General features: G+C 43.0%; 1 protein-coding gene across 1 annotated transcript; it reads right to left on the bottom strand.

The window, feature by feature from the left end:
- Window positions 1-20,466: 20,466 nt before the first annotated feature.
- PI15 (peptidase inhibitor 15) lies at window positions 20,467-69,984 on the bottom strand. Its single transcript, XM_068234829.1, has 5 exons — window positions 69,712-69,984; window positions 24,505-24,623; window positions 22,135-22,267; window positions 21,931-22,046; window positions 20,467-20,674 (listed from the first exon to the last, which is right to left on the bottom strand). The coding sequence occupies exons 1-5, from the start codon at window positions 69,982-69,984 to the stop codon at window positions 20,539-20,541; spliced, it is 777 nt and encodes a 258-aa protein (XP_068090930.1). The 3' UTR covers window positions 20,467-20,538.
- Window positions 69,985-72,089: the final 2,105 nt, after the last annotated feature.

Raw genomic sequence — 72,089 nt, 5'->3', positions numbered from 1 at the left:
AGGTACCATGGTGATTTGCAAGGTGTGCAAGACCCGCCTGAGCAGGGGGAAACATATTAACAACCTCTCCACCACCAGCATGACCCGCCACATGGTATCCAAACATCCCACTCTGTGGCCGCCAGGACAGGGTACCAGCAGCAACACTGCCTCCCTTGGGGTCACCAGACTCACCACCAGACCCTCCTCAGCAGCAGCAGTAGCCCAGCCATTGCGTGGTTCACAACAACATTCACAAACATCAGACGACGCTGACACTGTCACTTTCCGGAATAGTGCTCTTGAGGTCTCCCAGTCATCAAATACAACAACCAACAGCCGTTCAGTGTGCAGCCCTACGGTTCAGTTGTCTGTCTCGGAGATGCTTGAGCGCAAGAGGAAATTGCCAGCAAATGACCCCCGGGCCATGGCAGTAACAGCCAGCATAGCCAAGCTTCTGGCCTGCGAAATGCTGCCATATCGAGTGGTGGAGACAAACAGCTTCAAGGGCGTGATGTCAGTGGCCATCCCACGTTACGTGGTTCCCAGCCGCTACCACTTTGCGCGCTCTGCAGTGCCTGAGTTGCATGAGCACGTGGTCAGCAAAATAACCCGAAGCTTTAAGAATGCCGTTGCCTGCAAGGTTCACCTCACCACTGACACCTGGACGAGTGCGTTCGGCCAGGGTCGATACATCTCCCTTACCGCGCACTGGGTGAACCTTGTGGAGCCTGGCAGCGATTCCTCACCTGCTACGGCGCGGGTGTTGCCCACGCCGCAAACAGCTGCACCGCCGTCCCTCCCACTGGATAACAACAGCAGCACCTACCTCTCTGACTCCTTCTCCTCCAACGCATCTCAAAGCTGTACCTCATCCGGAACGCTAACCCAGCAGCAGTAGGATCGTGGAAGCAGTGCAGCACAGCTGTTGGCATGCGTCAGCAAGCGTTGCTGAAGCTGATCTGCCTTGGGGATAAGCAGCACACAGGGGAGGAAATTTGGAGGGGAATAAAGGAACAGACGGATTTGTGGCTGGCACCGCTGGACCTGAAACCGGGCATGGTTGTGTGTGATAATGGGAGTAATCTCATTCGCGCTTTAAGGTTGGCTAAGCTGACACACATCCCTTGCCTGGCGCACGTGATGAACCTAGTAGTTCAGCGGTTCCTGAGGACATACCCAGGCGTGGCCGATCTTCTGTTGAAGGTGCGACGAGTGGCCAAACATTGTAGAAATTCCAGTACTGCTTCAGGGGCACTCGCCAAGATGCAGGAGCGCTTCAATCTCCCCCACCATCGCATGCTGTGTGATGTCCCTACGCGCTGGAATTCTACGCTGCACATGCTAGCCCGCTTTTGCGAGCAGAAGAGTGCAGTGGTCCAGTACATGACGGCGCAGTACCGAGGCGCATCCGGACAGCTGCCAAGCTTCTGTGGATCCGATTGGGCCAACATGTTGGACCTCTGCCAAGTCCTCCAAAATTTTGAGCGATCCACGTTGCTTGTGAGCAGTGACAACTCTTCAGTCAGCATTACCATACCACTGCTGTGTTTACTGAAGAAGTCAATGTTGAAAATCAAGGAAACAGCTGTCATGATGCAACTGGGGGAATCTGAAGGAGAAAACGATCAGCGTGATGGTACCAACATCAGGCCATCTGCCTCAGGAAACGCTGGCCCCAGCAGCTATGACGAAGAAGAGGAGGAGGAACAGCTGGAGTTGGAGCAGGAATTTCATGCCACCACTGACGAGGGCCAGACGGGGCACGTTGGACTTCCACAATTCAGCGCGAATGGTCAGCAGAAGCAGACCAGGAAGAAGGTGACGACTATGATGCATCACAACAACTATCACAACGCTCACAAGAGGATGATGAGGATTCTGGCAGGACTCTGGCACACATGGCTCAATTCATGCTAGACTGCATTGAACGCAACCCACGCATTGTGCGCATTCTGGACAACACCAATTACTGGGTTTATACCCTTCTGGATCCACGGTACAAACACAATGTTCCAAAACTGCTTGAAGAAAGAGTCAGACAGGTCAAAATGGAAAAATACCAGCAGGCCCTTGTGGAGACTTTAGAGAGGAGATTGACATCCTCCCCCTCCTCTAGCCAGTTGTACGCCGACAGACTGACTTCCGCAAACCCAGGACGACCAGGAGGGCAGCAAACAACACAAGCCGCAGCTAGTGCCCAAAAGGGAATGGTATCGGCAGTGTCCTTGGAGTGGGAAAATTTTCTGACGCCCATGCAGCAGCCCACAGAACAGCAAGCGTGCAGATCCACCTCCAACACCGATCGCCTGGAGAAGATGGTCAAGGACTACATGTCAGATGGCGTAGCTGTGTTGAACAATCCATCTGCACCCTTCAACTATTGGGTATCGAAGCTAGACACCTGGCACGAACTGGCAATGTACGCAATAGAGGTGCTGGCTTGCCCGGCAGCCAGCGTTATGTCGGAACGCTGTTTCAGTGCTGCCGGAGGCATCGTCACAGATCGGCGTATCCGCCTCTCCACAGAAAATGCAGACCGTCTGACTCAAATTAAAATGAATCAATCCTGGATTGGAAACGACTATGCAACACTCCTGGACCCCAACCAAGTAACATGAACAATGACCATCTGTGATGGGTTAGCGTTGCCGGTCCCTGTTTATGGAACCTCTTATCTTTATTACATTTATGACTGCATGGTGGCAAAAAGCATGCTATCCACACGCTTTTTGTCCTCATGCAAGGCCTGGGTTGTTGTGTCTCAAAGCGTGGCCTTCTCCTCCTGCGCCTCCTCCTGTTCCATCACGTGTGCTGCTGCTGGGTTAGCGTTGCCGGTCCCTGTTTATGGAACCTCTTATCTTTATTACATTTATGACTGCATGGCGGCAAAATGCATGCTATCCGCACGCTTCTTGTCCTCATGCAAGGCCTGGGTTGTTGTGTCTGAAAGCGTGGCCTTCTCCTCCTGCGCCTCCTCCTGTTCCATCACGTGTGCTGCTGCTGGGTTAGCGTTTCCGGTCCCTGTTTATGGAACCTCTTATCTTTATTACATTTATGACTGCATGGCGGCAAAATGCATGCTATCCGCATGCTTTTTGTCCTCATGCAAGGCCTGGGTTGTTGTGTCTGAAAGCGTGGCCTTCTCCTCCTGCGCCTCCTCCTGTTCCATCACGTGTGCTGCTGCTGGGTTAGCGTTTCCTGTCCCTGTTTATGGAACCTCTTATCTTTATTACATTTATGACTGCATGGCGGCAAAAAGCATGCTATCCGCACGCTTCTTGTCCTCATGCAAGGCCTGGGTTGTTGTGTCTGAAAGCGTGGCCTTCTCCTCCTGCGCCTCCTCCTGTTCCATCATGTGTGCTGCTGCTGGGTTAGCGTTGCCGGTCCCTGTTTATGGAACCTCTTATCTTTATTACATTTATGACTGCATGGCGGCAAAATGCATGCTATCCGCACTCTTCTTGTCCTCATGCAAGGCCTGGCTTGTTGTGTCTGAAAGCGTGGCCTTAATGGGAGTAATCTCATTCGCGCTTTAAGGTTGGCTAAGCTGACACACATCCCTTGCCTGGCGCACGTGATGAACCTAGTAGTTCAGCGGTTCCTGAGGACATACCCAGGCGTGGCCGATCTTCTGTTGAAGGTGCGACGAGTGGCCAAACATTGTAGAAATTCCAGTACTGCTTCAGGGGCACTCGCCAAGATGCAGGAGCGCTTCAATCTCCCCCACCATCGCATGCTGTGTGATGTCCCTACGCGCTGGAATTCTACGCTGCACATGCTAGCCCGCTTTTGCGAGCAGAAGAGTGCAGTGGTCCAGTACATGACGGCGCAGTACCGAGGCGCATCCGGACAGCTGCCAAGCTTCTGTGGATCCGATTGGGCGAACATGTTGGACCTCTGCCAAGTCCTCCAAAATTTTGAGCGATCCACGTTGCTTGTGAGCAGTGACAACTCTTCAGTCAGCATTACCATACCACTGCTGTGTTTACTGAAGAAGTCAATGTTGAAAATCAAGGAAACAGCTGTCATGATGCAACTGGGGGAATCTGAAGGAGAAAACGATCAGCGTGATGGTACCAACATCAGGCCATCTGCCTCAGGAAACGCTGGCCCCAGCAGCTATGACGAAGAAGAGGAGGAGGAACAGCTGGAGTTGGAGCAGGAATTTCATGCCACCACTGACGAGGGCCAGACGGGGCACGTTGGACTTCCACAATTCAGCGCGAATGGTCAGCAGAAGCAGACCAGGAAGAAGGTGACGACTATGATGCATCACAACAACTATCACAACGCTCACAAGAGGATGATGAGGATTCTGGCAGGACTCTGGCACACATGGCTCAATTCATGCTAGACTGCATTGAACGCAACCCACGCATTGTGCGCATTCTGGACAACACCAATTACTGGGTTTATACCCTTCTGGATCCACGGTACAAACACAATGTTCCAAAACTGCTTGAAGAAAGAGTCAGACAGGTCAAAATGGAAAAATACCAGCAGGCCCTTGTGGAGACTTTAGAGAGGAGATTGACATCCTCCCCCTCCTCTAGCCAGTTGTACGCCGACAGACTGACTTCCGCAAACCCAGGACGACCAGGAGGGCAGCAAACAACACAAGCCGCAGCTAGTGCCCAAAAGGGAATGGTATCGGCAGTGTCCTTGGAGTGGGAAAATTTTCTGACGCCCATGCAGCAGCCCACAGAACAGCAAGCGTGCAGATCCACCTCCAACACCGATCGCCTGGAGAAGATGGTCAAGGACTACATGTCAGATGGCGTAGCTGTGTTGAACAATCCATCTGCACCCTTCAACTATTGGGTATCGAAGCTAGACACCTGGCACGAACTGGCAATGTACGCAATAGAGGTGCTGGCTTGCCCGGCAGCCAGCGTTATGTCGGAACGCTGTTTCAGTGCTGCCGGAGGCATCGTCACAGATCGGCGTATCCGCCTCTCCACAGAAAATGCAGACCGTCTGACTCAAATTAAAATGAATCAATCCTGGATTGGAAACGACTATGCAACACTCCTGGACCCCAACCAAGTAACATGAACAATGACCATCTGTGATGGGTTAGCGTTGCCGGTCCCTGTTTATGGAACCTCTTATCTTTATTACATTTATGACTGCATGGTGGCAAAAAGCATGCTATCCACACGCTTTTTGTCCTCATGCAAGGCCTGGGTTGTTGTGTCTCAAAGCGTGGCCTTCTCCTCCTGCGCCTCCTCCTGTTCCATCACGTGTGCTGCTGCTGGGTTAGCGTTGCCGGTCCCTGTTTATGGAACCTCTTATCTTTATTACATTTATGACTGCATGGCGGCAAAATGCATGCTATCCGCACGCTTCTTGTCCTCATGCAAGGCCTGGGTTGTTGTGTCTGAAAGCGTGGCCTTCTCCTCCTGCGCCTCCTCCTGTTCCATCACGTGTGCTGCTGCTGGGTTAGCGTTTCCGGTCCCTGTTTATGGAACCTCTTATCTTTATTACATTTATGACTGCATGGCGGCAAAATGCATGCTATCCGCATGCTTTTTGTCCTCATGCAAGGCCTGGGTTGTTGTGTCTGAAAGCGTGGCCTTCTCCTCCTGCGCCTCCTCCTGTTCCATCACGTGTGCTGCTGCTGGGTTAGCGTTTCCTGTCCCTGTTTATGGAACCTCTTATCTTTATTACATTTATGACTGCATGGCGGCAAAAAGCATGCTATCCGCACGCTTCTTGTCCTCATGCAAGGCCTGGGTTGTTGTGTCTGAAAGCGTGGCCTTCTCCTCCTGCGCCTCCTCCTGTTCCATCATGTGTGCTGCTGCTGGGTTAGCGTTGCCGGTCCCTGTTTATGGAACCTCTTATCTTTATTACATTTATGACTGCATGGCGGCAAAATGCATGCTATCCGCACTCTTCTTGTCCTCATGCAAGGCCTGGCTTGTTGTGTCTGAAAGCGTGGCCTTCTCCTCCTGCGCCTCCTCCTGTTCCATCACGTGTGCTGCTGCTGGGTTAGCGTTGCCGGTCCCTGTTTATGGAACCTCTTATCTTTATTACATTTATGACTGCATGGCGGCAAAATGCATGCTATCCGCACTCTTCTTGTCCTCATGCAAGGCCTGGGTTGTTGTGTCTGAAAGCGTGGCCTTCTCCTCCTGCGCCTCCTCCTCTTCCATCACGTGTGCTGCTGCTGGGTTAGCGTTTCCGGTCCCTGTTTATGGAACCTCTTATCTTTATTACATTTATGACTGCATGGCGGCAAAAAGCATGCTATCCGCACGCTTTTTGTCCTCATGCAAGGCCTGGGTTGTTGTGTCTGAAAGCGTGGCCTTCTCCTCCTGCGCCTCCTCCTGTTCCATCACGTGTGCTGCTGCTGGGTTAGCGTTGCCGGTCCCTGTTTATGGAACCTCTTATCTTTATCACATTTATGACTGCATGGCGGCAAAATGCATGCTATCCACACGCTTCTTGTCCTCATGCAAGGCCTGGGTTGTTGTGTCTGAAAGCGTGGCCTTCTCCTCCTGCGCCTCCTCCTGTTCCATCACGTGTGCTACTGCTGGGTTAGCGTTGCCGGTCCCTGTTTATGGAACCTCTTATCTTTATCACATTTATGACTGCATGGCGGCAAAATGCATGCTATCCGCACGCTTCTTGTCCTCATGCAAGGCCTGGGTTGTTGTGTCTGAAAGCGTGGCCTTCTCCTCCTGCGCCTCCTCCTGTTCCATCACGTGTGCTGCTGCTGGGTTAGCGTTGCCGGTCCCTGTTTATGGAACCTCTTATCTTTATTACATTTATGACTGCATGGCGGCAAAATGCATGCTACCTGTGCAAAGAAAACAGACATTTCCCGCATGTTAAAGACAGTTTTCCCTTTGAAACTTTAAAATTGATTTTCTCAAAAACTATAACCTCTTTTTGCTAATTTTTTTTCCTCTTGTACCCACTCCCAAGGTGCACATACCCTGTAAATTAGGGGTATGTAGCATGTAAGGAGGCTTTACAAAGCACGAAAGTTCGGGTCCCCATTGACTTCCATTATGTTCGGAGTTCGGCGCGAACACCCGAACATCGCGGCCATGTTCGGCGAACGTTCGCGAACCCGAACATCCAGGTGTTCGCCCAACACTAATCCTGAGCCAAAAAAACACAGGCAACCATTACACATGTATGCGAGAAAGGATGCTGTTTTTAGATGGGAAGGGGGCTCTAACGGGAGGAGGAATGGGGCGCAATTTCAGTGTTTGCCATAGGCTCTATATTATCCTGGGAAAACCCCGAAAGCATCATTAGGATCTAGAGCTTCCCCCTCCCGAGGTAAGTATCCCCCAGGGTGGAGGGGTTTTCTTACAGATTTCCTTTAAGTTACACATTAGGCATTTACAACTTTTGATACAACATACACATTGATTGTGATCAATGCCAGTTCATTGTCTATATGTTGGTTTTTACATATTGTGAAGCCCTCTGCCTGATCACATACTGTACATTGGGACAGAATACCTGGATTGTTGGCGGTCTTCCACATTCTAGGTGTGTCACGGCCTTTAGCTAACAGGCACCAAACTGATTCTCTGGTCACACTTTTGTACTGATTGCTGACATAGTATTGGTTGAATTAAAATTTGTAATTTCTTATTGAAAGTGTATTGAGTGATGCAGCCATGAAACCGCACATTACTTTCTCCTCTTCTTGTGGGTATTATACTCACACATCTACTATTTTGTGGCAGGTGGCATTTACACTGTTTAGTTCCTGATTCCCATTTTTGAGGGGTTGAAGAAGTTTTTGCTAGTCGATAACTTTTGTATCCTATGAAGATGACTGTTTCATTGATGTGAACATAAGTTCATTGCGTGTTATTTCACCTTAAGTAAAGTGCCCTCTAGCAGTATTCATTTATTTGACCTTTCAAATATGCCGGGCTACCTGAGCCAAAATAAGTATGAAAATCAGGTGATGAACTGGGGGAAAATCTAAAACATGGAGCCCATGGCGGGCTACATTACAGTTTAGGAATTATCCTGCTCATTGTCCTCAATCATATATCTACTGTATGTTTAAAGAAAAAAAATATTAATAAGATCCATCCAGAAACCAAGATGCTGGCAAGAGTGTGAGTGTTCCCCAGTTAGAGAGCAGTTCCTATTGCTAAGCACAGAGCCATCCCACTCACCTCCTCCCTGTGCTGGTCAGAGATAAGCTGTTTGTGGCCATCATCACTGCAGCTAAACAGCATTTTATTACTATGAGATTCTGCTTGGCTGTTGTGTTGGCCACAAAGAGTTAATTTTTAACCTGCACAAGGAGGAAAAGGGCTCCTCCCTGACTATCACATATGGGCAGCATGGTGGCTTAGTGGATAACTCTCTCACATTGCAGTGCTAGGTGCCCAGTTTGACTCCCAGTCAGAACAACATCTGCAAGGAGTTTGTATGTTCTCCCCTTGTCTGCTTGGGTTTCCTCCCACATCCCAAAAAACATACAGATACGTTCATTGGCTTCCCCCTGAAATTGGCCCTAGACGACAATAGACATATGACTGTGGAAGATGTTGACGCTACATAAATACTAAATAATAATGAAATAATAATAGTAGATATGGATGGTGGTAGGACAGGAGGAGTTTGGACAACTTTCTGTCCAGTATAATTGCACAGTTGTCTGAAAAGGAAATTAAGCTGCATGGCACTGTCAACCAGGTACTTCCAATATAATACTATCCAAAATAATACAAACATGTGTACAAAAGTTTAAATGTGCAATGCACCAAACATTGCAGACTGTCAATTACCTTACTTTATCATATGCTTCACAAATGAGACTGAACTTGGGTTTCAAAAAAAAAAAGGAAAGGGAGCAATTAGAGTTTTTCCAATTATCTATAAGGGATGGAAGCCACTAGGAATCGTGCAAGCGTTGTCTGCAGCAATCTCCAGGGTGATTGCAATCGGGTTTCACTGTGAATTGAACTGCTTCCAATTGGCATTTCTTTTTTTTTTTTTTTTAATAAACTTTATTATATTTACCAGGTATCAGGGGCGTAACTAGGCCCCACCAGGCCCTCCTGAAGAATTTCACTGCGGGCCCCCCTCCTCCCTGGGGCCCGCTCGGGACCATTTTGTGGGGGCTGGAGGGGTGGCAGCATGAGGGGAAAGCCTTGGCCACAGTCGGTGGGGAGAGGGGAAGTTCCCCCCCTCTCCCTCACCTTGGGGCTCTCCCCTTTGCGCTCCCCTGCAGCTAGTTACAGTGTGGGCAGCGGGTGGCGGCAGGCAGATACATACCTTCTTCCGTGCATTCCACCGCATACTCCTCGCTCTAGTATATTGGTAGGTGAACAGAGGCGCCAGAAGGATAAAAGTACATAAAATTTTTAAAAAAATTGCTGGGAGGAAGTGGTGGACTTCACAGAGGTGCTCTGCTTGCTATAACTGAATTGCTGTTGTTTATCCCCTGCTTATTGCCTGAAGAAGTGGGCTGTGCCCGCGAAACGCGTTGCATCTTTGGGGTATTTTCAATAAATGTGTATATCTATACATTTACAGTCCTTGGTGTCTGCTTTAACGGAGGCAAGTCCACCACTTCCTCCCAGCAATTTTTTAAAAATGTTATGTACTTTTATCCTTCTGGCGCCTCTGTTCACCTACCAATATATTTGAGTCCACCCCAGGTGGAGGGGTGATCTACCCCCTTTCTTCCTATCTACAGAGACCGACTTCTTAATCCTGAGTGAGGACAGGTCTAATCTCCTCACCTGCCTAATGAGTGGTTACCTAGGTGGTAACCCGTGTTTGTGAGTATTACCATCTCACTGTTTCATTTATCCAATCAATTTTGACATACTACACCATATTGGGCTCTCGATTTCTCTTCAACTTTAGTTTCCTCGCTCTAGTGGCTGACGTCACTTCCGGAAGTGACGTCACTTCCGGAAGTGACGTCAGCCGCTAGAGCGAGGAGTATGCGGTGGAACGCATGGAAGGTATGTATCTTGCCGCCGCTGCCCACACTGTAACTAGCTGGAGGGGAGTGCAGAGGGGAGAGCCCCGAGGTTAGGGAGAGGGGGGGGGGACTTCCCCTCTCCCCGTCGACTGTGGCCAAGGCTTTCCCCTCATGCTGTCACCCCTCCAGCCCCCACAAAACAGCCCCCGCGGGGCTGCAGGGCCTATTGTTACGCCAGTGCCAGGTATCCCGATATCTTACTTCCATCGGTAGCCCCGCCCCATCATGGAAGATGTCATAGGTGCTTCTCTAGGCCCAATCAGAGAAACACCTGTGCCCTCTTCTGCTAAGGGGCGGCGCTATGGGCAGAAGCCTGACATCGGAACACTCAGTGAGTATAATTAACTTTATTTAAAAACTCAAAACGCACGGCCTCCAAATCTTCTATACAAAGCATTGAGCACAAATGCGCTCAAGATGCTGCATGTCCTGTGATTGCGATTAACCCTAATCGTCATTACACTAGTGGGTTGCCCTCCATGGAATCGCGATTATTCGTGATCCAAAAATGCTCTAGCGGGTTCCAGCCCTAAAGGTTGTAAAGGTACCATTGATCATTTAACCTTTCAAGGAGTGAAGCATATTTAATTTGCCAACTGTGAAGGTAAGAAGACAAAGTTAACCATATTAAGGGAAAAAAACAGTTTTTGGAATATAAGACGCACATTTTCTCCTCCAAAACTTGGGGAGAAAAGTGGGGTGCGTCTTATATTCCAAAGATACGGAATATAGCTATGCAGAGTGCGCAGGGAAGCTGCCGGTATACTATATCTGCTCCTGTTACCGTGAACCTCTCCCCCTGGCTCCAGGTCCTGCATCCTCTCTGATCTTATCCCCCTGGCATCACGCTCCTCTTCTGTTGCAGCAATAGGCAGGGACACCAGCTGCCTACCGCTGTGCAGAACCGCAAGGTCCTCTATACCGCTGGCTCCATACACGCTGATCCTGTACACTAGTGGCTCATGTGCACTGGGGGTCAAGTGTGAAATCATGCGTGACTCCCGGCACATGTGTGCTGTTAGTGTACATGATCAGGATGTGTAGAGGATCCAGGACCTGAAGCCAGGGGCAGAGGATCGCAGTGGCAGGAGCAGCCATAGTATTAAAGTGAACTGCAGTGTAGTTAAGGGCAGTGAAGTGTAGTTTAGTTTAGTGTACTGTAGTGTAAGTTTAGTTTAGTTAAATGTAGTGTAGTGTATTGCTGTGTAGCTTAGTTGGTAGGGCAGCAGGGAAAAGTGTAGTGTAACTGGTAGGGGCAACAGGGATAAGTGTAGTGTAGCTGGGCAGTCAGAGCTGTGACAAGGTCCTCAATTGTGGGGGGTAAAAGGTCCATAAGACTCTATATATGAACTATAGACGCACCTAGGTTTAGTTTTGTTTTTTCCCTGATTTTTGCCCTCCAAACTTAGGTGTGTCTTATATATCGAAGCGTTCTAAATTCTGAAAAATATGATACTTTCCAACCACTGTGACTGGAGTTACTCTTCTTCTTTCTTTACAGTTAACTAAGGCACATATCAATCGAACAGTAGGTATAACAGAGGCACCAAACAAGTGTAAAAGCGATTAAAATCCGCTTAAAAAGGGGGAGGTTGGTGGGCTCACCTCACTCTGGTAGACAAGAACGAAACAATGGGACGTTACTATAGGTAACAGTAAGAGTTTTATTAAAAAGCTCCAAGTATGCAACGCGTTTCACGGGTCACAATCCTGCTTCATCAGGCAATAGATTTGGCGAACACAATGCTGGGTCTAAGGACTGGCCAGACGGCTCTGAGACATATAAATGATTAACAGTAAAAAAAAAAAAAGTATAAATAAAATCAAATATACACAAAAAGGATAATATAGGAAGAATAAAAAAAAGACAAAAACAGTCATATGTTGATTTTATTCACATCTGTTTATTTTGCTGTATTTAATAACATTCAGTTCTGCATACAGTTCATACATTGGTGAAACATGTATTGACTTTTAATAACAAAGTTACAGTTAAAACCACTGGAGTAAACATAGTAACATTTTATAACCCAGTTGCGATCATTCTGTCTATCAGATAAAAAATGACAGTTCATTTTAATTTGTTGCTACAGGCAACGCCTCCTTCACCACACTTTGGCGTAAATAAATTCTGCAGTTAACACACTTCAATTGTCGCATATTTTATATTTCCTATTCTAAATTTCTAAAGATTGTGGTTACTGTATACACCATTAATAGCAAATACGGGTAAGCTTTACAATGATCAAAAACCTATACTAACGGCAAATACATGCTGTATACTTTATCCTTCATCTTGTTGGAATGTGTATATGTAAAAGGTGAAATAATTCTGACCCTAATAAATAATTTCTATATAAAAACACATTTGCACATAAATAGATAACAATCTTTATGTCTGTAAAATGTAATTAAAAAGTATAATTTACATTAAGACTTTCTACACATTCTTTAAAACAAACACACACACACACACACAAACAGAGTCATATACTAATGCCCCTCTAATCGGCCCTGTGAACGAAAGAGTACAAGATGGTGTGGAAAATATGTATATGTGGTATATGGTTTAACATTAAAGCACTAAGTGAATATGACTGGTATGTATTGTACTTTAGAAATTGATACCATTGAAATCAAACGTTTCACATGGTTGGCAGAGGGCACCAGGCTTGACCAGCGCTCTCTTGGGCAGAAAATGTTTTGATATGAGACTGGTATAAGGCTGTATATCTGCCAATGGCATCACTAGGGAGGTGCGGTAGGTGCAGACCACACCAGGTGTCACTTGCTGAGGGGTGACACCAAGCTCCAGTCTAAGGGAGAGTAGAGAAAGGCATATAAATAGAGACCATTTTTACTACAAAAATACAAAAGATTTTTTGTTTTTTTTGTTTTCTTTTAGCGTCATGAGATTGGAGGTTCATGGGGTAAAACAGGTATGACACCAACCCAAGTGAAGCCTCTGATATCTGCTCACAGTACTTACATAAGATGACACTTGAGCATTTTGCTATGTGATCAAGACATGCCTACTTGGCTGGAATATTATACCTATGAAGTTGTATTTCCTGTTGAGCCTCTGACAAAGTGGCGGTGTGGCCACGAAACATGCATCAACCATTGGTTGATGTTAAAAAATATATTTGTACTGATATAGCTAAGTTTTTAAGAAGAAATAAGGAATGATAAGGAAAAGCACCTTTGTCCTTATTTAAGTCAATTGTAGCTGCTGTAGCTGGAAGCATTATGCTCATGTAAAGACTTGTTGTAACCGCGTATGCAGAAAAAGCTCTTTAAGAAATCAATTCTTCCCCCTCTATATCCTCTTTATTCCTTTTAAGGCTTATCATTTGCTGTGATAATGCATAGCAGTGGGCATCAGAGATAACAGTTTCCCTAGCAAGCAGCAAAATCCAAACGCAAAACTCAAATGCAAAATCCATAATATTATTAAAACCCTGCCAAAAGGAAAAAAAAAACATCCCTGTAAGTATTTCTTTATGCTGGAGAACTTCTACATGGCTGGTTTGTACACACTGTCATAACAGGCTTTACTATAAAAGTGCCTAAACAATCTAATAACGTCATCAAACTTAACAGACAACAGATACTACTTACAAGTCAATTTGTACAAAACCAAGGAACTCGCCTATTATACCTCTTGTAACCCTTTTTCTAATTGCAATGAAACACCAGCCAATTAGCCAAATCTCTTTAATATCTTTTTGAGTCACGTAGCTAATGAGTCACGTAGCTCCAGTAAAACTGCCATGTGCAGACAGCCCAGGGCAATATTACCAGTACTAATGCCAACAGAATACTGTGCGTAACACAATGAGCGTGACCCATGGTACATGGGTAATGCAAGTGTTGCTATAGTAATGTAAGTAAAGTAATGTAATGTACTGCAGTTTTACCGGTGCTCCATGATTCAGGGCCTTAAAGAACTTTAGTGAAAATAACATAATAAATAAAATTGCTTATTTTTTATAACATTAATTAATAGATTATTTACTTAGTGTTTGAACATTGTAAAATCTCTCCCCGATTTACATTCTGAAATTTATAACTGGTGGTGACATCTTTAGTTTGATCGGTGATCTGTACGGAATGTTCGTTACTGAGAGTTCTATGTACAGAGGGAGATCCTGCTTGCTTGGCAGTTGGAAAAAGCCGTTATTTCCCACCATGCCATGAGGTTCACAGACAGCAATTTTTTTACAACTCTCTTATGAGTAATTTCTGGGCTGCCTTTACTTGTCAGTACCTGTTAGCTTTCAATCAGGTGGTGTTCAATCAAGGAATGGCTATAGTAGTTATCTCATTGCAGTATTATCTAGTTCTGCTTGACGTCTAGATGAATAATCATGTGACTTAACCACAACTTATCCATAATAAAGTCCCCCAAGCTACATTTAGATAGATATATGCATACAGCACCAAAATAAATCCTTAGCACCTAGTTTAACTGCCTGTCCATGTAGCACCAAGATAAATATTGAGCACCTAGTTTAAAGGACTTACAAGCCCAAATTAAAAAAAAAAAAAAGTTCTGTACCTGAATGATTTTTGAAGGCACGGAGGATGCCATCCACGCCCTCCGTGTAGTTCCGCCGGGTCCCCACTGCTTAATTCCCCCCCGGGCCGGATCCCGACCCCACAGCCCAGGTCGGGCTCTCCTGCCTCCTCAAAAATGGCCGTCGGAGGTTGCCACAGCTGCGCAGTCCGCACAGACGTGAGTGCGGCTGCGCAGCTTTAGGGCCTCCCCCCAATCTACGCTACAGGAGACAGCCTGAAGTGTGGATCAGGAGGGAGGCCCTAGAGCTGCGCAGCCGCACTCGCGTCTATGCAGAGCCATTTTTGAGGAGAGCCCAACCCGGGCTGTGGGGTCCGGAGCCGGTCCGGGGGGAAATTAAGCAGCGGGGACCCGGCGGAACTGCATGGAGGGTGCAGATGGCGTCCTCCGTGCCTTCAAAAATCATTCAGGTACAGAACTTTTTTGTAATTTGGGCTCGCATCATCTTTAAAGGGAAGGTTCAGGATGGCTCTTAAAAAAATAAAAATGCCCATCCACTTACCTGGGGCTTCCTCCAGCCGTGGGCAGCCAGGACGTGCCCTCGGCGCCGCTCCGCAGGCTCCCGGTCCCCTCCGGTGGCCGACCCGACCTGTCCAGGCCGGCTGCCAGGTCAGGCTCTTCTGCGTTTCAAAATGCGCAGTACAGCCCGGAGGACGTCCGATGACGTCAGCGCGCCCCGTGAGGGCGCATTTTGAAACGCAGAAGAGCCTGACCTGGCAGCCGGCCTGGCCAGGTCGGGTCGGCCACCAGAGGGGCCCGGGAGCCTGCGGAGCGGCGCCGAGGGCACGTCCTGGCTGCCCACGGCTGAAGGAAGCCCCAGGTAAGTGGATGGGCATTTTTATTTTTTTAAGAGCCACCCTGAACCTTCCCTTTAAGCAATTTGAGGGATGAAATTTGTTGTACTCTTAATCCATACTATTACTTTGCTGTAATAATAAATTACTACCTGCCTGCTATAGTTGTGATGTAGTTATATAGTTGTGAGATGTATTCCCCTCCTTGCATTTTACTGTTCTGAGGATTTGCTCTGAGCTACAGTGCTTACAAACAAAACTTTCTTTTTCTTAGGTAAGCAAGTTAGTGCCTCCATTATGTTTGTATTGTTATCCTTGATTTCCTGTACCCTATAAAACGAGGGTTCATATTAATACCGCAGTAGCCCTTTGAAGTCAATAAGCTGGCAATTGAAGCAAACGTGACACAAAAAAAAACCCTTTGAATTTTATGTGTAACATGGATAATGTAAAGAACATTAGTAGCAGAGAAAAGTGTCTTGTATTTTTATTTTCAGTTATATAGCTTTTTTAACATTGCATCATACTGCAGTTTAGAAACCACACTCTGTATTTTAAGCTATAAAACAAAGCAGAAATAATTACCCTTTGAACTTTCCTGCAGTTAAACCTCATTTCAAGCTGTCTGTCACTGTTTCTTGGCTAAGTGCTTCAGAAAACAGGACTGAATTAAAGTGGTTTGAATAGCTCAGAAAAGATATTTTGCACAGATAACAACTACATTTTTTAACTCTTACTGTACTGGAAAACAACCTGAGACTTTTTTCTTTGCTACAAATGTTCTATTTGTTATCTGTACTGCACATCCAATTCATTATCTCATAAGTTTATTTTCGCTTCAGTTTTGCTTTAAAGAAAACCTGAACTGAACATTAAAATTCAAAATAACCATACACAAGTCATACTTACCTTCCATGTAGTCTACTCCTCAGTGTCTTTCTCCTCACCTGCGTCCTGTTTGTTCACTGTGATCAAGGGAATTTTCCGTCCTCCATTTTGAAAATGGCCATTACCCATAACAGCTTCCTGGTCAGCACACAGTTAAACTGTAACATCGCCCACTTGAGCCATAGGGAAACATGGACATTACCTGGTATAGCAGTTTTCCTCTCAGCTATAACTGACAGCAACTGATATTTTACTGACAGCAACTGATATATTTCAGATCTGACAAAATATTGTCAGAACTGGAAGGGATTATTGTCAGAAGAAAATGGTGAGCTTCTGAGAGGAACTGATGGCAAGATAACTATGTAATGTTCATTTGAAGTTACCTCATGTGTTTATTTTAAATATTTTTACTCAGTACAGGTTCTCTTTAAGGTTGCTACAAATTCATTTTTGTAACTGGCTCTCTTATTTTTTATTTCTGGGTAGCAGAAATCACAATGTAAAAAAAAAATTACAATCCTTACATATTAAAAAAAAATACGTGGACATAATTTAATGCTTAAATCTTCTATCCATAATAGCATATTAAATAACTTAGCAGCTGGTGTACGGTAGTTGTTTCTTTATCTCATCTCACAAGTAAATACATATATCTGAATGACAGCCTCCTGATAGTTAGATTTATCAACAATTAGGAAGCTAGAAGGCAGAACAAATGATGTGGTCAGCTTGAATACTAGGGAAGTTACTAATCGTCCATGGGAAGATCGGTCTAGATCGGTAATAATTGTACAATTTTCATTTCAGTATCTCACCTAATGATTTATTAGCTTTAATGCATATGGACTTGTAACCCCAATCTAGCATAGAGGTTGCTACGCATAGTAACTGTTTATAAAACCATAAGGCCAATTAATATCATAATGTGTATATTCAATGGTGAATGACGGTTAGCAATGAAGTCAGACAGCTAATGAGAAACGTATGAAGTAGCTGGTTAATTTCAGCGATAGATCATTTAATACACTGTAGGCTAATGGAAGGAAAGTAGAAAAATAATACACCGTATGCTGCTATGGTACAACTAATTGCTGTAAACTATTATTACTCTTAACGTGAATGTCAACTGAAAAAAAAAATAACACAGATACTTACCTATGGAGAAGGAAGGTTCTGGGTCCTATAGAGCCTTCCTGTTTCTCTCCTGGTCCTACTAGTCCAGCACTGTCACCCCCATTAGCACTATTTGACCGATTGGTCGAATACTGCTCTGTGCTGCTGCAGGAGGTTTCAGAAGTCTTTGGGAGTCCAAGTACTCCCAAAGATGGACAGCCCCATACTGCGCCTGCACTAGTGTGCTCTTGCGCGCGCTCATACATGTGCAGTACAAAGCCGCCCATCTTTGGGAGGACTCAGGCTCCCAAAGACGTCAGAAGCCTTCTGTGGTGACAGAATGGAACGAGGTGACAGCGCTGGAACAAGGGTACCGTGACAGGAATAAAAAGGCTCTAAAAGATTCAGAGCTTTCCCTCTCCTTAGGTAAGTATCTGTTTTGTTTTTATTTCAGTTGACATTAAAGTTTTAAAATAATCAAATCTGGATCCAGTTAGTACTCTTGCTAATACAATCTTAAGATTTAGCAATCACATGATGGCTGAATACACTGAAAATTGTTGGAGGAGATCCAGAATCCTGTAGTAATGAGAACTTCTAGCTGCAAGATGTGTGCATAAAGCCACCTTCACTCTAAGGCCCCATTCACACTTGAGCGTTTTGCCGGCGATTTTAACAAGCACTAGTGCCATAATGCCCTATGGGCCCGTTCTCACTTGGGCGATTTTGTCAAACGCAGATTTGTATCCTGCACAATTTTCAGGCGATTTCGTGACGATCGCTTTTAATGCTATAGAAGCGCTAATCGCGATCGAGAAAAATCGACAAGTGTAAATGGTGATATTTTTTTGGGCGTTAATCGCCAAAAATTGCCAGAGTAAAATGCAAGCAAAAGCACTAGCGTTTTGCAAGTGTGAGTGGGCCCTTAAAGTGTATCTCAAGAAAAATTTTGACAAACAGTTAGATACTCACTTCAGTAGAAAGAAACCTCTAAAAAATCCAGGGGCTTCCTCCACCCCCCTCAAACCCACCATTCCAGCACTGGGACCCTCTGAACTTATTCAACAAAGGCCCGCCAAATAGGTTTGCACTACAGCACTACCTGTATAAGCACGGGCGCACTGCCTGGAGCCATTCCGTCCTCCATGCAAAAGCATCTCCGTATGACTGCACAAACACAGGCCTTCAGTGCGACTGAAGTAAACTGTCTACCTCCCCCATCCTCTGCACCCACATAAAATTGCAATATAACCATACAAACATTGCTTGAAACAAGTGGTGCACCCCCTGTGCTTAGGACTCTCAAATAAATCCTTCAGTTTGGGTTGCTGTCTCATCCCCCTGATCCTGACATATGAAAACTGCACAGCTTTCTTTGTCACAACTTGGATGGAGATGTAATTCAGGGTCTGGCAGCCGCCAGAGCCCCGAATTACCGCTACGCGGGGCACACATCATAGCATTGCTGCTATGACGGCACCCAGTTTCTCTGAGAGCCGAGCGCCGAAATGAACTGATCCGGTTAGAATACCTCAGCCCAGATATTGGCTTTTACAGTAAGTGCACTTCTAAGCACGTAGGTAAAGCATTTGAAGCTTTCATCTTATTGATGCCCAACTCTAGATGTATATGTTCCCCTTGTCTTTAGTGCAACAAATAAAGTTTTTTAAATCTGTGTATTCAAAATAAACTGCACTTAAAGTACCTGAACAGGAAACAGACACTTCCTGCCTCACAGACTTTCATAGCTATATGCTACAGTCTTCTCACAGAGATCAGTCTGCACCCCAATTATTGCATTCTGAGCAGCACAGTGATGCTGCAAGGCTGCCATGAGAGTCCGTTAACTGAGATTCACTCTTGGGACATCAATGCAAGGTTTAATTCTGGATCTCCAACCAAGTTCCCAGAGCTGGAGTATTTCCCAAAAAGTCCTGTGATGTAAGACAAGGAATGGCAATCCTATGTCTAATCCTACACAGACTGACGTTAACTTGTTCAGTAACACTATTAAAGTTTTAGCTCCAGATGTCTCCACTGATTCAAAAAATAAAACCTGGGCAAACGCTACTTACTAAGCTACAAGATGGTATATTTACAACTGTGTCTGGGGTTGGACTTTGAAGAACAAGTAGATTTGCTATGCAGAAAAAGACAACTGGAGGTGCCCAAAAATGATTAAAATATAAAACAATTAAAAAAAGATGAAAAGGTAAGTGTGGGCTCTCTTTCCAATGATTCACTGATCAAGATTCAAGACTTTTTATTGAAATATTGCACATTAAACTACAATGCATTTCATGGCCTACAGCTGTTTCCTCAGGTCAAGGCCGTGAAACGTGTTGTCTTTTAATACGCAATAATTGAATAAAAAGTCTTGAAATCTTGATCAGCAAATTATTTCAAGGTAAGCCCAGACTTATCTTCCTTTTAGTCATTTTTCAATTGTTTTATTATATTTGGAAGGGAACCTTCAGTTGTCTTCTTCTTATTTTCACCCCGTGGTGGGTTTTGATTTTTATGTTGTAAACTAAGGTTTTATTTTTTGAAGCTACAACCATTACTTACACCAAGGCCAAGTGGGGAAAGTATTTCCCCAAATGCCATCAAAAGTTGCCTTATTAAGCAACCCACACTTGTGAGTATAATATCATCACCACTTTTGTCTCCCAGACTTGACTAGAGACATACTATACCAGATCAGGCTCCCGGTGTCCCTGTGTTTGTTTGTTCTTTACCAACTAGATTTGCTGGATTTTACCTTACGCCATGTGCGGGTTCCAATTTGGTACATTTGATTCTTATTCCAATCAGCCATTGCACCCATGCAACATCATGAATAGATAACATACACTTATTACAAAAGACCGCAAAGCACAAAATAAAGTGGTGGAAAAGTAACAGAACAGAAGAAAGGTTCATACCTTAAGCATGCTATCTTAATGATCTTTTTCCTTTTATACACTGTCCTAAAATGGTCACATAACATTAGAGTGACTCCAGCTCCAACTAGAAAGATCTGGAACATAGCACCATTTAAAATAGCGAAGGAATGAGGTCAAATCTCAGTGATTACGAGTGATGATGCTGATCACTGACTACAAAATTCTGCTCCACATTTTGTCATCTTAATATATTGTATCTATATTATTGAAAAAAAATCTATAACTGCTTTTAATTATCAGGCTATACAGAGCATCTCACTTAAACCAGTATAAGTAATTTGATGTCACTCCTGGAAAGCACTGATTGTCCGTACAGGAACCCCCGTAACTTGGGGGACAGGCTGAGCATGGTACACCAACTTTATAAGGTGCTTCTCCAATCCAATTACCCCTAGAAAAAATGAAAAAAATGATAAATAAAATTGGTATTATTGTATATAAGAATATCAATTAAAGACATCCTCTATGAATTTTTAACTTTCTCCTCTCTCCGACTAACCTAACATTGCCTCCCCCAATCACAAGGATCAAAAATATTTTTTTCTCTCTGATATTTATGCAGTTTATGTCTCCCATGGTGACAATATCAAACATTTTGCACCCAGCAATGAACAGAACCAAACATGATTCAGTCTCGATGGAATTTGTAAAAGGGCCCAAACTAGAAGGTCTTTATGAAAGCAGCTAGGCAACTTGGTAAGTAAGGTTGCTTAGAAGGAAGCCCTGAGCTTACTTTAATCATTGTTGAGTATGTGTGGCTGCACTTGAAGAAATTAACAATCGAAGCCGCATAGAAGGTAGGTAATAGCTGATAAACTGACAGTCAGTTATGAAAATCTGTCCTGCTGTTAAAGCAAATCTGAAGTGAAAAACTAACAAGATGAACTTCCGCATTTATAGTATGACTTTCCTTGAATCCCAAAGTCTTCTTTTGGAGGTAAAGGTTTAAAAACAACCTTATGTACCTGAAACTGTAAAAATTTGAAACTTAAATTGTAAAATGTATTCACCTCCCATATAGACATATCTGAAACCTGAGGTGAGAAAGATAGGGAGGCTGCCATACATATTTATTTCCTTTCAAACAATACCAGTTGCCTTGCAGTCCTCCTAATCCTCTGCCTCTAATACTTTTAGCCATAGAGCCTGAGAAAGCATGCAGCAGATCAGGTACTCTGACTCGGCTGACTCAGGTGTGGATTAATCATATGCTTGTTTTTAGGGTTTTGACTCAGACACTACTTATGCCAGAAGATGAAAAGCACTGCCAGGCAACTGGCATTGTTTACAAGGAAATAAATATGGCAGCCGCCATATCCCTCTCACCTCGGGTTCCCATTAACTAAGGGAATTTTCTTTCTGTTCTCTAAATGCATATGTTGTTTTTCAGGCACACATGAGTTTTGTAACTTGTATTTAGTTATCAGCAAAAGTTACTCAGTTTTGACTGCAATCCAACTGCAGAGAAGTTGTTATTTGGAGTCTAAGAATTTTAATCCTTACAGTGAGAAAAAAGCAAAAAAGCATCACAATCTAGTTCAAAGTCCGATTGGGAGTGTACATACACTTTAATCTCATCAATTCTAACGTCACTTCAGGTACCCTTTAAATTGCCAAACAAATATGTATACTGAAAACTGGACTTACTTTGGAGAATAATTGCAGACCAAGTAGACAGCTCTTCTCCATACAGCTCCCCAGACATTCATATTGTAACAGGTGTGGATTGCACACCCTACTCTGTTAGTTGTAGCCCAAACCATCTGGTCAAGAAAAACATAGAAATTAAGTCAATGTTTCAATAGTCAGTCATGCAGGAAACAAAAAATGATATTTTAGGATGTAGCTAACTTGTGTATAATGTGTACACATTGGTCCAAAGCATCGCAGGGGACATCTGGGATTGCAGTCTTGAGGGTAAGGGAATGCATAGTCCTTCACTTCATCATACCATGGTTTCACCAGCTGTAATATAGACTGGTACCTACGTTAAAAAGAAAATATTATATAATGATGTCCAGGGTTCTTTCTCAAGGTACTCAAACTTGTCATGTCTTCATTTAATATTCTCTACAGGATACCCATTATGTGACTGCATTATGTTGAGAAAATATTGAGATGGTTCCATATGGGTCCCCAGTGGTGTAGCTAAGGAGCTATGGGCCCCAGTGCAAGTTATCCATTGGGCCTCCCCAAGCACTCTATACATAACAATTGATATGGTGCACCAAAACTTACCAAGGACTGGCACAGTATTAGAGGTGCAACAGAGGATGGGGAACAGTGTGTTAATGGTTACTACTGTTCAAAGCATCTAAAAAAATGACCATTACCAGCACAGGACCAATAAAGAGCTAATACTAACATTGAGGGAGGGCCCCCAGTGGGTCCTCTTGCCCAAGGGCCCCAGTATGATTGCAACCTCTGCATGCCCTATTGCTAGGTCACTGTAGGCCCCTAAGATTGCTTGAAGCCTGAGCTGTAACCTCTAATACTAGCTGGGATACTTATGATGCTTCTGTGCATTTGCAAAGGCTCCCACCCCCATAGGAAACACTCTACTTTATACTTAAACAGAGAACACAGAGTAAAGCTAAAAGATAGACTTTATCAGAACCAATTCCAGTCCACACTCCACGCTCTGCCACTCATACCTTTTGCATCCTGTTATACTGTCAGAGCATGGAGCATGGACTGGAAATGGTGCTAGGATGGCGTGAGGGAGGCTGCAGCCCCGATGAGCTAAACAGGACACCTGGAAGGGAACCTGCTAAGCCAGCCATGAGGGAGAGCCCGTACTAAACTCTGTGCCCTGATTTTATCAAATATTTATATATAATTTTTAATGGAGTTATGCTATGAGAGGATTATTATTTGAGGTTTCATGTGGAGGAAGAGCTGTTATCTAACAGTGAATTGTTGTCTGGTTATGAGATCGTTGGAAGGTGATATTGTTGAGAGGAAAATCGGAGCTTGGAGGGGAATCTGGTCTTAATAGGTCGTGGGTGACCTGGAAATAACCCCAAGGTGTTTGAAGACCCTGGTGGTCTCATCCATTTGGTGAGTGACATCATATTGAGTGTGATGGAGGTGAATAACATTGACAGCTAAGAAGTTGCTACATGAGAGTGTCGCTTGGACTGGAAGGAAACTATTGGACAGAGTAAAGCTCCCACCAATAATGGTACTGTACATTCAGCATGATAACATTATTACAGCTTCTATGCAGTGAGGATGCAAAGATCAAAGCATTCAGTAAAAGCAAAAATATACCAAAGATATTGCAGGGTGGTTAATTTAGTTTATTTAAAGTAAACCTGTGACATTTAAGAACTGAAAAAAATAGATACTTACCTTGTGAGAGAGAAGCCTCCAGAGGCCTCCCCCATCCTCCTTAATCAGGCTGTCCCAGCACTGATACCCCCGAAGTGCAGTAGTACTGCACCTGCACAGTAGCACAGACCCACTCCGGCTTCAGCGGAAAAACCAAGTCCTTGTTGAAGGTTTTTGTGGGGAGACAGCGTTGGAACGGGCCAGTGGAGAAGGACGGGGATCTGGAGGATGCAGAGCCTTCCCTCTCCCAAAGTTAAGTATCCTCATTTGGCACTTTGTTGTTTAATACTCACATGCACTACTTATTTCTCTTGTAGGGGCAATATGCACAAGAGTCAAGGCACAAATACAATATGGCTGTTGATCTGATCTTTCGCCTTTAACGCTTTCAGAATTTCTGATCCAGAACAAATATGCAGATTACTTAATCTGAGTCCAGCATGACTCCAGTGGCTTAATGCTTACTGCAGCTCTGACTCAGACACTACTTAAACCAAAAGCTTAGTTTGAAAGCTTGGTAAATGGCACTTTTAACCCATTAGTAGCTTCAAAAGTGTTATCTCTTTTGAGATACTGTAAGTACACTGCTTTTGACCTTAGTTGGCAGAACTACTTTTGCTGTAAATTCTTGGAATGCTATGATCTCTCTCTGCTAGTAAAAAATACAGAAACTGAAAGCAGAAGTCTTGTTATTCTCTCAACTGCCCCCCTAGGGACAAGTGGCCTAAAATACAGACTACAGCAGTACTATTTAGTAGCAAGCAAATGTAACAAATAAGAAATACAAAAAAATGTGCTAAAGGGTTCAAAAATGAAATAAAAATGTCAGCCTCCATATTTCCTTTAATTCAGGTTTCTTTTAATCAGTATTTAGTTGAAAGTATTTACCTTCCTGTCCTCACTGAGAGGTTCTGACCCAGAAATCTCATCAAGAATGGAGGTCCATGGTCCCATATGCAGGCAGCTGCCCAGGCTTCAGCTGACTTGGCCAAGTTATCATCCCAGACCTGCAAGTAACATGAGCCAAGCGACATTAGCAGGAGGGTTATTTATTTTCATCTTGGACTTTATTCACAACTTTCTTTTTGCATTATAATTGCTACTAGTTGAAACTAAAGATCAGCTTAAGAAAACATGGTTACTGGATACAAGAAAAATCAGCATAAAACAAACCACAATTACCGCCTAACGAAACTTGAGACTGTCCCAAAATACAAAGAATCTGAAGTCAGAGCCTTGTGCCCAGTTTCTATTATCTTGATGCTGGTTATAGGGGGGATTTATATTCAAGAAGTCCAAAATCAACTTACTGTGTGCCAGTTTGTCTATTATTTATGTTGAAATTATCAAATCACCATTGTTTTCTAAGTATGCATAACAAAAGCTTGAATGTGCTCTTGAAGCAAAATTTCGTGAAGCTGCACGTTTAACTTTCTAGCAAAGGGAACCCTCATACCTTTTGCACCCTGTTACACTGTCTATGCTATAAGGAATTTGTTAAATGTATTATCGGTTATATACACTACTGTGTATCCATACTACATACAGTAGCTCTATGAATGAAATATTATGAACATACTATGCAACAAATAAAACAGACTAAAATTACCTGATGACATACAGGGAGTGCAGAATTATTAGGCAAATGAGTATTTTGACCACATCATCCTCTTTATGCATGTTGTCTTACTCCAAGCTGTATAGGCTCGGAAGCCTACTACCAATTAAGCATATTAGGTGATGTGCATCTCTGTAATGAGAAGGGGTGTGGTCTAATGACATCAACACCCAATATCAGGTGTGCATAATTATTAGGCAACATCCTTTCCTTTGGCAAAATGGGTCAAAAGAAGGACTTGACAGGCTCAGAAAAGTCAAAAATAGTGAGATATCTTGCAGAGGGATGCAGCACTCTTAAAATTGCAAAGCTTCTGAAGCGTGATCATCGAACAATCAAGCGTTTCATTCAAAATAGTCAACAGGGTCGCAAGAAGCGTGTGGAAAAACCAAGGCGCAAAATAACTGCCCATGAACTGAGAAAAGTCAAGCGTGCAGCTGCCAAGATGCCACTTGCCACCAGTTTGGCCATATTTCAGAGCTGCAACATCACTGGAGTGCCCAAAAGCACAAGGTGTGCAATACTCAGAGACATGGCCAAGGTAAGAAAGGCTGAAAGACGACCACCACTGAACAAGACACACAAGCTGAAACATCAAGACTGGGCCAAGAAATATCTCAAGACTGATTTCTCTAAGGTTTTATGGACTGATAAAATGAGAGTGAGTCTTGATGGGCCAGATGGATGGGCCCGTGGCTGGATTGGTAAAGGGCAGAGAGCTCCAGTCTGACTCAGACGCCAGCAAGGTGGAGGTGGAGTACTGGTTTGGGCTGGTATCATCAAAGATGAGCTTGTGGGGCCTTTTCAGGTTGAGGATGGAGTCAAGCTCAACTCCCAGTCCTACTGCCAGTTTCTGGAAGACACCTTCTTCAAGCAGTGGTACAGGAAGAAGTTTGCATCCTTCAAGAAAAACATGATTTTCATGCAGGACAATGCTCCATCACACGCGTCCAAGTACTCCACAGCGTGGCTGGCAAGAAAGGGTATAAAAGAAGAAAAACTAATGACATGGCCTCCATGTTTACCTGATCTGAACCCCATTGAGAACCTGTGGTCCATCATAAAATGTGAGATTTACAAGGAGGGAAAACAGTACACCTCTCTGAACAGTGTCTGGGAGGCTGTGGTTGGTTGCTGCTGCACACAATGTTGATGGTGAACAGATCAAAACACTGACAGAATCCATGGATGGCAGGCTTTTGAGTGTCCTTGCAAAGAAAGGTGGCTATATTGGTCACTGATTTGTTTTTGTTTTGTTTTTGAATGTCAGAAATGTATATTTGTGAATGTTGAGATGTTATATTGGGTTCACTAGTAAAAATAAATAATTGAAATGGGTATATATTTGTTTTTTGTTAAGTTGCCTAATAATTATGCACAGTAATAGTCACCTGCACAAACAGATATCCCCCTAAAATAGCTAAAACTAAAAACAAACTAAAAACTACTTTCAAAAAATTCAGCTATGATATTAATGAGTTTTTTTGGGTTCATTGAGAACATGGTTGTTGTTCAATAATAAAATTATTCCTCAAAAATACCACTTGCCTAATAATTCTGCACTCCCTGTATGTAAGAAGTCACTAAATCACTAAATCATGACCTTTTTTTGTACTCCTCTAGAATCACCTCCTGGCATTCATGTATACAAGATTTCACACGTGTTTCACCCCTCCTCTGGAATCCCCTGCCTCAACGCATCTGTCACTCTCCAACCTTTGATATCTTTAAACATGCTATTCCTTTAGATTGTAAGCTCGCAAGGGCAGGCCTCTCTAACCCTTTTGTGTCTTGGAATTTGTTACATATTTATTCATATTACTTTTGTCATTGTAATTACCCATTCAATATTTTGTACTGAGTCTGTATTTTGTACCAACTCTGTATTTGGTATATTGGTGTATACCATTGTCTGTATTATTACTTACCTCATGTTTGTTGGAATACACTCATCTAAAGGATTATTAGGAACACCTGTTCAATTTCTCATTAATGCAATTATCTAATCAACCAATCACATGGCAGTTGCTTCAGTGCATTTAGGGGTGTGGTCCTGGTCAAGACAATCTCCTGAACTCCAAACTGAATGTCAGAATGGGAAGGAAAGGTGATTTGAGGAATTTTGAGCATGGCATGGTTGTTGGTGCCAGACAGGCTGGTCTGAGTATTTAAAAATCTGCTCAGTTACTGGGATTTTCGCACACAACCATTTCTAGGGTTTACAAAGAATGGTGTGAAAAGGGAAAAACATCCAGTATGCGGCAGTCCTGTGGATGAAAATGCCTTGTTGATGCTAGAGGTCAGAGGAGAATAGGCCGACTGATTCAAGCTGATAGAAGAGCAACTTTGACTGAAATAACCACTCATTACAACCGAGGTATGCAGCAAAGCATTTGTGAAGCCACAACAAGCACAACCTTGAGGCAGATGGGCTACAACAGCAGAAGACCCCACCGGGTACCACTCATCTCCACTACAAATAGGAAAAAGAGGCTACAATTTGCATGAGCTCACCAAAATTGGAAAGTTAAAGACTGGAAAAATGTTTCCTGGTCTGATGAGTCTATCAAGTCAGAATTTGGCGTAAACAGAATGAGACCATGGATCCATCATGCCTTGTTATCACTGTGCAGGCTGCTGGTGGTGTAATGGTGTGGGGGGTGTTTTCTTGGCACACTTTAGGCCTCTTAGTGCCAATTGGGCATCATTTAAATGCCACAGCCAGGCTACCTGAGCATTGTTTCTGACCATGTCCATCCCTTCATGGCCATCATGTACTTATCTTCCAATGGTTACTTCCAGCAGGATAATGCACCATGTCACAAAGCTTGAATCATTTCAAATTGCTTTCTTGAACATGACAATGAGTTCACTGTACTAAAATGGCCCCCACAGTCACCAGATCTCAACCCAATAGAGCATCTTTGGGATGTGATGGAACGGGAGCTTCTTGCCCTGGATGTGCATCCCACAAATCTCCATCCCACAAATCTCCATCAACTGCAAGATGCTATCCTATCAATATGGACAAACCTTTCTAAAGAATGCTTTCAACACCTTGTTGAATCAATGCCATGCAGTTATGAAGGTGAACGGAGGTCAAACACCGTATTAGTATGGTTGTCCTAATAATTCTTTCGGTGAGTGTATGTTGGCATTTAAAGATACTCTGAAGTCTCCTGAAAATGAGGTTTTATTTTAAAAAACCTCATTGACATTATTGTCCCTCTTAAAACGCCGTAGAACCGCGGCTGAAAACCCCCTCAATCACCCCAAACTCACGGCGGTACATGGCAGGCAAAATCCACGACTTTCTTGGTCGTGGATTTTGTTGCCACCTCTATGCGTGTCAAATCAGCGCATATCTCTGCCTCTCCCCCACCCCTCTCAGTGAAGGAAGACTGAGAGGGGCGGGGGAGAGGCGGCGATCCAGGCTGATTGACGCGCATAGAGGCCGAGCTGCGCTGCCTCTATGCGGAAGGAGCCCGCGATGTACCCCCGAGAGTTTGGGGTGATTGAGGGGGTTTTCAGCCGCGGTTCTGCTGCGTTTTAAGAGGGACAATAATGGTAATGAGGTTTTTAAAATAAAAACCTAATTTTCAGGAGACTTCAGAGTCTCTTTAAATTAATAATAATAAATCAAGTTTGATTCCTGCCAAACATGTATTTTAGTACCAGGTAGTATGGAAATGGTGAATACCGCTTTCAGTTTTTATCCTGTCCAGAAATGAATAAATCTCTGCAATGTGAGAAAGAAATAAATTACAACAAGTAGAGATTAGAGAACACAGAAGTGAGGCTGCTATTGTTGTGCCTTATCTCCTTTCCTGGTAACACCCTAGACTCACATTCATTTCAAATTATGGTCCTTGGAGTCGATACCAGAAAACAAAGTGAGGGAAATTATCCAAAGCATTAATTGCCTGGCAGCTGCTGTAATTTTTCCCTTCTGTATACAAAGCTAAAAAAAATGGCCTGATTTAAAGTGGACCTGAAGGAAAGCACAGAGAAATGCACATTGTATGCATTTAGAGAGTTTAGCCTCTCTTATTTCCCCTTATCTGTGACTAATCACACGTTTTAATTTGGTCTTGCAGCTGTGTCAGATGGCTGCCACAGCAGAGCAGCTAATTGGTAAATACAGTATGTTACCAATATGTCTGCTTCCCTGAAAGCAGGAAGTAGACACACAGCAGATTTATTGTGTGTCAACTGTAACAAAAATGTTTTCTTTTGAAGGTTAGTATGTTGTTGCTTATCTTCTAGAGCAGAAAGGAAGTTCTAAATGTCAGGTCAGCTTTAAAGTGACCCTGTTGTAAACTTGGACAATGTATTGTAAACAGAACACTTGAACTGAACATATTATATAGAATTTCATAAACAAAAACAGCAATAAAAATAGAAGAAGCTAAAACTACAATAATATACAGTATAAAGGGGAGAGTACGCCAGGTGCAGCACCACCCCTTATCTGTAACATTAGAGATATTTTGCTATAGACTTACCCAGTGCCCTATTCTCACACTAACCCCCCCCCCCCCCCACACACACACACACACACACACACATCCCCCCCCCCCACCCCACCTTGTACGTGCCTGACACTAACCTCCCTCCTTATTCCTAACACTTTTTTATAAACAGGGCTTTATATTACCTACAGTTCAGGTTTAGAAAAGCTTATCCTTAAATAATTTTCCATATATTACTGTACTTACACATGATTAAGGTTAGGTAAATACTAGCTGATGGCCCGGCATTAACCGGGTATGTATTTGGCTGGTGTTGGTTCCACCCACTTTTTGTAACTCTAACACACAATTACTCAATTACTCAGTGACCTAGGTTGTGAGTTTTGTGGTCTTTGGCATCTATAATTTGCATTGAAATGAAACAAATCTGATTGGTTATTTGTGGCTCCACCCCCTTTTCTGAATTTGAATCTAAGTCACCAACTGTACCAGGTTTGAGGCTTGTGCCATTAACAGTGCAAGAATGGCTGCAATTAAAAATTCCCCTTGAAAATCAATAGGTGAATTTTGAATGGCTTTTGTAGGCTCCACCCATTTTGTGAATATTAATCCCAGTCACCCAGTGGCGAACTATGCAAAGTTTGAGAGCCCTACCATATACAGTGTACGAATGGCTGCAGTTTACATTTTCACAGTGAAATGTGTGTTTTCCTCCTCCCACTGATGACCCGGGGTTGCCCGGGCATGAATTTGGCTGGTGTTGGCTCCGCCCACTTTTTCTAACCGTAACACACAATTATTCAATTACTCAATGACCAAGTTTGTGGGCTTTGCGGTCTTTAGCATCAATAATTTGCATTGAAATGAAACAAATCTGATTGGCTGCTTGTGGCTCCACCCCTTTCCTAAATGTGAACCCCAGTCACTCAGTTACCAACTGTACCAGGTTTGAGGCTTGAAATTAGTATTTGTCTCCGTCCACTTTTTGGTTTTGGAGATAAAAAGTATCTTATATGCTATTCCAGGTAATTTATGTGTGTTCCAAATTTCATTCAAATCCGTTCTGCCATTGTTGCATGATTGAGTAACAAACATCCAAACTTTTGCATTTATAATATTAGTAAGATTTTTGTATATTTATTGCCACCTATTGGTATTACTGGGAAACTGCATACTACTTATTTAATTAGTTGAATTTGACTTACAGTACTTCCAAGGTGAAAAAAGGATACAGTGTATGTAGTTTGCAAGCTAGTATGGGACCTGAGTAAAGATGAATCAGTTTCTCCACCTGCCAATTAAGTGACTACCTACTGGTTATGTACTGTAGCATCATCTGTTCAGTTTATGTTGCCAAGTTTTTCTCCAGGGTCACTTTAAAACACAGATTGTTTGTGAGTGACTGCTAACACTGTGCAAGCACAGAATATGTATGATTGCCGCGCACCTAGCAGCACCACAATACGGAGCTTTAACAAAAAATGTTGGCTGCAAGGAGAAAAATGGATATGTACCCCGATCCACTCACATTGAACAAAAAACATAGTATTACTCCTGAGTCCTGCACACTCAAAACCAATTTAATACCATCAATTAAATAACAATAAAAATCATACCACTCACGACGAGTAGCTCCACTAAAATCGCAACCACACTGTCACTCACATCCAGACACATCTGCAGGTATGCAGAGACATTACACACCTCTCACACTGAAAAGTCCTGCAGGATCCTGATAATGAGCCTGATGGTTCAGAGCGGCAGTTTGAGGATGCAAAAATATGCGAGCAAACACTTCAGTGGCAGATTAAGGATCCAATAAAAAAAATTCCAATAAAAAGTTCCACAATAAAACAATAAATTCTCCGGATCCATGCCAGTGGTATATATTATCCTCTTAGTGATGTAAAGCATAACACAGCATTGCAATAAGGCTGCATACTCACGACTCCTGTTATGAGTAGTGGTAACGATTTTTATTGACAGCTTCTAATGAGTCCCGTTACTTGGTAGGTATATCCAGTATAGCTGAACAGTCCGTTCTGACTCCTCCTTTAATGGACTGTTCAGCTACACTGGATATATCTACCAAGTAACGGGACTCATTAGAAGCTGCCAATAAAAATCGTTACCACTACTCATAACAGGAGTCGTGAGTATGCAGCCTTATTGCAACGCTGTGTTATGCTTTACATTACTAAGAGGATAATATATACCACTGGCATTGATCCGGAGAATTTATTGTTTTATTGTGAAACTTTTATTGTAATTTATTTATTGGATCCTAATTCTGCCACTGAAGTGTTTGCTCGCATATTTTTGCATCCTCAAACTGCCGCTCTGAACCATCAGGCTCATTAGCAGGATCCTGCAGGACTTTTCAGTGTGAGAGGTGTGTAAGGTCTCTGCATACCTGAAGATTTGTCTGGATGTGAGTGACAGTGTGGTTGTGATTTTAGTGGAGCTACTCGTGTGTGGTATGATTTTTATTGTTATTTAATTGATGGTATTAAATTGGTTTTGAGTGCGCAGGAGTAATACTGTGTTTGCTGTGCAAGCACAGCTTATAGGAACACTATCAAACAAAGGGCTTGATTTGCTAAGACAAATAGCATGCCTTATCAAAGTTAGCACGCCTTATCAAAGTGAACACACCTTATCAGAGTAGCATAGCGAGCGCTATGAACCCGCAGGGACTCAGGGCAGGACGAGTGGAGCTCTCATCATTGCCAATTAGCAGGCATAAGTTTGCTATGCTACTCTGATAAGGCGTGTTAACTTTGATAAGACGTACTAACTTTGATAAAGCATGCTATATGTCTTAGTGAATCAAGCCCATAGTGTTCTAAGATGACAATGTACAAATAAAGTCTATGTAGCTGTGTAAACATTTTCTTACTTTTCATGTTAAATATCAGAGGGAAAAGCTTTAATTCATTGTGTGTAGATTTCAGTTCAGTTGGCATGTTTCATTTGCACAGGTTTGCTTCAATATTACACCATTCTTTGCATGTCAGACTGCATATGAAATTACATACAATTACAAACAAGTTACATTTCCTCTGCTCTCTGCAGACAGTTCAGTCAGAGAGACACAGACAGCTGCCAGGAGCTTTCTCTCACACACAGGGTTAACAGATGCAGTGTGAGGGAGTCCCCCCTCCCTTCATGAATCAGCAGTCCAGTCAGATTTTGCCTCAGATGCAGTCAGTAAGTGTGAAAAGAATTTAAAAAACAGTAAACACAGAGATAAGCATTTTAAAATATACACCCGTACTTAACAGCACTTCCCAAACTATTCCTATCTCAATTGGAAAAAAACATGTTAATTGATAGTGTTCCTTTAACAGATGTATAACAGCCATGTGGGCAACTGACCACCCCCAGATCCCAATGCAATGGTAAGATCCACCAGCCAATGTAATGGTGCCCATACATGGTACATTTTTTTTTCTTTTTTGTTTTGATTAGATAATTTTGTTCCAATTTCATTTGATTGGATCGTTTTGGTTGAATAAACGGGAAATTTGAACGTTTTTATTGTACCATGTATGGGCACCATTACTCTGCTAATAATCAGTCACTTGGGACTTGGAGAATATGCACATTATGTGGCATGTGCTTCTGAGGAATATGCAAAGTTCTCATTGAAAATGGAAACTCACAAACTCATGACTTTTTCTGTATATGGCTGAAGAAGAGGAAAAGCCTTTCACGAGTTTTAAGGTGACCGCAAACAGCCTTTCTTGCATTGGTAGTTGCAGTGCATCTTCATTTCAAGTAGACAAGACACAGCAGCAATTCTGATCTAATGGCATCACACAAAGGACAGTAGAATGATGTTACCAACAGAAACTAGTCATTTCAGGTTTTACCAAATGAAAGTAACCTACATGTGTGGAAAAAAAGCCATTCCTTCATGACTAGTCTACGGAAGGTGACTTAAAATACACTTTTACTTGCTTAAAACTATCAGAAGTTGCTTCTGATATAGCCTGATGAAGTAGGCATCGACCCATGAAACACATTGCAAAATGTGGAGTTATGAATAAAGAGAATTTTGCTGATAAATTGACTTTTGTGAGTCCACTTGGGGAGGTAAGTCCACCACTACCTCCCTTTTTTAATTGTTTTTTAAACATTTTACTCTATTTTGGCACCTCTGGAATACTACTCATAGCGCATAAAATACACTTATATACAAATATATGGGCTATACATTTGTTGCAGAGTAGGGATGGCCAATGAGCTGTAAATGAGTCAATGCAAAATTATGGAAATTTTGCATGCAAATTTATGCAGCTTGAAAATGGACCAAAAGAGTTCCACCTTGGTGGATTTTCATTATTTGCATCTTATTGGCCATCCCTATGCCAGAGGTAAAAGTACTATAAATGACTTTTTTCCAATGTAGCTAACACTTACAGTAGGTATTATTAATCTAATAGCTGCAAATCTTTGACTGACAGGCTTTGGACTGGTCCCTCTCTTTATGGGGGATTCTCAGGGTTTTCTATACTTTTAAAACAACTTCCTGGATAGCAGAGCAACAGCCCAACTGCCAAAGTAGGGTTACTGAGAGTAGATAGGCTGGCCAGCACCTTTGTACCATTCCTTTCCAGACAGTTCTTTTCAAAACAACAAAAGAAACCTTCGGATTCCCCCATGACAGTCCAAAAGCTCTCAGTCAGTGGTTCTGGGCTGTAAAGGCCCATTCCCACTTCATAATTTTTCCAGCGATTTTTCAGATGACCGGCGATTGTTTGAGCAATGAACAATCATTCCCGTGATCTCGTGACGTGGGTACAGGCGCACGATTACGCAAATGAGGTTTGGCAACATGCGGCAATAACAACCATCATGGTGGATTGGATCTTTATGACCCCCAACAACTCTGTGCAAAGTGCCGCGGTCAGTGGACTTCCTGTTCGCACTTGTGTGACGTCACGTGTACCCACCCACAGAAAGATGGATTGGGGAATACTCATCGTGGAGGGATAGTTGCTGGGATCCATCTTCCTAGTCGTCAGCTGAGTATTCAGCTTTAGATTACTACCTCCTGTAAGTTGCATGGATGTATGGAAAGAGTCATCTACAGTGCATTTTGATCTGACAGAAATGTACATCTTATATCCATATATACTTTTATATTTTAAATATTACAATTTTCATCCTCGTGTACCTTTCAACTAAACCATTCAACTAAAGCATTTTAAAATATACACCCGTACTTAACAGCACTTCCCAAACTATTCCTATCTCAATTGGAAAAACACATGTTAATTGATAGTGTTCCTTTAATAGATGTATAGCAGCCATGTGGGGAACTGGCCACCCCCAGATCCCAATGCAATAGTAAGATCCACCAGCCAAAGTAATGGTGCCCATACATGGTAAAAAAAAATTCTTTTTTGTTTTGATTAGATAATTTTGTTCCAATTTCATTTGATTGGATCGTTTTGGTTGAATAAATGGGAAAATTGAAAGTTTTTATTGTACCATGTATGGGCACCATTACTCTGCTAATAATCAGTCACTTGGGAGTTGGAGGATATGCACATTATGTGGCATGTGCTTCTGAGGAATATGCAAAGTTCTCATTGAAAATGGAAACTCACAAACTCATGACTTTTTCTCAGGGGCGCTTCTAGCCTTTTTGTCACTCCAGGCAAGAAAACCTGTGGCGCCCTCCCCCCCCCCCCCCCCCCCCCCCATTGGGTGACAATCTATGGTGCCACCCCCTACATACATGCTCACACACACACGTGAAATGCAGATAATATGTCCCTCACAGATCAAATGCAGATAACTACAACAACAAATAGCATTTGTAAAGCGTCTTTCTCCCGTAGGGCTCAAAGCGGATAAGCATGGCTCAGAACAGTAATTGGATGATTGATAAATTGTGGTACAGATGAAAAATTCTATAAGTCTGCAAATGTCAGGATAAACAAGTGGCTTTTCATTTTGGATTTGAATAGCTCCAGGGATGGGGCTGTGTTTACTGGGTATGGTAGGGAGTTTCAAAGTATAGGGGTAGCATGACAGAAAGCTCTGTCTCCAAAGGTTTTGGAGGTGCACTCTGAGAATGACCAAGTTTATGTAACCTGCTCATCTGAGGAGAGGTGTGAAGCAGTTTCAGAAAGTCCTCCAGGGCCCAAATTGTGTAGGGATTTAAATGTTTAAATGGAGCATTCTCCATTTTACAGGTAGCCAGTGCAGTGTGTAATGAAACGGTGTAATGTGACGAGGCTGGTTTGTTAGTAATCTGGCAGCAACATTCTGTACTAGTTGCAGGCGGTCCTCCACAGATCAAATGCATAAATTATGCCTTGCCCCATAGATAATATGCAGACAACTTGCCCCCCACAGATCAAAAGAGAATGTCATGCACATCATGATAACTGTCAGTAAATACATTGGCAAAAAAGGAGTTGAGGACACTACTTGAACTTTCCCAAAGTGCACAGTAGCCCCTTCTTTGCCAATGTGTGTCCTGGGGTGCAAATACTAAAAGGTCCCTCAGTTTGAAAGGGCTCACATCCTGCACTGTTTTCCCTCCCCGACCCCCCCTCCCCTCCCATATTCATGGCTCTGACTGAAGGTGAGTGAGCGTAGAATGCCCTGTCCACTCCACTCTCCCTGTATGTGAGCTCTCCCACCCGCCTGTGCAAAACAGTCGCTGCTGGAAGCGTTTAGTGATGCTATTGAAGTATGCATTGCCAGAACGCTCCCAGTTGCAGCTGCAGTACACAACCATGCTGGAGTGCTGACTCTAAGGGAGCGTGGAGTGGATGGGACATGCCACACTCGATCAGCTTCCATTCAGTTGTTTTCGGTCAGAGCCATGAACAGGGGCAGACAGCCGGGAAGTTCCTCAGAGCGGCACAGTGATTATGAACTGCGCAGGCATGAGTTTCAGCGGAGCAGTGCTTTTCAGCGCTGCTAGATTTGGGCGCGGCCGGCGACTCCATAGACTACAATAGGAATCACTCCTATTGCAGCGCTCAGTGAGTAACGTCGGCTCCGTCAGAAGACAGAGCCGAGGTTGCTTAAAAAAACACAATAATTCGGCCTCCAGCAATCGCTGGAAGCCGAATTATATCATTCCCCCACTATCTATGGCGGTCTGGAGGGGTAATAGTAATTAAATCGGCCCGGACTTGTGCAGACGCAGGATCAGCCATATACCGGCTGTATTCTGCGCCCAAGTCTACCGGCGCCTATTTCAAATGTACTCGAGTTTCAGCCAGCATCTGTGCAGAAAGCACCCATGAACAAGCGCTTGCTTTTGCTGTGTTCGCACAGTTCATAACTGCACCTGCGCAGTTCTTTCATGCAGTGACACTGGGGAGGGGCAGGGTACCACGACGACAACAAGTCATACCAGCACACTCAGGAGGCGGTTATCTAGCCCACCCTGGGCTTCATTCATTTGTCAGGTGTCTCAGTGGGGTACTTCAATATTTTAACTTGTGGATCAGGGAGGGAGGGGTGAACTGGGGCAACATGACAACCACTGCTGGGGGAGGGGGTCAGAGGGAATTATGGTTTAGCCCCACCAGTTAATTCACATTCACATAAATAAAATACATATAAAAAATCATATACATATAAAAATCCAGAGCTTTGCATGCTCTGCCCTTAAATCCCCAATACCTCAGTAGCAGCAACTGTATAGCAGGGTGCATCTTGAGACACACGAATGTGCCCAAACGTTCCTGCAGGCTGGACAGCTAGGGAGATAGGAGGCAGAGCCATGTCATCAGCAGAGCCACACTGCTGTCTGTGAGAGCAGTGGAATGTGTAGGTGGCGACAGGGAGGAAAATCAGAGGGGAGACAGCCTCAGACTGGAGCTGGGAACAGCAGAAGTACTTCAGTTGTGCACGTGTGTTATTTACTGAGACTCTCTGCTACACACAGCTGCTGCTGCTTCTGTCTCCCCATTGCTTATCCTGCAGCCTGTACCTTACGAGAGCCTGCACATGATTCCTTCTCTCCAGGGCAGGCTGGACGGCAGATCTGTTGGTAATGGTAACCTCCTTCTCTCAGAACTTTTCAAGGTACCTTGGTCTTCCGTATGGTGGGGGCGGAGCAACATTGCATGGTTTTCCATTGGTCCAGAGGGAAGGGGTAGGAGGGGCAGAGAAAATTTGCTCTTTATCTATTGGTGGAGGCGGGGAGAAGGAGCCGATATGACGGAGCTTTAAACTAATGGGTGTCAACATGGTATTAGTGAGTGGCTGCGAGTCAGGCGCACTACAAGATCCAGCGGCCACCGCGCCCTGACAGTGAACGGCGCTCTAGGCAAAGGTTTGGGCTGCCTTTGCCTTCGGGCGCCCCTGCATTTTCTGTATATGGCTGAAGAAGAGGAAAAGCCTTTCACGAGTTTTAAGGTGACCGCAAACAGCCTTTCTTGCATTGGTAGTTGCAGTGCATCTTCATTTCAAGTAGACAAGACACAGCAGCAATTCTGATCTAATGGCATCACACAAAGGACAGTAGAATGATGTTACCAACAGAAACTAGTCATTTCAGGTTTTACCAAATGAAAGTAACCTACATGTGTGGAAAAAAAGCCATTCCTTCATGACTAGTCTACGGAAGGTGACTTAAAATACACTTTTACTTGCTTAAAACTATCAGAAGTTGCTTCTGATATAGCCTGATGAAGTAGGCATAGACCCATGAAACACATTGCAAAATGTGGAGTTATGAATAAAGAGAATTTTGCTGATAAATTGACTTTTGTGAGTCCACTTGGGAAGGTAAGTCCACCACTACCTCCCTTTTTTAATTGTTTTTTAAACATTTTACTCTATTTTGGCACCTCTGGAATACTACTCATAGCGCATAAAATACACTTATATACAAATATATGGGCTATACATTTGTTGCAGAGCAGGGATGGCCAATGAGATGTAAATGAGTCAATGCAAAATTATGGAAATTTTGCATGCAAATTTATGCAGCTTGAAAATGGACCAAAAGAGTTCCACCTTGGTGGATTTTCATTATTTGCATCTTATTGGCCATCCCTATGCCAGAGGTAAAAGTACTATAAATGACTTTTTTCCAATGTAGCTAACACTTACAGTAGGTATTATTAATCCAATAGCTGCAAATCTTTGACTGACAGGCTTTGGACTGGTCCCTCTCTTTATGGGGGATTCTCAGGGTTTTCTATACTTTTAAAACAACTTCCTGGATAGCAGAGCAACAGCCCAACTGCCAAAGTAGGGTTACTGAGAGTAGATAGGCTGGCCAGCACCTTTGTACCATTCCTTTCCAGACAGTTCTTTTCAAAACAACAAAAGAAACCTTTGGATTCCCCCATGACAGTCCAAAAGCTCTCAGTCAGTGGTTCTGGGCTGTAAAGGCCCATTCCCACTTCATAATTTTTCCAGCGATTTTTCAGATGACCGGCGATTGTTTGAGCAATGAACAATCATTCCCGTGATCTCGTGACGTGGGTACAGGCGCACGATTACGCAAATGAGGTTTGGCAACGTGTACCTTTCAACTAAACCAAAATGACTTCCTCGATGTTAGTAATGTGATGTGGCCTTTTATAATTTGTACAGTCAGAAAAGCTACTTCTTCAGCCTTATATAGTGGAAACTATCATTCTTGTTAAGAGAGATACACTCATCTGATGTCATATTTTTGGAGCAAAGTAGAACATAAACTCTGGAATTTTTACTTAAAACAGCAGCATCACAACATTGTTTGTGTTATAGGAGCAAGAAACCAAACGCTTAACAAAGCATTTACTTTCTAATTACATTTAGTCTTTGTTTCTACCCCCTTGTTTATTGGTTTACACTCTACAGTATACCCATTTAAATGTTTGGCATGGCCAGCACCTGTATAAACAAACTGCATTCTTGGTTGTACTGGACTTTTAATGGTAGTGTTTTTAACTAGAGGACAGGACATCTCAGTAAAGGGGCTTAGTCCTTTGCTTTCTGCTGACCCAACAAGAAGATGATACGTGCTATTTGTGATAATTTTTGCAAGTTGTATGCCCAAAATAGACTTGGCCTATTTAGCAGTAGCTAATATGTAAAAATGTAACCGCAGCGCAGTCAAAGCTAGATCTGAGCCAGAGCTCATGGAGGAGGAAGCGCAGTTATGCAACATTAGCATAGCTAAAGCAATGTATTAAATACAATCACAATAGTGAAAGTTCCAACAGAGCGAGGTCATTTTAGGCCAGTTAAAAATCCAAATGTATTTAACACACCTGCTTAAATTAATTTATATATACAAAAAAATTGTTTTTATGCTTTGCTTAAAGAGGAACTTCAGCCTAAACAAACATACTGTCATTAAGTTACATTATTTATGTTAATTGAAATAGATAGGTAATATAATCTCTTACCCACCCTGTTTTAAAAGAACAGGCAAATGTTTGTGATTTCATAAGGGCAGCCATCTTTTTGGTTGAAAGAAGGTGACAGGGAGCATGAGACACAGTTCAAACTGTCCTGTGTCCTGATCACCCCTCCCAGTTGCTAGGCAACGTGAATAACAACATAGGAAATCCCATCATGCTTTGTACAGCATCAGGGAAAAAAGCCCGGGCAGTTTTCTTTGATGGGGCGGAGCTTAACTAAAAATGTAGCTAAAAATTAGACTTCTAAAAGAAAGACAAAGGTCTGTTGCTGTGATACTGTTAAAGAAACACCAAGCCTTTTCAGTTCTGCTGAGTAGATTTTTAGTCTGGAGGTTCACTTTAATACGCAGTGTATATACTGTACATGCAACTGCTTTTAAGTTCATAGTAAATATTTTCTGAATTTAACCTGGAAGTGTGTACCTTTTACTAATAAATAATTTTCTTGTTGGACAAAGAGCAGTGGTGTTCAGAATATCTTGTACAGCAAGCTAGAGTTAAAGCAGACCCAAACCCAACATTTTTTTAATTAAAAATATTTAGTTGCACCACTCTGACACATACAAAGATAAGTAAACACTCCTTCAAGTCTATGAGCATTTCAGTACATGCTTTTCACCCTTCTCTTTTCATAACTAAGGTCATACAGGTGGCAGCCATCAGCAATTCCTCCTTTGCCGGACACCTCCTACTCCACCAGTCTGCCGGATTCTGTCCCGACAATATGAAAGGAAGGCAGGGGTTCCTCCAATAAATGTAAAATATTGTATTTTTGTCATCATGCAGCTGAAAAAAGGCTGCTATTTATTATTATAATTTAGAAAATAGATTTTATTTTTGAAATCTTGCATTTTTAATTTGGGTCCACTAATTTGGGTCCACCATCCTTGGTCTCATCAGTGGAGAGGACAAACACACCTACCGCAGCGAGATTGAGCGAATCTGCAACTGGTGTAAAGATAACATGCTTGTCCTAAAAGCTGCAAAGACTGTCGAGTTGGTTGTAGACTTCAGGAAAGTCTGAGCGTGTGACGGTCTCGAGAAAGCCCTCATAGAGGGGCGAAACGATCGTCGACCTACCTCCGCACCACCTGTAACCTCCTCCTGAATGATAAGTATTGCTGCCTAAATGTCTTTTTACTATTGAAGCTTTTTACTGGAAGAAACGCATTAAAGTTTGAAGTTTTATTGAAGTTACCTATGGCGAGTTGCTCCTGGATTATTTTAGCTCAGAATTTAGCTGGCTCATTAATTGCAGAAAGGGTGAATTAAAGGGGTGATTAAAATAAGACACATGATAACAGGCAGGGTTAATGGCACAGGTCAGGGGAGGGAGGTTAGGATTAGATGAAGATGAAGGACAGAAGGGAGGTGTTAATTCTAGAGGCAGTAGAGGGGAGATTAGTGTTACACACAAGAGAGGAAGGAGGTTAGGGTTGGGTACCAGTGATGCACTCCAGTTGAGCCACCCTTTAAATATGATAATGTTAATGACATTGACTTTTATATAAGGACAATAGAAGACTAGGTAGACAATTTCTAGGTAGCCTACATCTAGACTACATAGATAGAAAGGGATGGAGAATTAGCCCCAAATTTCCCCATGAACAATTAAGAAATTATAAAGCACTGCTACAGAACATACTGATGTACAACTTTAGTACTAGTTTTAGACCACTAGGTTATATAGACAATATTAGGGTAAAGTATCAATCGCCAATTTACTACAATTTATCAAATACAGCATCCAAAAACTACCCTATTCCTAACTCTTCACCTTGACATTTTCCTTACTTTAACCGTCCCTCTTCTCTATTGTTTAACACATATGTTACTTTAATCTATTGCTCAACACAGCTTCCTTAATAGCTCTAAGTCTAGCATCATAGGAAAAGGAATAGAGTTCTTTACTCTCTAAATCCCGTTATACATTCCCAAGAGTTGTACTGAATCCCTGAGACTTCTTTCATCTGTCTCTGCTCTTATAATACTATTGCAATCATATTAGTATACAGTTAAAAAAATAAAAAAAAAGACCAAGCCATGGCAAAAGAATAAGGTTGAAAATCAAAGAGCCTGGAGAGGAAGAAGGCCTCATAGAATATCTAAAAATCCAGAATGTGTAGAAAAGAGGAGGGAGGGGGCAACTTGGCTAGGCCAGGGTGAAAGGACTCTGGACTCAATAGGGATGGTATTGCTATTGCTGGTAATTTACTGCATACTGCAGTGTACTGACAGCCCTGTGGGTCATGCAGACATACCTAGTTTAGCTGTCCCGTTTGGTGCCATTCAAAATTTGGTACCAGAAGAGGTTTATAAAGGAAGGCATCACTTTGAGGCACTTTGTCACTTTAAATACACATATTGGTTGAGAACAATGGATTCTTGTTTTTTATACAAAGCTAGTTATGTTATAAATTAAAAAGTAGTATGGCAAAGGTCAAATGAGAATCATTTCTGTGCAAAGTATGCAGCCTGCTTTTTAATAGGCATTCAAAAATTCAGATTTCTGTGGCTGCAGCAATTGTTAACTTGCTTCTTAAAATGTAAATCATCTGGTCATAATAATGATCATCTGGTTAGAATGCTGTCCGAGTCATTCACCTGGAACAAGTATGCATTTTTCAGAAGTAGGTCAAGGATGGAAATTTCCAAGTTTCACTCCCAACAGTTGCACTTTCTAGACTAATTCTACATATATATATTTTTTTTATTTTGTTTTTCTATTGCTCCTGGTGATTGGAATCACTTGGCTTACCATATCTTCTGGGAATGATTTTGGTGAAAATTGAACCCTGTCCTTAAAGCATACATGTCAAAATATGTCCCACTGGCTAAATATAGCCCACAGAGCCATGAAACTTGTCCCACAAGAGCAGTAGTGTAGCTTAGGAGCTCTGGGCCACAATGCGCGTTTTACATTGGGCCCCTCAAGCGCTCTTTACATAAAATTTATATGGAGAAACAAAACATGCCAAGGACAACTGCAGTGTCAGAGAGGTGTAGGCTGGGGAGGGAAATAGTCTAATAATGGTTACAACTAATCAAAGAACATACAGTCCTGGCCAAAAGTTTTGAGACTGTCAAAAATATTGGAAATTAGAAAAGTTAATGCTTAAGTTTTTATAATAGCAATTTGCGTGTACTCTAGAATGTTATGAAGAGTGTTCAGATGAATTGCATAGTCCTTCTTTGCCATGAAGATTAACTGAAGCCCAAAAAAACCTTTCCACTGCATTTCATTGCTGCCATTAAAGGACCTGCTGAGATCATTTCAGTAATCGTCTTGTTAACTCAGGTGAGAATGTTGACGAGCACAAGGCTGGAGATCATTATGTCAGGCTGATTAGGTTAGAATGGCAGACTTGGCATGTTAAAAGGAGAGTGATGCTTGAGATCATTGATCTTCCATTGTTAACTATGGTGACCAGCAAAGAAATGCATGCAGCCATCATTGCGTTGCATAAAAATGGCTTCACAGGTAAGGATATTGTGGCTACTAAGATTGCACCTAAATCAACAATTTATAGGATCATCAAGAACTTCAAGGAAAGCAGTTCAATTCTTGTTAAGAAGGCTTCAGGGTGTCCAAGAAAGTCCAGCAAGCGCCAGGATCATCTCTTAAAGAGGATTCAGCTGTGGGATAGGAGTGCAACCAGTGCAGAAGTTGCTCAGGAATGGCAGCAGGCTGGTGTGAGCGCAGCTGCACGCACAGTGAGGCGAAGACTTTTGCAAGATGGCCTGGTGTCAAAAAGGGCAAAAAAAGAAGCCACTTCTCTCCCAAAAAAACATCAGGGACAGATTGATCTTCTACAGAAAGTATGGTGAATGGACTGCTGAGGACTGAGGCAAAGTCATATTTTCCGATGAAGCCCCTTTCCGATTGTTTGGAGCATCTGGAAAAAGACTTGTCAGGAGAAGAAAAGGTGAGCGCTACCAACAGTCCTGTGTCATGCCAAAAGTAAAGCATCCTGAGACCATTCATGTGTGGGGTTGCTTCTCATCCAAGGGCTCACTCACAATTTTGCCAAAAAACTCAGCCATGAATAAAGAATAGTACCAAAACACCCTCCAACAGCAACTTCTTCCAACAATCCAACAACAGTTTGGTGACGAACAATGCATTCTCCAGCAAGATGGAGCACCGTGTCATAAGGCAAAAGTGATACTAAGTGGCTCGGGGACCAAAACGTTGAAATTTTGGGTCCATGGCCTGGAAACTCCCCAGATCTTAATACCACTGAGAACTTGTGGCCATTCCTCAAGAGGCAGGTGGACAAACAAAAACAAACAATTTCTGATAAACTCAAAGAAGTGATTATGAAAGAATGGGTTGCTATCAGTCAGGATCTGGCCCAGAAGTTGATTGAGAGCATGCCCAGTCGAATTGCAGAGGTACTGACAAAGAAGGGCCAACACTGCAAATACTGACTCTTTGCATAAATCTCATGTAATCTATATATATATAAAATCGAATGTTTGTATGTATGTTTGTGTGTGTGTGTGTGTGTGTGTGTGTGTGTGTGTGTGTGTGTGTGTGTGTGTGTGTGTGTGTGTGTGTGTGTGTGTGTGTGTGTGTGTGTGTGTGTGTGTGTGTGTGTGTGTGTGTGTGTGTGTGTGTGTGTGTGTGTGTGTGTGTGTGCTGCGATCACTTGAAAACGGCTTCACCAATTTGAACGAAACTTGGTTTACAGATCCCTTACTACCTGGGATGATATGTTCTGGGGGCCTTGCATTCCCCCTACACACCTGGGCGGAGCTACAAACAGCAAATCAGATTTCACCAATTCATACCAATGGAAGAAATGGAAAAGGCTGCCATTCTCACAGGACTCAAGCCAGAGTCCCCACACTTGGCACAGTTGGTCACTTGGTGACCGAGGTTACAAATCCAGGAAAAGTGGGCAGAGAATAAAACAGCCAATCAAATTTCAGTCATTCATTTTTAATTTTCACCTCCAAGTGAAATTAGCATGGGACCCTGTCTTGGGAGCCAAACCCTCTCATGTGCCTGGTAACCCCCCACCCCCATCCCCCACCTCAATTTACCAAAAAGACTAGTGAAGTGAAGGCTAGCATCTTTCCTCGGGCCACATTTCACCTTGATCCTTTTCTGCCGACGCAACACTAGGGCAGGTAAATATTAAACTGCTCCACTGCGCTACTCTGCAGACGGAAAGGGGGGCTGCCCCCCATGTTCGTTAGAGTTATGCCACTTAGTTTGAGACTGTTCAATAAATGTAAAATCTTATTAACAATTTGGTCCGCAACTTTGTTTTACATTTTGGCCCCTTCGGTGATTGAGTTTGACACCCTTAAACTAGACAAATATAGCAATTTCTTCAGTGCTAGTGCTTAGAGACGGAGTGTGCTCCTTACTTAATTATGTTTCCAAGTTCATATGGCTTATTAGAGCAACAAGTACTGCCACGCAAGCAATTAAACAAGAACATTCCTATTCATTAAAGAACAAGCGACACCCATGCTAACCTAGAAATAAAAAACACATATATAAGTAGATAAATACGGTACTACTTCTACTTACATAACATAAGTATTTTGCTATCCATGATTCCTGTGAATTTTATAAAGGAAAAGCAGAAAATCCTATTGCAGGCAGTGGCCATTTTGCCAGCTAATGTTGACATCATATCCTCCCTCTTGTCCCCCCCCCCCTTCTCTTGCTCATTGTGTATACATTAGCTGCCCTCCTCCCAGAGTCTTCAGACACTGCCACTGAGGTGTATACTAGGAACTGCACTGTGGTATTTATTTACTTACATTTATTTACTCCTCCAATCGCTGAGTCACCTCAGACTTGCTTGTAAACACAAGTGATCAGAGGGTGTTTCTGATAAGCAGCTAGGCAGGGAAATAAATGGACGAGGATGAATATATTATAGATAAAAAGAACTCCCAGCATTCAACTTTTTGGCACTGACTACTAAAGGGCCAGTGCTCCTAAAGTATGTAATAACTCCAAATCATAACAGCAGAAAAAGTTTTGCAAGTTTTTAATGCAGGATTAGCATCTTCATCACTTAATACACTCAGACCAGTTGCTGTTGAAATTTGGTTTTTATGGTGGCAATACCGCTTTAATACGGTGGTTTGCAAAAGTATTCGGCCCCCTGAAGTTTTCCACATTTAGTCATATTACTGCCACAAACATTAATCAATTTTATTGGAATTCCACATGAAAGACCAATACAAAGTGGTTTACACATGAGAAGTGGAACAAAAATCATACAAAATTCCAAACATTTTTTACAAATAAATAACTGCAAAGTGGGGTGTGCATAATTATTCAGCCCCCTTTGGTCTGATTGCAGTCAGTTGCCCATAGACATAGCCAGATGAGTGCTAATGACTAAATAGAATGCACCTGTGTGTAATCTAATGTCAGTACAAATACAGCTGCTCTGTGACAGCATCAGAGGTTGTCTAAGAGAATATTGGGAGCAACAACACCATGAAGTCCAAATAACACACTAAATAAAGTGTGTGGGATAAAGTTATTGAGAAATTTAAAGCAGGCTTAGGCTACAAAAAGATTTCCAAAGCCTTGAACATCCCACGGAGCATTGTTCAAGCGATTATTCAGAAATGGAAGGAGTATGGCACAACTGTAAACCTACTAAGACACGGCTGTCCACCTAAACTCACAGGCCGAACAAGGAGAGCGCTGATCAGCAATGCAGTGAAGAGGCCCATGGTGACTCTGGACGGGCTGCAGAGATCTACTGCTCAGGTGGGGGAATCTGTCCATAGGACAACTATTAGTCGAGCACTGCACAAAGTTGGCCTTTGTTAACAGAAAAGCATAAGAAGTCTTTTTTCAATTTGCCACAAGCCATGTGGGGGACACAGCAAACATGTGGAAGAAGGTGCTATGGTCAGATGAGACCAAAATGTAACTTTTTGGCCAAAATGCAAAACGCTATGTGTGACGGAAAACTAACACTGCACATCACTCTGAACACACCATCCCCACTGTCAAATATGATGGTGGCAGCATCATGCTCTGGAGGTGCTTCTCTTCAGCAGAGACTGGGAAGCTGGTCAGAGTTGATGGGAAGATGGATGGAGCCAAATACAGGGCAATCTTGGAAGAAAACTTGGAGTCTGCAAAAGACTTGAGACTGGGGTGGAGGTTCACCTTCCAGCAGGACAATGATCCTAAACATAAAGCCAGGGCAACAATGGAATGGTTTAAAACAACACATATCCATGTGTTAGAATGGCCCAGTCAAAGTCCAGATCTAAATCCAATTGAGAATCTGTGGCAAGATCTGAAAACTGCTGTTCACAAACGCTGTCTATCTAATCTGACTGAGCTGGAGCTGTTTTGCAAAGAAGAATGGGCAAGGACTTCAGTCTCTAGACTGGCAGCTGTAATTGCAGCAAAAGGTGGTTCTGCAAAGTATTGACTCAGGGGGCTGAATAATTACGCACACCCCACTTTGCAGTTATTATTTTTTTTTAAATGTTTGGAATCATGTATGATTTTACACCACTTTGTATTGGTCTTTCATGTGGAATTCCCAAAAAATTGATTCATGTTTGTGGCAGTAATATGACAAAATGTGGAAAACTTCAAGGAGGCTGAATACTTTTGCAAACCACTGTATCTGCCTACGCTCAAAATAGATAAAATAGGCTTAAGCATTACCCTGAATGAAATTTTTACTGGGCTGTATAATGAAACGATGATTTAACCTCCCTGCCGTTATAAAAATTTGCTGCGCACGGCAGAGAGGGTGTTTTTTTGCATTTTTTTTTTGTTTAGCATGTAGCTAGCCTAGCGCTAGCTACATGCTTCCCCCCTCCCTGCGGCATCCCCCCGAATGCGCCGATCGCCGCCGGTGCATATACCCATACGGAAATCCCGTTCTGAACGGGATTTCCATGAGGGCTTCCCCCGTCGCCATGGCGACGGGTGCGATGACGTCATCGACGTCGTCGACGTCGTGACGTCAGAGGGAGTCCCAAACTACCCCTCGACGCTGCCTGGCACTGATTGGCCAGGCAGCGCACGGGTCTCGGGGGGGGGCACCCTCTGATGCGGCGGGTTGCGGCGAATCGGCGCAGAGCGGCGGCGATCGTAAGTTACACGCAGCTAGCAAAGTGCTAGCTGCGTGTAACAAAAAAAAATTATGCAAATCGGCCCAGCAGGGCCTGAGGAATCCTCCGCGGCAGGTTACCCCGAGCTGAGCTCGGGATAACCGGCAAGGAGGTTAAAGCATCACTATTGCAAAAAAAACTGTAAAATGTAAAATACTTGCAAATAAGATGTACATGTGTTCCAGAATAAAATGCACTATAAATTTCCTATGTTGCTATCACGTACATTATGCATTGTTAATATTACATCTCTTACAGATTTTGGACTAGTCCATCTCTTCATGGGGAATTTTCATGAATCTCCTTAATTTAAAAAAAACTCCCTTGATAGCAGTGACACAGTCAAACTTTCAGAATAGCAGCACACAAGTAGGCAAGCTGACATCTTTGTAAAGAATGCTTTGGGATCCCCCAATGGGAGTTTGACTAATTGGGGGATTTGACTAATCTAAACCCAGAACTGTCAGGTTAATAATACCTAATGTAAGTGACAAAGACATAGGAAAGTAATATATAGTTCATTTTACACATTTTACAAATGTTCCTTGTATATGTATGTGTATAAATGTAATTTTAATCTAATTTTTTATGATAATGTGGGCAGCATGGTGGCATAGTGTTTTGTACTCTCGTCTTGCAGCTCTGGGTCCCTGGTTTGGATCCCAGTTTGTATGTTCTCCCATTATCTGCATGGGTTCTCTCCAGGCACTCTGGTTTCCTCCCACATCCCAAAAACAGATAAGTTAATTAGCTTTCCCCTAAATTGGCCATAGACAACTATACATACACTACACAATATATACAGTGGGAATGCAAAAGTTTGGGCAACCTTGTTAATCGTCATGATTTTCCTGTATAAATTGTTGGTTGTTACAATAAAAAATGTTAGTTAAATATTTCATATAGGAGACACACAGTGATATTTGGGAAGTGAAATGAAGTTTTTTGGATTTACAGAAGGTGCACAAAAATTGTTTAAATTAAATTAGGCAGGTGCATCAATTTGGGCACTGTTGTCATTTTATTGATTCCAAAACCTTTAGAACTAATTATTGGAACTCAAATTGGCTTGGTAAGCTCAGTAACCCCTGACCTACATGCACAGGTGAATCCAATTATGAGAAACATTTAAGGGGGTCAATTGCAAGTTTCCCTCCTCTTACAATTTTTTTCTGGAGAGTAGAAACATGGGGGTCTCAAAATAACTCTAAAATTACCTGAAGACAAAGATTGTTCACCATCATGGTTTAGGGTAAGGATATAGAAAGCTGTCTCAGAGATTTCAGCTGTCTGTTTCCACAGTTAGGAGCATATTGAGGAATTGGATGACCACAGGCTCAGTTCAAGTTAAGGCTCAAAGTGGCAGACCAAGAAAAATCTCAGATAGATAGAAGCAACGAATGGTGAGAACAGAGTCAACCCACAGACCAGCACCCAACACCTACAACATCATCTTGCTGCAGATGGAGTCACTGTGCATCGTTCAACCATTCGGCGTACTTTACAGAAGAAGCCTTTTCTCCGCCCACAGCACAAACAGAGCCACTTGAGGTATGCTAAAGCACATTTGGACAAGCCAGCTTAATTTTGGAATAAGGTGCTGTGGACTGATGAAACTAAAATTAAGTTATTTGGGCATAACAAGGGGCATTATGCATGGAGGAAAAACAACACAGCATTCCAAGAAAAACACCTGCTACGTACAGTAAAATATGGTGGTGGTTCCATCATGCTGGGGGCTGTGTGGCCAGTGCAGGGACAGGGAATCTTGTCAAAGTTAAGGGATGCATGGATTCCACTCAGTATCAGCAGATTCTGGAGACCAAAGTCCAGGAATCAGTGACAAAGCTGAAGCTGCGCAGGGGCTGGATCTTTCAACAAGACAACGATCCTAAACACTGCTCAAACTTCACTAAGGCATTCATGCAGAGGAACAAGTACAACGTTCTGGAATGGCCATCTCAGTCCCCAGACCTGAATATAATTGAAAATTTGTTGTATGAATGAAAGAGAGCTGTCGATGTTAAGCCTTCAATCCTGAATGAACTAGAGATGTTTTGTAAAGAGGAATGGTCCAAAATACCTTCAACCAGAATCTAGACTCTCATTGGAACCTACAAAAAGCGTTTAGAGGTTGTAATTTCTGCAAGAGGGGGATCTACTAAATATTGATTTCATTTCTTTATTGTGATGCCCAACTTTATGCACCTGCCTAATTTTGTTTAAACAATTATTGCAAACTTTCTGTAAATCCAATAAACTTAATTTAACTTCTCAAATATCACTTTGTGTGTCTCCTATATCATATATTTAACTGACATTATTTATCGTAACAACCAACAATTTATACAGGAAAATTATGATGATTAACAAGGTTGTCCAAACTTTCGCATCCCACTGTACCTATAAGATGCTGACCATAAGATCCACCTAGGTTTAGAGGAAAATAAATGGGAAAAAAAGATATTATAAACCTGGTGCATCCATGGTGAAGGGGCATCTTGTGGATTATGCCCCCTTTGTACCTCATGCCCCCTTGTAGCTCTTGTATCTCCCTGTGTCCCCCTCTATCCCCTTGTGTCCTCCTGTTTCTCCCATGTGTCCGCCTCTGTTCTCCTTGTGTCCTCCTGTGTCCCCCATGTGTCCGCCTCTGTTCTCCTTGTGTCCTCCTCTATGCCCCTTTGCGTCTCCCTTGTGCCCTCCTCCATGCCCCTTTGTGTCCCCCTGTGTCCTCCGTTTGTACCCCTGTGTCCTCCGTTTGCCCCCCTGTGTCATTCTCTGCATGGGCACAGTACAGGGAGTCCCTGACATTGTAGCCGGTTGGAGGCTCGGATGGGCAGGCATTCACAAGTCAGGAGCTCCTTGCATTTGGACTATAAGACGCGGTGACTTTTTTCCCCACTTTTAGGGAAGAATAATAGTGGGCCTTTATTGTACATTTTTCAAATTCTATGACAACCATTATATAGTCTGTAAACATTTCTATGTCATTCTTAGCTTTGTTTGGGTTTAAAGAATGTGCTTGTTGGAGTCCTTTTTTTTTCAGGTAAGATATTTTCATTTTATATTTTCCTACTAATATTAGGAATAAAGACTCGTGTCCTATGATTTTAGTTGCATGAATGTTAAAACTGACGTGAGTAGAGACAATTTCGTATAAAATTTGCTCAGCTTCTGTTTTATGATGTTCTTCCAATTACATGGAGCATTGAGCTGCACCAAGGTAGCAGATGATCATTCCTCACATTCCAACCTAGGATTCCTCAACTTCCACTGGGAGGATTAACATGCAGCGTTTTATTATGCTGTGCAAGGTACAATACGCCTGGACACAAGTGACCTCTGCCATATGAGGTCATTGATTATCACACGACTCCTGGCTTTGTGAATGAAGTCCAAAAATCTAAAACGAATTAACATCATTCTCCAAAACCATGATGTTTTAAGGATACAATGTTAAAACAGCATGCAAAGCTGAAGTCATAATAGCTTGTGGAATAAATAGTAAAATATACTTCCATTTTCCTTGGTTACAATTATGTCATTGTCACATAAAGTCCGCGTTAAGCTGGTTGTGTTTGTGCTGGGGATATTTTACTAAAGCCGTTATTTAAGTTACATGATTTGTTTGATAAATATTTAATTAAAGACAAAAGGAAAAGACAAATAATTTGCAATGACTGTTCTATGTACAATATTTTCCATCAAGGCGTCTTTTGATAGTGAGATCATGCCTACACATCAACCCTTCATCTGGGTCACACTTTGAACTTTTGCTGCCCACAATGATTATTTCTGATGTTTCTGGCCAAGTTGACTTCCTGTACAGAACATGACCTCTTCCTGATCAGTAGTGGACAGGGCTGGAAACCCCTTGGTGAACCAATACCGTGTTTCTTCACAGACGCTGCCAGTAGCACATCTCATCTGGGGCGTAACTAGGGGGAGCAGCCCTCGTGACTACAGGGGGGTCCAGAAGTGTGGGAGGGCCCCAGCTACTAACCTTCCCTTTCTCTGGTCCTCCAGACCAAGTGTTTTTGTGACCACACGTTATGGATGTGAAGATGCCACACTTGTTTTATGACCCTTGCATGATGGATCCCAAGGAGAGGAACAGGGAAATGTTGTGAACATATAGGGGGCCCCATCAAAGGTTTTTTTTTGGAGGGGGGCATGATTAGTAGCTATGTCCCTGCATCTCATGCTTGTCCTTCCCTCTCCATAGGACAGTGCATGCCTAGTAGGCATGTCTGTACAGTGATCCGTAGAAAACTGTCACCAAATGCCACCATGAATGATGGTTTTAGGTGATGAATTGGTGGGTATGCTAAAAGACTTTTACACTTTATCTTCTCATTAACTATTATCAAAATGTCTGTCTCATTATACATGATAACAGCTTTATATGTGACACTTTCAACTCAACCTTTTAGGGGAAAAAGGTGTAAAAAATAAAGATTTTTTTTTAGAATGTTTATTATTTCTCTACTACATAATACCCAGTAAGCTCATGGTGACCCAGAACCAGTATAGGAACGTATAAGGGGCTTAAAGAGACCAAAAAGCTCCCCAACTAAAGAACAATGGTGAGTGTAACTTGTCTTCTTAAAACAGAAAGCATTGGTGATAATTCCGCTTTAATTGAGCAACTGTGGTTTCCCACAATGCACCACTACTAAACATGCTAATCATCTCTTTATGCCCCTGAAGCAGTCTTACATCCAGAACCACTGGTGTATAGCAAGCCTTTAGCTTAGACATGTTAAAAGGATGTCTCTCCTAAATTGTAGCAAGTATACTTTTGTGAGATTCAGTACCAACGTGCTTCTACCACCCCCTATGCAGCCCTCCTGTGCCCTCCTAGTCACTCACTGCTTCTCCAGTCCCCCGCCGGCAGCTAGTTTCGTTTTTGCCGACCTTGGGGTTGGCGGGCCGCATTGCGTACATCTGTATCTCACAAAAGTATACCTTTTTCCTTTTTTTAAATATTTTATTATATCTTTTCATGGGACAACACTGAAGATATAACACTTTGATACAATGCAAAGTATTATTAGTATGTATATAGTGCCAACATCTTACGCAGCGCAGTACAGATAACTACTAACTGTACCTCAGAGGAGCTCACAATCTAATCCCTAATCTCTGCCATAGTCATATGTATGTATCGTGTAGTGTAGTTATTGTAGTCTAGGGCCAATTAAGGGGGAAGCCAATTAACTTATCTGTATGTGTTTGGAATGTGAGAGGAAACCGGAGTGCCTTAAGGAAACCCACACAGACATGGGGAGAACATACAAACTCCTTGCAGATGTTGACCTGACTGAGATTCAATCCGGGGGCCCAGCGATTCAAAGCAAGAACGCTAACCATTACACCACAGTGCTGCCCACCGCAAGTAGTCACTGACTGTACAGCTTGTATAATAGTTAAAACTTGCTGTCCCATCAAAATAACATCAACACATAGCCAATAATGTGTAAACCACAAACAACAAAAGTAAGGCAGATTCAAGATTAACAACTTTAAGACTGTTTACAAAGAAAGAAAATTTGACTGCCCCTTGTACGTCTTTGTTGTTGCCTAAGCTTGTCACATGAAGAACTTCACAGTTGGGTAATGAGAATTTCACAAAGCAAGATTGGGGCTGATTCACTGCAAGACCAAACTTTTCAATTTCACTCACTCGTCTCCACTAGTTATACCCAGGAAAATGATGGCCCAATATGCCTAGCCGATGGATCGTTATTCCATTAGAATTCGATTGGATAGTGATTGACTTCTATCACAGCAAGCTTAAAGGGAACCAGAGACGAAGGAACCTTAAAAATGGAAAAAGATTTTATACATACCTGGGGCTTCCTCTAGCCCCATCCGCATGGATCACTCCCACGCCACCGTCCTCTGCTGCCTTTATCCACTGGTACTGGGTCCCGTCACTTCCGCCAGATGTGGCCAGTTTCCCTCATCCACAGGGACTCCCTCCGTCTCTTTACACATGTGCCTGCACAGTACTGGGGGAGCGCACTGCGCTTGCGTTGACTGGCCCTGACCCTGACTAGCCGAAATGACGGGACCCGGTACCAGCAGATAGAGGCAGCGGACAAAGTCGGCGTGGGAGCAATCCAGGCTTATGGGGCTGGAGGAAGCCCCAGGTATGTATAAATCTATTTATTAATTTGTCTCTGGTTCTCTTTAAAGAGAATATAAAGCGAAAAAACAATCACAAAACAGATACTTACCCAAGGAGAGGGAGGGCTCTGGAACACTTCAATCTCCCCTTACTACCAAGCTACTGCTGTATGGAGAGATCACAGACAAATTCCAGCTCCCAGCCAGCGCCCGAGCTAAGAGGGTGTAATGCTGTGTGTGCCTGTGAGTATAATTTCTTATCTCTGTAGTAGAGCATTGTTGCAGATATCTTGATTTTTATACACTGAAAGAGTTACTTATGCACTACACGAACAGAGGCAATAAATCTTCATGGGGCCCCTTTGACCTCCTGTGGCCCCAATCAATTGATTTGGATGCCTGGTCAGAAATCCAGCACTGGCCTGACTATTGTCCAATAGGCATTCATTGTTCATTTACTGCCTTTCAAATAGTTCATAGTGGTCTATTGTGCAGTAAGTAATGTATATAATGGCCAATTCTTTTTAGCACAGTTAGGATGACATTGCAATGATGTATCAGAAAGGGAGAATGATGGAGAAGTGAAATATACAAGAGAACTGTATTAGTACTTGTCTTCTCTTTGCCAAAAAAGAGGAGGCTCAGAAAACACAATGCTGCAAAGGATCCTGCAGGCCTCCACCAATACAATGGAAAAAAGGGTGGCCTTTAAAGATTAGAAGAAGTTAATCGATTGTTATTAACATTAAAGCTGGCCATACACTAGGCCGATTACTCGCCGATCGACAGCAGATTCGATCACTGGGATCTAATCTGCTGTCAAATCGTTCTCGCAACACGCTAATTTTCGTTCTATTTCGGCCTGAAATAGATCGGTCCTGTCGATCGCGCTGTGCGTAAAATTACCGTTGATCGCCGCAGGTAAGGAGCGCATAGCTAGCGGCGTACGACCGACGCAGGTATACATTACCTGAAGCTGGCTCCCGGCATCTTCTCCGCATCACCTCCCGGCTGGCATCTTCTCCGCATCAGCTTCCGCATCCAGCATAACTTCCTGTGTCACTGCAGTGACAGCGGAAGTACAAATAGAGGGCGCTCCTATTTGAACTTCCGCTGTCACTGAAGTGACAGAAAGTTATGCCGGATGCCGGGATGCGGAAGCTGATGCGGAGAAGATGCCCGCCAGGAGCCGATGCGGAGAAGATGCCCGGGACCAGGCTTCAGGTAATGTATGCGGGGGGCGACAGCGGCAGGTCAGCAGATTATGATCGGTTTCAGGCTAAAATCGATTCACAATCTGTTTTCAGTAAAGGCAGCCATACGATCCCTCTCTGATCAGATTCGATCAGAGAGGGATCTATCTGTTGGTCGAATCTGATGGCAAATCGACCAGTGTATGGCTACCTTTAGTTAGTGTCTATTCCCTTATTCCACTGGGCACCTGAGGAAAGGCAAACAGCCTAAAACATTGTGCTAGTGTTCACTATATGTTCTATTAGATATAAATGAGGATTGATTGATACAATCTTTGTTGCTTTCTCATTTACTGTATAACACACACACACACAGTTAAAAGTTAAAAGCCATGACTTGCCAATTAGCCAAATCCCCAATGTGGCACCCTAGCCACTCGGTGGAGGCATATCTACCTTTCCTCAGTCCAGCTTCGGACCCTGCATCTCTCTGGCAGCTTCTGAATTGGCCACTAGAGCTCCAAACTCACTATCATATCACCGCAGTGAGCCTGGGCTCTAGCAGGCCGTTCAGAAGCTGGTAGGGATAGATGTGCATGCAAGCTGGCGTGAGGAGAGTTAGATATGTTTGACCTGCATGCCATTCTCAAATGCATGCTCTGCACCACGCGTGGATTATCACCTGTAAATACACCAACTCCCCCACTTTACACCCAAAAATTTGAATGTAAAAACGGCAGCTTATCTGTGGTGGCTCAGAAAACAATCATGCTCAGTAGGAATGAGGTTGACTCAATATTTTCATGACTATATAACAATTTTTGTGCAAAATTCACAATTTTGTGAAAATCAGAACTTTCTTAAAACTGTAAAAAGCAACAGATTTGTAGTGCACCTCTGTAAGTAAATGTGAGCAGCAAGGAGAATAGTGCAGGAATGACCCCCAATCCTGCCAAGAGCTACTGTAGATCTGATTCATTTTTGCCAATTTGAAAAGACCATGACCTTAATGGGTCCTAACTCTTCTCTGTTGGTAAATCAGAATAATTTATTGGTGTCTCTGGTCCCTTGTAATTTTCCCAGGAGGAGACAAATACAGCAACAAGAAAGGCAGCTGAGGAACTAATTCATTTCCAAGCTATCTGTGAGGAAACGCGGAAAGCCGCCGCGTGTGCCAAGAGCTAGGCGGATGACTCCGCGTCCTATGCGGCGGTCTGCTCGCGTCTGGGTGTGGGGTGGAACGCAGAAAAGCCGCCGCATGTCCTGACAGCAAAGCGGCTGTTTGCATGCAGCAGCGTGTGCTTGGTGTGGCTGGGTCTGTTAGTGCACTTAGGCAGATGGAGAGCTATGCACGCGCGGGCCTGAATCCAGGACCTTTATACTAGCAAGGGAAGTGTCAGCTGATCAGGAAGGTCAGCTGATTCCTGCAGGACTCATGATTGGCTGAATGGTTCGGGCGGGGCGGCAGTGTCCAGCAACTATATATTCTGCTGCTTGGTCAGTTGCTGGTTGCCTGTCGTTGCGATCACAATGTGGGAGCACGCAGACCCTTAGTCAGATCCTTAAGTGTGCCGGGACCAGCTGGAGCTGTAATCCTACACTTAGCTAGATTCTGTTGATAGCTTAAAGTACTAGTTTGATTGTGATTATCTGTTATGACTTTCTGCCTGTCTGACTACTCTCCTGATATCTGATTCTGCACCTTGCCTTTCTGATACTCCGTTGCCAACCTCCGCTTGCCCCTGATTCTGCCTCTGTCTTCTGATCCTGTACTTTGTTTGTCTGTGAGTTGCCGACCTGGCCTTCCCGACCCTGAGAACTATCTCTATCACTAGGAGATAGTTCATGCCTTGTATGTGCTGGGCACCTGCTTCACAGGGCCAGCTCTGTATGTGCTGGGCACCTGCTTCACAGGGCCAGCTCTGTATTCGCTGGGCACCTGCTCCACAGGGCCAGTTCTGTATGTACTGGGCACCTGCTTCACAGGGCCAGCTCTGTATTCGCTGGGCACCTGCTCCACAGGGCCAGCTCTGTATTCGCTGGGCACCTGCGCCCCAGGGCCTTCCTGACACTGAGAACTATCTCTATCACTAGGAGATAGTTCATGCCTTGTATGTTCTGGGCACCTGCTCCACAGGGCCAGCTTTGTATGTTCTGGGCACCTGCTCCACAGGGCCAGCTCTGTATTTGTTGGGCACCTGCTCCACAGGGCCAGCTCTGTATTTGCTGCCTCGGGGCCCATCCTGTATCATTGGGAACTCGCTCCTCAGGTTCCCCATGCTTGTTACTATTCTTCTGTATTCTGATTTTGTACCCCGATATTTCTGATACCCTGTTGCCGAACCCTGCCTGTTTATTAGACTCCGCCTCTGCTTTCTGTATCTGTACTGTATCTGTCCGTGTGTTACGACCTGGCTTGCCCGACTTCGAGAACTGACCTTGCTGTTAGAGGCAGTTCCCAGATCTGTTAGTGACGCCCTCTCCTAGGTGTCACTCACGTTCTGTCCTTCCTACGCTCCACCTGACTCCTCCCCTGGGAGAGTCCAGGCCTTCGGAAGGAATCTGTTTGGCTGCAGTACTTCATACAGTACGGCACTTGTTTCTGAGGCTTAGTCCTCACGGTATTACTGTTGCACCAAGCACTCACACTACTCAGGTGTTCAGAGGTTAGCGTTATATCGGTTTATCGGTGATACTGCAGATCATCAATAATCGGATATATATCTGTATTCCCAGTGATACTGCAGATCACTGAGAATCAGACCCTCTCTGCTACACCGATCGTGACACTATCACTTTTTTGCTGGTGTCGAGCATTAAAAACATTATTTTGCATCAGACCTATTTCAGATGGACGGCTGAACTGAGCACTTGTTGAGCAGAGCAGCGTCCCATCTGCCGTTCACAAGCATAATTGAAATGCATGTAAATGCAGCAGTTGTAACAGCATGTGGGCCAGCGCTTAACACACAATAGTGTTAATCCGCTGCATTTCCCACCTCAGCTTGGGGGGGGGTCATCCTTTGTTATAGAGCGTTAACAAGTTGTCCATCTGAAAGAGGCCTAGTTTCATGGTTGGTAAGGCTGATTTAATCCATTACTGTATATCTCTGAGTTGTACACTGTAGGAGACAGCAAAGCTCTGCTAACAATTGAGGACAAAGGTTGAAATATTAGCCAAGACGATTGCCCATCAATTGTACACAGTGTTCACTGTACCGGGCCTGCTGGTGGTCTAGAGCCTCAGTGACCTGTTGGCCAGCTGTTGTCATTGCAACCACAATTCTCCAAAGCATTGCTAGACAAGTGAGAATGTGAAACATCTCAGGCCAGAATGTTTTCAGACTGTTCTTTCTACATGACCACAAACAGCACTACATGTAGTCCAGGAAACAAGTCATGTTTGGAAAGCATGGTTTCTTTATGCCAACACAAACAATAAATCATAGTAAACAGGGCCGTCCAAGACAGACCGACATACTGGTTAAACAAACCACTTCAAAAAGTCTGCACTCAGCAGACTACAGTAGGCCTGTATGTACACATATACATTTAATATGTATCAGAGCCACAGGGTGGGCGGGAGAATGCTGTAAGAGTTATTTATGGGAAAAGTATAGGTGTAATGTGTATTTGTCTGCTGTGTTTGTCATTAACAAATGTGGGTGTGTGCCTGGGTGGGTGAGTGAATGGAAAATCAGATACGGCAGGTAAAATAGGTAGACATAGTAAAAGCTGAAAATACATTTTATAGACAAGATTTATTTTGTATGCAAGTAAAATGCAGAATGTGATGCAAAGGTCTGGAAAACCTAAGTGCTAGATATTTTATTATATGAAGAGATGCCTGCTTCAGTTTAAATTGTAATAATAGTTTAATTGAACATGGATGTTGGTATAATACAGGTATAATATTCTTGCATTTTCATTTTTTTAACCCCCTGTCTGGGTGTCACCCTGGACTCCGCACTCTTCTTCACTCCCCACATCCAAAATTTCACAAAGTCCCGCAACTTCCACCTTCGTAACATCTGCAAGATCCACCCTTTTCTGACCTCTGTCACCACCAAATTCCTCATCCATGCCCTCATAATTTCCCATCTCGACTACTGCAATGCCCTTCTGTCTGGTCTCCCTATGACCCGAAATGCCCCGCTGCAGTCCATCATGAATGCAGCAGTCAGAATTATCCACTCCTCCCATCGCTCCACCATGGCGGCTACCCTCTTGGAATCCCTCCACTGGCTTCCTATCCAGTCCAGAATCAGATTCATGATACTGTGTTTGACCTACAAATCTGTCCACAACACCTGTCCAACCTACATTTCCGATCTTAATCAGAGGTACACACCTAGCCGCTCACTCCGCTCCTCCAATAAACTTCGCTTGACCGCCCCCCCCCCCCCCCCCCTAGTCCCATGCACGCCTCCAGGATCTCTCAAGAGCTGCTCCAACACTATGGAACGTCCTACCTCCACCCATTAGGGCAGCCCCCTCCTTCAACATCTTCAAGAAGACCCTCAAAACTCACCTTTTCACTCTGGCCTACCACCTCTCACTGGTGCTCTAAACCTGCAGCTAAATTCTGGTCCCCTACCTTTCGTGTCCCTACCTTTTCCTTCTTGATTGTAAGTCTTCCGGCAGGGTCCTCCTCCTTTTGTGTCCTACCTGATCATGCACCTCCATTACTGTACACCCATGCTATGCATTTCAGTGAACTCAACTTGCCTAATCTTCATGCTCCATCCAGTGACTGACTAAGCATTACCTTGTACTCATACTGTGCTGCATTATCTGTTTTTTCTTATATTCCTGTATTGTCTTATTGCTGTTTGTCACCCCTAAATATTGTCTCTAACTTAAACTAATGTCCAGCGCTGCGTAATATGTGGGCGCTTCATAAATACAATAAATAAATAAAAATAGATGACAGGCTGTGGCTGCGGGTCAGTACACCAAAATATTGTTTATTCAGTTTGCTATGCTGTTTTATAAGAAATTTTATATAACTTCATAAAGCTATGTAACAAAAACTCTTATTTTCTACGAGCTACTAAATAATAGCTCATAGTTGCAGTGCGTTTGTTGAGAAGTGTCATAGCAGAACTTGGGCCTTACTAAGACAGTGCTGAAACAGCCCTACTACTGGCTCAATGGGGGTACTGCAGTCACCCTGTACTCTATCACAGCTAGCAGGTTATTCATTGTTAAAGAAATCTTTTCACTATGTCCGCTTCTGTCTGCGTTTCAGCATCTGTAACTTGTGTAAGAGCTAGTCCACACTAGGTCCAGAAACGTATCCGTGGCTGCCTTTTTCAGCCCTGATGAAAACCGGAGTCCCGGATACTAATGTTAAAAATAGCAGCCGTCCTCACTTAAGAAAAAAACTGATCCGTCTGCGTTTACAGGGACCCGTTCTCAAAACCTGAACGGAAGGTCCGGATCTGCTGCATTTTCACGCAACGGATCAGGACCCTGATACACGCAGGGGTAGTGAAAAGCAATGAGAAAACGCAACTCCATCTCCACAGGCAAAATAGCACCAAAAACGGATGAAAAAACGGATAGCCTGAACTTTATTATTGGCCCAAAAAATCCTCCCACTGCCTTCCTAATGACAGAGACGTTTTCTGTTCGTGTTCTGGGGTAAAAAACTGAACAGAAACTGATGCAAAACTCATGCACTTTTTATGAAAACGGATCAGTTTGCAGTCTGGTGGTACTTCCCCTGATCCCGGACTGCAGTGTCCGTCCTGCAACCGTGCCTAGTGTGGACCTAGCCTAACTGAAAAGTGGACACAACTGCAGCCGTGGGCTCAGATCCTCAGAGGCTAAAATTATAAAGAGGAAAAAAGGAAGTAGAATAGGGCACGTTTGGGATGAGTGTAACTCAGTCTTTTTTGTAAAGAGTACACAAAGGTATAATAAACTCAATTTATTGGTATCAATAGGTACAAATGACAGTATTATAAATTGGCAGAGGCCACTCTGAGTGTGACTCAGTCAGGTGGTTGAATAAAACTTATGAACTGTGTTTATTTTTTCACTTTCTTTCTGTATATTTTTCTTAAATATATATAATATATGTATTATTCTGTATATCTTGCATATTGTATAAAGAGCAGGATTGAAATTTAAAATCACACAAGGGGGCCTATTTACATAAGACTCGTGTTTTTTAGGTTTATGACTTTATACAACAGAGCCCATATGCAATTCCCCTTTTCTCCTGAGCTTTCTCCTAGGTGATATTTTCACAACTTGCCATAAAATGCCCTTTAAGCTTCCAGCAAGCAAGAACATTCTCAAAATAAATGTGGTAGTACTTTTTCACTAACTTTTGGGTACTTTTTCAATTGTAAAATGCTGAAAAGTTAGTTTAACCACTTCATCCTACAGTTTTGTTTCACCTTATGCATCCGAGCAACTTTCACCTCCCATTCATTCGCCAATAAGTTTATCACTACTTATCACAATTAATTAAGCTATATCTTGTTTTTTCCACCACCAATTGGGCTTTCTTTGGGTGGTACATTTTGCTAAGAATTATTTTTTTTCTAAATGCATTTTAACGGGAGTATTAAGCAAACATGGAAAATAATCATTATTTCTCAGTTTTGAGCCATTATAGCTTTAAAATAATACATGCTACCATAATTAAAACCCACGTATTTTATTTGCCCATTTGTCATGGTTATTACACCATTTAAATTATGTCCCTATAACAATGTATGGCGTCAATATTTTATTTGGAAATAAAGGTGCATTTTTCAAATTTGCGTCAGTCACTATTTACAAGCTTATAATTAAAAACATTATAGTAATATACTTTCTTGACATGCATATTAAACACTTCAGACCCTTAGCTATCTATTTATGTTGTTGTTGTTTTTTAAATTGTAAGTTTCTTTATATTAAACATTTTATTTGGGGTTTTTTTTGGAGGTAAACAGGTAATTTTAAATGTAATTGATTGTGTATATTTTTTAAAATAATGTATGTAGATGTATTTTTACTATTTGGCCACAAGATGGCCACATTCATTTTTTGGTTTTTCATCCTGTAAGCGAGAACTCTCGCTTACAGGAACTGAAGGGATGACGTGAGACATAGAAAAATCGCAGCTTTTCAGAGAAGCTGTTGGTTTTTCTTACAGGGACATAGATCAATGAATGGAAACTGGCTTCCCATTCATTGATCTCTGGGGCAGCGCGCCCAGCTCAGCTGCAGCAGGGCAGGCTATCTGGATGGATATATCCGTCCAGATAGACCTAAGTGGTTAATGAGAAGATTACAATTATCTCCTAGGAGGTAACGCAGGTGAAAAATGTAATTGCATATGGGCCCAGGTCTCCTATTCACTCTATAGGGCATGCTTTCTGTTAAAGGGAATCTGAAGTGAGAGTAATACACAGGCTACCATTTTCACCTGTAAACAATGCCAGTTGCCTGGCTGTCATACTGAGTGTTTGGCTTTAGTTGTTTTTGAGTCACACACCTGCAACAAGCATGCAGCCAGTGGAGTCAGGCTACAGAGTATCAGATCTGCATGCTGTACCCGTGATTTAAAGTACTAGGCAGAGCATTAGCACAAAAGTCATTCAAATGGCATTTTTAAAGATTAAAGATTATTATTATTATTATTATTTATTTATTTATAAAGCGCCAACATATTCCGTGGCGCTGTACAATGTAAGAAAACAAACAAGGGATACATAATGATACAGACAATGATATACATGGAAATATGAACACTGATACAAGATACAGCACTGCTGATTACAATTTGATTTAACAGGATGACTAAAATGTATAAATTTCTAACAGTGTGCAAGCAATTGAATTAATAACATTCCATGACACAAAAGGGTGAGAGCCCTGCCCTTGCGAGCTTACAATCTGAAGGAATGGGGTGGAAACAAGAGGTGGGGGAAGTATACAGTATATGTACAGGCAGTGCGTAATTAGGTTATTTAGTGGGTGCATGGCCTAAGCTAGAGAATATGCTTGTCGGAAAAGGTGGGTTTTGAGGGAGCGTTTAAAGATTTCAAAGGTGGGAGAGTGGCGGATGTGTTGTGGAAGGGCATTCCAGAGGAGGGGTGAGGCACGTGAGAAGTCTTGTACACGTGAATGTGAGGAGGTAATTGTAGAAGAGGATAGAAGAAGCTCGTGTGCAGATCTGAGATTGCGGTTGGGTTGGTATCTGGAGACTAGTGAGGAGATGTACAGGGGAGAGAGATTGTGGAGAGCTTTGTAGGTTATGGTTAAGAGTTTGAACTGAATCCTCTCATTAATTGGTAGCCAGTGAAGAGCTTGACAGAGAGGGTCAGCAGAGGAAGAGCGAGAGGAGAGATGAATGAGTCGAGCAGCAGAGTTCAGTACAGAATTGAGCGGTGATAGTCGGTTAGTTGGAAGATGGCAGACTCTGCATTCCTCTCACTTTAGGTTCCCTTTAATGTATAGTAATATATTATACTATGTATTATAGTGCCATGAAGATCATGAAAAAAATTACCTCAATTGTAATTTTATAACATTTTAAGTAGCCGGATTTACCATAACGCATTGTAGGCACATGCCTACAAGCGCCTGATGATAGAAAGGCAGCTTACTCTGCTCCTCGAGTGCCTCCTTCCCTACGCAGAGTCCTGAGCAGAGTGTAAATGAGAGGTTACTCACCCTGCTTTCGGCATTCCACTGACCACATCTCCCTTCAGTCGGAGGCAACTTAATACTGAGGGTTCATTTGGCTACCTAATACTAAGGGGAACCTGTAGCTGACTTTGACGGCCGGGCAAGGGAAGTAAGGGAGAAGAGACAGCTGGACCAGCCAGCACACTTGCTGTGGGGGTTTGTAGGCTCATGGAGGGTAAAATTTAGGGTGCCAGGAAATCTGTGCCTATAGGCTCCTGTGATATACATTCAGGCCTGGGCTACTTTTTTCAAAATCCGATAACCCTTTTAAGATAACTATATTTATAAAGGGTGGATTGCTTGTTTACATTAGAATTCAGCTATTTTATCACCTACTATAATGACGAAAGTGGTGAATAAATCTTTCATTCACTTCAGCTGACCCACAAGAACTAAAAAGAGCCTCCAAAGACTTTTATGGTCATCGTAGTTAACCAATTTTGAAAGTGTTGATCCGTGCCAAAAGTGGCAAACAGGTTGTCTGAAAAAGTTGAAAAAAATCATCCCATTCTCCACTGTGCTCCACTGAAGCCAATGGAATGTGCCACAATATAAGTGAAGAATGTAGTGGGGTAGTCAATTACCGTAAGGGCTGGTTCAGATGGAAATCTGAACCCGCTGCAGCCTGGCGTCTTGTTTAAAATGCTTTTCTGCAAGCATGCAGAAAAGCATTTGTCGGCTTTCATCAGCACTTACCGGCATGCAGCGTTTTTCACCCCCACAGGTGGGACACAAAAGCGTAACAGTAAATTATGCTTTCAGGAATGGCTAGGTCCCGGGCAAACTACATCGAAAATGGGGAACAAAACGCGGAATTTGCACAAACGCCAGTTAGCGATCATACCGACAACTTCCATTCATCTGAATGGACAGCATTTAACAATGAGTGCCGAGGCTGTTTAACGCCACAAAACCGTCCATGTGACCTAGCCTTAACCTCCTTAGTGCTAATCACGAGTTCAGTTCTGGGTGGAAAAAACATGCCAGGAGCAGTATCCCCGAGCTGAACTCGTGGAAGCCGCCGGGAGGTCTATGCAGGGCAAAATCAATGTTTTAACTCACCTCCCAGGGAACCCCAAGTCGGCCACCATTCTTCTTCCTCACCTCCGAGGCTCTGCTTCCCCCTAGTGAAATCGCCATCTGTAATCATGACGACAGCCGGAAATCTCACTATAGGATTACAGCGCCACCCGGAGGACATAGGCAAAACTGCAGCGCTGGATCCCAGAGAGGTGAGTGAGTGCTGGGCTCCTGCAGAACTCCCTAGCAGCACCATTTTTTACAGGTTTTAGAATCTAAAAGCATGCAAAAAAATTGCACCGCTTTTAGACCCTAAAGAAAGAATCATAACACCAAGGGGGTTAAGTTGCAATCATTCGGAGCTCCACTTTATAAATATTTATCAGTAATAGCAGTGGTCATAGTAAACTGCCAATCTCTTATAAAAGTGACAAGTGGTGATCAATTAGCACAATCTTTCAAAAATTGATTAATTCTGGAGATTTTTTTGTAATCTGAGATGCATCTAATCCTTCTACACTCTGTACACAGATTTTCAATAGATTTCAGCATAAAATCTATTGAAAATCTGTGTAGCTGCCTCCCCCTGCTGGACCCGCTAGGTTTACTTTATTTGCGTGTATTAAACTATGAAGAATTGACTGTGAATGAGGGACCGTATAATAAAGCCACATGCATCCTCATGGTGGTATGATGGTTCAGCAATTGGCAATCATAACTGAAAGTGTGTACCAGCATTAAGTTCTACTCTTGCAAGTTAAGCCCTACCCCCTTCTCTTGATGTTGGAACTGAAGATAAAAGGCAGCATCAGCACCACCTCATACATCAACAGCAAAATGTATGAGCAGCTGTCACTGACGGTAGTTCCATAAAATACCAACACTAGGTCAGTGTTTCCCAGCATAATTATACCATAAAGCCCTTTATGATAGATGATTTTGCCAAACAATCCCTATTGTTGGTCACATCATCTCAAAAAGCTATATATTTATTTATTTTTATTTAATAGTAGTACACTATTATTATATACTAGCAGACCCAAGCCCATTTAAAAACAGGCTCTAGGTATGTGTTTCTTGCCGCCACCCACCGCATGGTACTGCACATGCGTGCACACCCGGTGCGCGCGGCTATGAAGATTTGAAGATTGACTATGACAAAATCAAACACCTTCTGAACTTAAAGGGATACTGTAGGGGGGTCAGGGGAAAATGAGTTGAACTTACCAGGGGCTTCTAACGGTCCCCCGCAGACATCCTGTGTTGGCGCAGCCACTCACCGATGCTCCGGCCCCGCCTCCGGTTCACTTCTGGAATTTCAGACTTTAAAGTCTGAAAACCACTGCGCCTGCGTTGCCGTGTCCTCGATCCCGCTGATGTCACCAAGAGTGCACAGCGCAGGCCCAGTATGGTCTGTGTCTGCGCAGTACACTCCTGGTGACATCAGCGGGAGTGAGGACATGGCAACGCAGGCGCAGTGGTTTTCTGACTTTAAAGTCAGAAATTCCAGAAGTGAACTGGAGGCAGGGCGGGAGCATCAGTGAGTGGCTGCGCCAACACAGGATGTCTGCGGGGGACCATTAGAAGCCCCGGGTAAGTACAACTCATTTTCCCCTGACCCCCCTACAGTATCCCTTTAACATAAGTAACCCCTGCAGTAGGCTTACCAAGTGTAAACAAACTAGCCCCTAACCTCCTTAACCCCGACCCAGGTTTCGGGTGAAAAAAAGATGCTAGGAGGTATGGGGATGCAGCATGGCAGTGTTTGTAACTCCCCTCCAGATGCTTGCAGCCCATCTTCTTCCGGTCCTCTGAGGCTCTTGATCTGTCATGTAAGATTGCCATTTGTCACATGATAACAGATGACAATCTCACCATAGGGGAAGAGTGCCACGAAGGACGGGAGTACGAATTGCAGTGCTGGATCCCGGGGAGGTAAGTAATAGGCAGGGCTGCAGGAACTCAATCATAATGCCAGGGCAGGGCCAAGGCAGAGGAGAGAGAGGCTCCAGCGTCAGGGGGCAGTGTAGAAGGGGGCGCACAACTCACTCAGCTATTATTCCCCTATGTTTGAAGCAGAGAGAAATAAGAAAAGGGCATACATGGCAGTGACTGCAAGCCAGATATTAGAGATCAAGGAGTTGACTTGAGGGGGTTGGGGGCCCTGGGGCACCTCTTAGTCTAATAGCAATCCGTGTGTGACGGCTGGGGTGGGAGGGATGGAGGGGTGCACTTTGGTGTCTCAGTCTTGTGTGCTGGAAGACTTTGTCCCAGCTCTGCGCCAGGGAGGTTAATAATGGTAAAACATGAAATTCTAGTAGGGTTATATTGCCAATGGAGTTCTCAGCTAAACAGTAATGAAAAAAAAATCAAAAAACTAAAAGTTTCATTTTAGGAATCATTTGTGAAATTGAGAATTACTTATTTATTTGCAATGCGCAATTGAAGTAAAACCGGCACATTTCCATTTTATTTTAGTAGCAACATGAGTGATGGTTTCAGATTACATAAATCACCCACCAAGAGTCATCACTAGCGGTTAGCATGGGATTTGTTATAACCTACACAAAATTGTAATAGTAGTTCAAATGGGGTTGACCTTTAACCTCCGTGGCTGTAAGCCCGAGCTGAGCTTGGGCTAAGTCGCCGCGGAGAATTTCTCAGGCCCTGGTGGGCCGATTTGCATAATTTTTTTCTTGTTACACGCAGCTGGCACTTTGCTAGCTGTGTGTACTATACGATCACCACTGCTCCGCGCCGATTCGCCGCTACCCGCCGCGCCGCCCCCCCCCCCTAGACCCCTTGCGCAGCCTGGCCAATCACCACCAGGCAGCGCTAAGGGGTGGATCGGGACTCCCTCCGACGCCATGACGTGGATGACGTCATCCCGATCGTCGCCATGTCAATGGGGGAAGCCAAACAGGAAATCCCGTTCTGAACGCAATTTCCTGTTTGCTCTGATCGCCGAAGGCGATCGGAAGGGGAGGGGGGATGCCGCTGCACAGCGGCTATCATGTAGCTAGCGCTAGGCTAGCTACATGATTTAAAATTTAAAAAAAAATGTAAAGTGCTGCGGGGCCCCTTGACGGTTTTAATAGACCGCCAGGGAGGTTAAAAAGGAACTGTAGTGAAAATAATGTAATAAAGAATTTAAACCACCAGCAAGCAAAAAAAATATTCAAAGTAATTTTCATAGTACTTTTTCACCAGCTTTTAGGTACATTTTCAACTGTACAATGCTTAAAAGTTATTTTGAAGAGAAGATGAAAATGATCTCCTAGGAGATAACTCAGGAGTAAAAGTGAATTGCATTTGGGCCCTGGTCTCCCAGAATGCTCTAGGGTGCAAAATTCCACATAGCTAATCAGCCTAGGCTAAACATCACTGGGTGGACAGGGTTACATTCAATATACAGCGATATAATGATATATATGAAGTATTTCTGATGCTGAAACCAGGAAAATGACTGTAAAAAAATGGGTATCCTGAATAATTTACTGCATTCTACTATATGTAACTACAGTGCCTCTTTAAAGAGAGCCGGAGGTGGGCTCACAAAATTAAACAAAAAAACTAGGCTACCTGATCCGGGGGAGCTGTGCAGATCCGGTAGCCGCCAAAAGCGCCGTTCTCCGCCGCTCCTGTGTGCCGCACTGGCCCACTTTCACTTTCGTGACCTCTGGCTCACGACGCTGGAAAGAGATATTGATTCTCTCTCCCAGCGTGCAGGGAGGCAGGGGAGAAGCAGGGGGCGTGGCCAGGGAGAGAGAGCTGCCCAATGGCAGCTCTGGAAACCCTGCAGGAATGCCCCTGGCGGGAGTTTTGAACAAGGAATTCCTCTCCCTCATGTTTACACTTGAGATAGCGAAAAATATTGTCGTTATTTTCGGGGGGCAGAGATCTTTATTTTTGGGGGGCAGAGATCGGTGGTGTGGGGCATGTCATGAAGCAGAGAAAATGCCCCTGTGTCCCATCTGCCCCCCCCCATGAACCGCTTCGGGGTTTCTTTAAAGCAACCTGAACTCAGAATTTCCTCTCTGCTCTAAAAGATACGAAACAGCATAATAACCTTTAAAGAAAAACATTTTGTTTATTACAGCTGATACAAATCCTAAAATAAATCTGCAGTTTGTCTACTTCCTGCTTTCATGGAAGCAGACATATTGTTAACATCCTAAGTTTACAAATGAGCTCTCTGCCATGGCAGTCAGCTGACACAGCTGAGGGATCAAATTACAAGTTGTGCTTAGTCCCAGATGAGGGGGAATTAGACAGGCTAAACTCTAAATACATACAAGGTGCATTTCTCTGTTTTCCTTCTGTCCTGTGGAAGAGTTCAAGTCCCCTTTTAACCTCATTCATGGGTACAAGATAATGAATGGAAGAACACACAGCTCACAATGAATAACAAGCCCTTCCGGTACCTGTAGTGCATCACTCACCATGTACTCCATGTTTGCAGCAGGTGGAAAGACTTTGCTTCTGACTTGGTTATGGTACTCGAGAATGGCAATCATATCATTTTGGGAAATGTAGCGCTTCCTTCTGGCCTTGGGGATGTTTGCAGAGTCCAGCTGAGCACCGAATTCTGGCTCTAGGAAGCTGGAATTATTGGCTGCTGATGATAAGTCTGTGGAGTTGGGTAACACTAAACCACATGTTTCACAAAGGAGAGAGAGTACAAAGGCTGCAGCCACAAAGCACATCTCAATCATGCTTGGAAGGTAATGAACGGACTTCAGACAAGTGGAAGAGGATACAATGATGCTTCCTGGGTCCTATGCAGAAAAGAAATAAACAGAAAATAAATAAACAGCATGTAATGAACATAAATGTCAACCTGACCTGCAAAAAAAAAAGTACAATGGGTATAGGTATTGAAATGAACAAGGAACATCCACAATGCACTATCCCATCACTGTAAGAAACATACACAATGCACTATCCCATCACTGTAAGAAACATACACAATGCACTATCCCATCACTGTAAGAAACATACACAATGCACTATCCCATCACTGTAAGAAACATACACAATGCACTATCCCATCACTGTAAGGAACATACACAATGCACTATCCCATCACTGTAAGGAACATACACAATGCACTATCCCATCACTGTAAGAAACATACACAATGCACTACCCCATCACTGTAAGGAACATACACAATGCACTATCCCATCACTGTAAGAAACATACACAATGCACTATCCCATAACTGTAAGGAACATACACAATGCACTATCCCATCACTGTAAGGAACATACACAATGCACTATCCCATAACTGTAAGGAACATACACAATGCACTATCCCATCACTGTAAGAAACATACACAATGCACTATCCCATCACTGTTATCCTACAGCAGTATATAGTACAGAAGTTATTGTGACTGGTTGCTAAGTTACTGATCCCAACTCACTCATCTTGGTCTTATTCAAAATAATGCTAACTGTATAACTAAGAGTTAAAGTACACTGTAACATGATGCATGGTCTCTGACAGTTACAGAAATAAAGACAAATATTTCAGAGTAAGCCTGCAAGTTCCAGTACAAGCTAACTTGGCAGAGATTTTATTAAGACTGAATATGAAAACAAAAATGGTACTCTAAAAACCTGCTTGAAATTCTACCTCTGATTGCCATAAAAGTCCACTATCCTATAGTCTTACCTTTCAACACTGTGTCAATCTTGCACTAGTGAAATGTCTAATGCTGTGTTATGAAGTGTCTAGCCTTGTAAGGGGAGAACACATATCCTGTCGTAAATTCAGCGAAAGCAAAAACTCTTGCTTGCTAGGAACTGCTGGCTGCAGGATTTGCTAAAGTGATAACAGCTTTTTATATGTTACAGGCTGCACTCTCATGCCAGACCCAGCACAAAGTCAAATGCAGGGAGGAGTTAACAGCACAGTACAGTGATTGGGTGGCATCATGTCATAGGGGTGGTAAGAAGCAATGGCACATCCAAATTCATGAACACAGCAGGAAAATGCTAAGGACCTGCTTAGTGTTCTGATATTTCTTTCTGTTTGCACTTTATTAGGAATACAACTCAGATTTGGACACAGGATTTCCACCTGTTATAAATTCAGAGGGAGAGCTAAGCCAAATAAATATAAGAGAATTATTAACCCTTTCATGATGTAGACATGTTCATGAGCAGAGTGATAGCTATCAGCAGTCTTTGAATTGTAGTTTGCTTGTTAAACATGATAGAAAGTGCTTAGATACAGCGCAAGAGTTCATTCATATCTGTTCTTTGCTAATTAAAGTGACACTAAAGCAAAATAAAAAAAAAATACAAAAATTATGATATAATGAATTGTATGTGTAGTTTGAATAATTCATAGAACAATAGTAGCAAAGGAAATAGTCTCATATTTATATTTTCAGTTATATAGCTTTTTAGTAAAATTGCATCATTCTGTCACATTTGCAGTTTACAAACTACAATCTGTATTTTAAACTATGAAACAGAGCAGAGCTAATAAACCTCTTAACTTTCCTGCAGTAAAAGCTTATCTAAAGGCGGCTTTCACTGTTTATTTGATGTGTGAATTGTATGTGTAGTACAGCTACAGAAGTAGAACATTAGTAGCAAAGTCTCATATTGTTTTTCAGTACAGGAAGAGTTAAAAAAAAAGTTCAGTTATCTATGCAAAAGAGCTTTTCTAAACTCTCAAACCCAACTTGGGTCGAATACAGTCCCGTTTTCTGAAGCACTTAAAAAGCCAAGAAATAGTGAGAGACAGCTTGAGATAAGGTTTCACTGCAGGAAAGTTCAAAGGGTCGTCATTTCTGCTATAT

This window comes from Hyperolius riggenbachi, chromosome 5 (genome assembly GCF_040937935.1).
Source record: "Hyperolius riggenbachi isolate aHypRig1 chromosome 5, aHypRig1.pri, whole genome shotgun sequence".
Taxonomy (NCBI): domain Eukaryota; kingdom Metazoa; phylum Chordata; class Amphibia; order Anura; family Hyperoliidae; genus Hyperolius; species Hyperolius riggenbachi.
The sequence above is the reverse complement of the archived record's forward strand: the minus strand, read 5'-3'. Positions and strand labels throughout refer to the sequence as shown.

Excerpts from the sequence above, each read along its gene's own strand:
- PI15 (XM_068234829.1), bottom strand. The coding sequence starts at position 69,984 with ATGATTGAGATGTGCTTTGTGGCTGCAGCCTTTGTACTCTCTCTCCTT. Across the intron at positions 24,624-69,711 it reads CTGCAAACATGGAGTACATG|GTCTGGGATGATAACTTGGC; the intron begins GTGAGTGATGCA and ends TGTTACTTGCAG. Across the intron at positions 22,047-22,134 it reads TGTGTACACATTATACACAA|ATGGTTTGGGCTACAACTAA; the intron begins GTTAGCTACATC and ends TTTCTTGACCAG.